Genomic DNA, 69,651 nt, shown 5'->3' with positions numbered 1-69,651 from the left:
TCACTTACTACGTGACCTTGAGACAGTTGTTCAAGTGAGCAATTTTAAATTTCCTACTCTGTGAGATGGAGAAGCCTGCTTGATTAGACTCTCAGGAGAATTAGATGAGCTACAGGAAACACTGACTCTAGGCACAGAGAAAATGGGTAAATGGAGAGCCAAACATTTGCTCAGAGCCGGGCGTGTTGGCGCACGCTTGTAACCCCAGCATTCGGGAGGCTGAGACAGGAGGATCAGGGTTCGAGGACAACCTCAGCAACTGAGTGAGGCCCTTTGCAATTCAGTGAGACCCTGTTTCAAAATAAAGAATAAAAAATAGGGCTGGGGGTGTAGCTTGGAGGTAGAATGCCCATGGGTCCCATCCTCAGTACCATAGGAAAAAGAAAAAAAGGGTTAGGTAATGGGGGTTGAACCCAGGAGCATTCTACTGCCAAACGACACCCCCAGTTGTCTGTGTATGTGTGGCACTGGGGATTAAACCCAGGGACATTCTATATCTGGGCCACACCCCAGCCCTATTTTATTTATTTATTTTATTTGGAAACCGGGTCTCACTAAGTTTCTTGGAACCTGTGGTCCTCCTGTCTCAGCCTCCCAAGTACTGGGATTACGAGTGTGCGTCACCACGCCCGGCTTCATTGTTTTATTCTGAAACCGAGTTTTGAGACGGGCATGGTGGCGCACACCTGTAATCGGCCACACATCTGATCAGTACCACTGAGAGGCTGGACACAGGGACTCCGATCCCAGATCCCAGGCTCCGAACCATGACGCTGTAATGAGGAAGCAAAGAAAGCCCAATCCCAGTTTACTAATCAGACCTGTAAGCGACAGAAAGCAGAAGATGCCGTAAGTGTCCAAGGGGAGCAAAGGTTGACTTTACATCAACCAGGAAGGATTATTTAGGTCGGGTCTTGAAGGATGAGTAAGAGTTCACCAGAAAGAGTAGGATATGGAGAAAGAGATTCACTCATCCGATTGACATCTCTAAGGACTCCCGCGTGCCCAGCCCAGAACTGGGTGATCCTGGGGATGTAGAGATGAGTCAGGCCTGAGCCTGGCTCTCCAGGAACTGCCCACCTGGTGAGAAGGAATGGGAAAAGAGCCAGGGAAAATGTGGTAATGGGGAGGACAATCTGGGGGAGGGGTGGGAAAAAGATAGAAAATGTTCTCAGGATTTGGCAAAGATGGGGGGTTATTAAGAGAGAGAAAGAGAGAGAGGGCAGGGCGCTTGTTTCCGGGTGGGTTGGGCGTGTTACGACAGGAGCGGATGAATCCAGAGGGACCAAGTTTCTCAACACTGTAGAGGAGACCTTTGTCGTCATGGGCAGGGGCCTCTGCGGCTCTCTGGGCTTCTCTCCGCCTTCCCTGTCTCCTCGTATTCAGGTCCTCCTGGGTCTCCACCTCCCTCTCTTTTGCTTCTTTCTCTCTCTTCCCCCACACGTGGTGCTCGCCTTCTTCCCCGGGAGCCAGATTCCTTCCCTCCCCTGCGCCCCTGCAATCCTGGCACAGCACTACTTACTCTATCCAAAATCAGCTGGCTTCCAGCCTGGGATCCCGCCTTAGGGATCCTCCTCCCCCAGGCCACGAAAAATTCTGGGTGTAGATGCACAGCCTGAGGTCACGGGGAGCAGCCGCTCCGTACAGTCTGGAGGAGGCGCCCACAACCCGCTCAGGCCCAGCACCCCCCTGTCCCCTTCTAAGTGAAGTTCTGCTCCAGCCTGGACCAGCTCATCCCACTGGGGGGGGGGGGTCCCCATACACCCACCTCTCCTCCCAAGGCCCCAGGGCTTCCCCCTCCTCCAGGGACATTTCCCAACTCTGATTAATCATGGGGGCGGCCCCAAGGAGGAGGAAGGAGATGGTATGGCTTACCATAAAGAAGCACCGGGCTCCGCACACAGGCCCGAGGACCCGGGTACCACAGGCCATGAAGTTGAGTTTGCTTTGGGCTCTGCTCTCTCTGCTGGCAGGTGAGCCACGGCCTCCGCTGCCCCTCGCCGCCTCAGGCTCCTGCCCCCTGCCCTCCAGCCCTCCCACCTGCTTGCCACTGATGCCTGTGCCCCCTCCCCACCCCAGGGCACAGCTGGACAGACACCAGAACCATCGGAGCCCAAGAATGTCAGCGCAACTCACAGCCCTGGCAGGCTGGCCTCTTCTTCCACACCCGGCTCTTCTGCGGGGCGACTCTCATCAGTGACCGGTGGCTGCTTACCGCTGCCCACTGCCTCAAGCCGTGAGTGTCCCTGGGCTGGCCATGCCGGGCAGGGGACTGGGGACCAGGGGATGGTAGAGGCCAAGGACCTCTCTGGTAGAAGAAGAACGGAACTATACGTAGGAAGTACCAAACCCTTGGTGTGTGTGTGTGTGTGTGTGTGTGTGTGTGTGTGTGTGTGTGTGTGTGCTGGGGATAGAATTAGAATCAGGGGCATTCTAACTCAAAGCTATACTCCCAGCCCTATTTTGTTATTTTTTTTAATTAATTTTTTTTTTTTTTTGGTGGTACTGGGGGTGGAACCCAGAGTCTTTCTACCTCCAGACCTTTTTTTTTTTTTTTGAAACAGGGTCTCACTAAGTTGCTGAGAGCATCACTAAGTAGCTGAGGCTGGCTTCGAACCCGTGCGATCTTCCTGTCTCAGCCTCCCAAGCGCGGGGATTACAAGCGTGCGCCACCACGCCCGGCTAAAATTAAAAATTTTTATTTTTATTGTGGTACTGGGGGTGGAACCCAGGGGTTTTTCTACCTCTGGGCTATACTCCCAGACCTGTTTTATACAGGGTCTCACTAGGTTGCTGAGAGCCTCACTAAATAGCAGAGGCTGGCTTCAAACCTGTGTGATCTTCCTGTCTCAGCCTCCCAAGCGCTGGGATTACAAGCGTGCGCCACTACATCCAGCTGTTTTTTTTTTTTTTAAACAAGGTCTCACTAAGTTGTTAAGGCTGGTTTCAAACTGACAGTCCTCCTCTTTCAGCCTCCCAAGTATTGGGATTATCGGAGTACGCCACCATGCCGGGCTCCAAGGTTCCATTTCTGTTACCAAAAGTCCAACTCAGGATTATGAAGGGTAGCCTCCTCAGAATCTAAAACCTCAGAGTCCTGAAGCATCTGATTCTACGAGTCAAAGCTTTGACTCTTAAAATCTTAGACTCTTAGCAGAGAATGGTGGCACACACCTGGAATCCCAGTACTTGAGAGGCTGAGACAGGAGGAGGGCAGATTGGAGGCCAGCAACACAGTAAGACCCTGTTTCCAAATAAATAATACAATAGGATTGGGGGGTGTAACTCAAAGGTAGGGAACCCCTGGGTTTGATTTCCAGACTCTCTCTCTCTCTCTCTCTCTCTCTCTCTCTCTCTCTCTCTCTCTCTCCCTCTCCCTCTCCCTCTCCCTCTCCCTCTCCCTCTCTCCTTCCCTCCCTCAACTTTTACCCCGATAAATCCAGGACCACAGAATCCACACACACACTCCCTTGACTTTTGCCCTTAATAATCCAGGATTACAGAATCCTAAAATTGGGGACGCATCGAAATCTAGCATCATAGATTCCGAGACTGGGAGAATTGCTGCGGTCTAGCTCAGCACTATGTAATGGCAACGTACACTCCAGCCACTCGTGTATGCTCAAGCTTTCTAGTAGGCACACTTAAAAAGGAAAAAGAAATGATTGAGTAAGATAAAATTTAATAATGCATTTAATTGAACATACTTAAAATATTATCTTGACCTGTAATCACAACTGGCATCATTTACCTTTTTTGTAGTGAGCCTTCAAAACCCCAGCAGGTGTTTTCCTCGATGTTACATTTCAGTTTAGACTAGCCACATTTCGAGTGCTCAGAGACCGTACTGACTGGTGCAATCCTAGAATTTTCAGTTCTGAGCATTTTAGGGTCACTGAATTATAGAGACGTACAGTCCCTGAATCTTTGATTTCACCGATACTGTGCTTCATAGAGTTTTAAAACTTTGAACCAAGAGAATTCTAGGAGCCCATTTTCATAAACATGGAGAATCTGGTGGATTTTAAATCTCAGAATTCTATCTTCCAGAGTCTTAAAAACAAGAAGTTCTAGCCATGCGTGGTGGCGCAGGCTTGTAATCCCAGCATGGAAGGCTGAGACAGGAGGATCGCGGTTTGAGGACAGCCTCAGCTACTTAGTGAGGCCCTTTGCAACTCAGTGAGACCTTGTTTCAAAATAAAGAATAAACCGGGCGTGGTGGCGCACGCTTGTAATCCCCGCACTTGGGAGGAGGAGACAGGAGGATCGCACAGGTTCAAAGTCAGCCGCGCTGGCTTAAGAGACCCTATTTTCCAAATAAAAAAATATAAAATAGGTCTGGGAGTGTAGCCCAGAGGTAGAAGGGTTTCCAGGAACCCCAGTACCACCAAAAAGAAAGAAAGAAAGAAAGAAAGAAAGAAAGAAAGAAAGAAAGAAAGAAAGAAAGAAAGAAAAGAAAGAAGCCGGTTGTGGTGGTGCATGCTTGTAATCCTGTAATCCCAGTATTTGGGAGGCTGAGACAGGAGGATCGTGGTTTGTGGCCAGCCTCAGCAACTTGTGAGGCCCTCCACAACTTAGTGAGACCCTATTTCAAAATAAAGAATAAAAATAGGGCTAGGGGTGAAGTTCAGAGGTAGAAAGACCCTGGGTTCCATCCCCAGTACCTCAAAACAAAAACAAAAACAAGAAAACTTTAATTCCAAGAGTTTTGAAGTCTTAAGCTACTGGAATCATAGGCTCTTCAATTTCTAAAATCATAAATTAGCAGAATTATATGATGAATGATGAAACTCCAGGTGTGTGTGTGTGTGTGTGTGTGTGTGTGTGTGTGTTGTTTTGTTTTTTTGTTCTGCAGTACTGTGGATCAAACCTAGGGCCTCACACATGCTAAACAAGCACTCTACCACCAAGCCACATTTCCAGCTGAAATTCTAGTAAAATTGTTTCAGAATATTAGTCAAAATATTAAAATTCTAGATTTATGCCTTAGATTTTTTTTTTTTTTTTTTTTTTTGGTGGTACTGGGAGTGGAACTCAGGGACTTTCTACCTCCGGGCTATACTCCCAGACCTATTTTGTATTTTATTTGGAAACAGGGTCTCACTAAGTTGCTGAGAGCCTCACTAAGTAGCTGAGGCTGGCTTCGAAGCTGTGTGATCCTCCTGTCTCAGCCTCCCAAGTGCGGGGATTACAAGTGTGCGCCACCACACCTGGCTGTCTTCGTTTTTTTTTTTTTTTTTTTTTTTCAGTACTAGGGATGAAATCCAGGAACATTCTACCTCCAGGCTATACCCCCAGCCCGATTTTTATTCTTTATTTTGAAACAAGGTCTCACTAAATTGTGGAGGGCCTCACTAAGTAGCCGAGGTTGTCCCAGAACCTTGATCCTCCTGTCTCAGCCTTCCAACTACTGGGATTACAAGTGTCCGCCACCATGCCTGGATTGCCTTGGATTTTATATAGATAATTTTGAAATCCTGGAATTCTTGACCCAGAGAAATATAGAACATCAGAATCTTGGATCCATAAAATTCTACAACTTGAGCCTTTCAGAATTCTGGTATCATCAGCTGGGCATGATGGTGCACGCTTGTAATCCCAGTACTTGGGAGGCTGAGACAGGAAGATCTCAGGTTTGCAGCCAGCCTCAGCTATTTAGTGAGGCCCTGGCAACTTAGTGAGACTCTGTTTCAAAATAAAAGGAATAATATATAGAGCTGGGAGTGTAGCTCAGAGGTAGAATGCCCCTGGGTTCCAGGTACCCCACACACACACAAAAAAAAAAAATTCTAGAATCATGGATAATAGGATGTTAGAATCTTATAATTCTGGCCGGGCGTGGTGGCGCACGCTTGTAATCCCCGCGCTTGGGAGGCGGAGACAGGAGGATCGTGCAGGTTTGAAGCCAGCCGCGCGCTGACTTAGGAGACCCTGTTTCTAAATTTAAAAAATGTAAAAATAGGTCTGGGAGTGTAGCCCGGAGGTAGAAGGGCTTCCAGGAACCCCAGTACCACCACCAAAAAAAAAAAAGAATCTTATAATTCTGCCATCTTAGAATTCTATAGTCTTAGATGTGGGCATTTTGATAGAACTACATGATGCTGAGTCCACAGGACATTCTCTCTGAAAAAGGGTTATCTTATTCTAGTATTCATCCTTCCAGGAATGCAGCAAAGATGCTGGTACAGAGCCGGGTGTGGTGACATGCGCCTGCAATCCCAGTACTTGGGAGACTGAGAAAGGAGGATCGCCAGTTAGAGACCAGCCTCAGCAACTTAGAGAGGTCCTCAGCAACTTAGTAAGACCCTGCTTCAAAATTTAAAAATAAAATAGGGCTGGAGTGTAGCTTGGAGGTAGAATGACTCTGAGTTCAATTCCCCACACCCATATACATATACATATATATACATATATATATATATACATATATATACACATATATATCTGGTACAGGATGCTGTGTAAGAATTTCCCATCATGCATTGCTCTGCAATGGGACCTTTTTTTTTTTTTTTTTTTTTTTTTAAACTCAGGCCTGTATTTCAGGCTGGGAGAACAATGTTTAGATTGTTCTCAATCTAAGACAAAAGAGGAGAGAAGCAGAGACATGGAAATGGGAGAGATTCCCAAGCAAGGCTAGGGACAGACAGGCTGACTTTCCTGACCTGGAGCCAAGACCACTAGCGTGTTAGAGGGAGACAGAGACCAAAATAATATGTCATATACTCCCCAAACCCCGAACCTTCAAATCTTCAGTCGTTAGCCTGCTGCCTAATGTCTGACATCAGAGGCTGGGGGATGGACATGTTGACCCCTAGCGGGCCCCAACTCTCCAGAGCATGGACCTGGAGCAGGACAAGTGGGTTGGAACTACAGTGAGAGCACTTAAGGTCAGACCTCAGGAAGGAGTGCCTGGGTGGGTGGACTGGGCAAAATATATGACAGATAAGAAAAGCCCGAGGCTCAGAGCACCCCCAATTTGGGGATTTTCCATATTTCACTCCCCTCTGTGTACACCGAGAGCCACTCCCATAGAAGCCACCAGACCTGTGGGGGCAGGGGGTGGGGTTGTTTTGTGCGAAAGGTGGGGCCCCGTGTGCCCACAAGGTTCCAGGGGACCCAGGTCACCACCGCGGCTCCAGGTGGGGCAGAGAGGGTGGCGGGTGGTGCCTCAGGGTCGGCAAATATTTGGGGAGGGGCTGCCAAGAGAGAGACAAAAAAAAACCAGAGAGGGGAGTAGAGCCCTACCCAGAGAGGGTGTATAGCTTGTGAAGGGTCACACAGCACCCTGATTGGCTAGAAAAAGAGGACCGGGTGTGATGACACAGCCCCCCCACACAGTCTCACCTCCCAAGTTTGTCTCAGCAGGTTCCTGTGGGTCCGCCTCGGGGAGCATCACCTTTGGCAGTGGGAGGGCCCAGAGCAGCTGTTCCGGGTGACAGACTTCTTCCCCCACCCTGGCTTCAACCAGGACCTTAGCGCCAATGACCACAAAGATGACATCATGATGATCCGGCTGCCCAGGAAGGCGCGTCTTGGCCCCGCCGTGCAGCCCCTCAACCTCAGCCAGAGCTGCGTGTCCCCAGGCACACAGTGCCTCATCTCCGGCTGGGGCGCCGTGTCCAGCCCCAAGGGTACGTCCCCGGCCGCGGTACACTTTCTCATGTTTCAGGTCCGGGTCTCTGCCTTTTCATCCATCCATCTATCTCCTTCCCTCTACCCATCTATCAATAGATTTCATCAAATCTAAAATGCTTGCAGGGCGAGGTGGTGCACACCTGTAATTCTGGTACTTAGAAGGCTAAGACAGGAGGATCACGTGTTCGAGGCCAGCCTCAACAATTTAGAAGGAACCCCTTTCAAAAATTAAAAAAAAAAAAAAAGCTGGACACGGTGTTGCTCTCCTGTTATCCCAGTATTTGGGAAGCCGAGACAGGAGGATCCCAGGTTCAAAGTCAGCCTCAGCAACTTAGTGAGGCTCCTGTTCTTACCGAGATCCTGTTCCCAAATAAAAAAGAAAATAGGGCTGGGGGTATAGCCTGAAGGTAGAAGGCCCCCGGATTTCACTCCCAGTACCATGAAAACTGAAAATAAAATAAAAATAGGGCTGGGAGTGAAAATCAGAGGTAGAACCTCCCCGGCCCCGACCTAGGTTCAAACCCTAGTACCACAAAATTAAAAAATAAAATGCAATACTTTTTTTCTTTGCTACTGGGGATTGAGCCCAGGGACATTCTACCTACCACAGAGAGAGCTACACTCCAACCCTTTTTATTTATTTATTTATTTATTTATTTGTTTATTTATTTTTGAAACAGGATCTCACTAAGTTGATGAGGGTCTCAATAAGCTGCTGAAACTGTCCTAAAAGCTGCAATCCTCCGGTCTTGGCCTCCCAAGTACTGGGGTGACAGGTGTTCACCACACCATGTCTGGCTAGAATATTGTAATTTTTAAGGTGTGTAATTATGTTAAGAACTACTAAGCATAGAAAACAAAAACATTCCTACAGACAGTAGGACGCCATAGACTGAAAGACACATCCTGATTTCAGAAACTTTTTTTTTTTTTTTTTTTTTGCAGTACTGGGATTGAACCGACGGGCATTCCACTTCTGAGCTACACCTCCCTCCAGTCCTATTTTTTATTCTTCTTTCTTTCTTTCTTTCTTTCTTTCTTTCTTTCTTTCTTTCTTTCTTTCTTTCTTTTTTGTGGTACTGGGGATTGAACCCAGTGGCATTGTGCCTCTAAGCTATACCCCAAGCCCTATATTTTTATTCTTTATTTTGAAACAGGATCTCACTAAGTAGCTGTGAATCTCTGGTCCTCCTGTCTCAGCCTCCCGATTCCTGGGATTACAAGCGTGCGCCACCACGCCTGGCTTTTCAGAGACATTTTGGCGTGAACGTGCATCACTCAGAGTCACAAATTGGCAGTCCATTTGCCAGACTACACTCTCCGCATCAATGTTCATTTTCCAAATGCCTTAAAAATCAGTATGAACTGTTGCTGTCAATATCTAAAAACTGAAACTGGTACACTTTCTTTTTTTTTTTTTTTTGCGGGTTTGGGTATGGAACCCAGGGACATTTGACCTCCAAGCTATACCCCCTGCCCTATTTTTTATTTTATTTATTTTTATTTTTTATTTTTTATTTTGGTGGTACTGGGGTTCCTGGAAACCCTTCTACCTTCAGGCTACACTCCCAGACCCATTTTATATTTTTATTTGGAAACAGGGTCTCTTAAGCCAGAGAGGCTGGCTTCAAACCAGTGCGATCCTCCTGTCGTCGCCTCCCAAGCGCGCGGATTACAAGCCTGCGCCATCACGCCCGGCTTTATTCTTTATTTTGAAACAGGGTCTCACTAAGTTGCAGAGGGCCTAAGTAGCTGAGGCTGTCCGCGAACCGCGATCCTCTGGTCTCAGCCTCCCGAATGCTGGGATTACAAGCGTGCGCCACCACGCCCGGCTTTAAAAACCGGGTATACTTTCTATAAGACCCAGGTTTCTGGATTTGCTTGAGAATTTCAAAGCATTGGTTCATTTGCCTGTATCCCCAAAATACACCCACTGAGCGGCGTCAACCCCACTGCTGTGTCTGCACAGTCTCCTCCCTGACCTGCCTTTACCCAGGAAGTCCCTTGATGTGACTTATTTTGCAGCTGTATATTTCATGGAATGCACATAGCTATGCTTCTGTATCTCTAGATAAAGGTGTCTGTGTCTTACATCTCTATCCCATATCTCTATGACTCTGTATCTGTCTCTAACAGTGAGCATCTGTACTGCATGGCCCCTTCCCGTAATGTCTCTAGGTCTATTTTTCTATTTCTTCATTGTCTCCTCTGAGAATCTCTTTCCCCTTAAGAAATCTCAGAGGGCAGGGCGTGGTGGTGCACGCTTGTAATCCCCGCGCTTGGGAGGCAAAGACAGGAGGGTCACACTGGTTCAAAGCCAGCAGTGCTGGCCTATGAGACCCTGTTTCCAAATAAAAATATAAAATAGGTCTGGGAGTATAGCCCGGATGTAGAAGGGCTTCCAGGAACCCCAGTACCACCCCCCCCCAAAAAAAAGAGAAAGAAATCTCAGTCGGCCAGGGGAGTTGGCGGGGTGGGTATGGGTGAAAGCCTGTAATCCCAGTACTTTGGAGGTGAGACAGGAGGATTACAGGTTTGAGGACAGCCTCAGCAATTTAGCAAGACCCTCTTTCAAAATAAAAAACAAGGCTGAGCACAGTGGCGCCTGCCTAAAATCCGAGTACTTGGGAGGCTGAGACAGGAGATCACCAGTTCACGACCAGCCTCAGTAACTCGGTGAGACCCTGTTTTCAAATAAAAAATTAAGAAATGGGCTGGGGATATAGCTCAGAGATAGAATGCCCATGGGTTCAATCCCTAGCACCACAAAATAATAATAATTAATAAAAATCAAATAGGGCTGGGCGTAGTGGTGCACGCTTGTAATCCCAGTACTTGGGAGGCTGAGACAGGAGAATCCAGGTTAGGAGCCAGCCTCAGCTACTTAGTGAGTCCCTCCGCAACTTAGTGTTATCCTGTTTCCTTTTTAAGAAATTTTTATTTATTTATTTTTTTCTTCTGTTTCAAAATAAAGTATAAAATAGGTCTGGAAGTATTTTAAAAAAAGAATAAAAAATCGGGAGCCGGGCGTGGTGGCGCACACTTGTAATCCCAGCATGTGGGAGGCTGAGACAGGAGGATCGCGGTTCGCGGCCAGCCTCAGCTACTTAGTGAGGCCTTTTGCAACTCAGTGTGACCCTGTTTCGAAATAAAGAGTAAAAAAATAGGGCTAGGGTTGTAGCCCAGAGCTAGAATGCCCCTGGGTTCCATCCCCAGTACCACACACACACACAAAAATCGGGCTGGGAGTGTAGCTCCGAGGTAGAATGCATTCCCAGCACAATAATAATAATAATAATAATAATAATAATAATAATAATAATTAATAACAACAACAACAACAACAACAATAACAGGGCTGGGGGTGTAGCTCAGAGGTAGAATGCCTCTAAGTTCAACCTCCTGCACCAAACCAAACCAAAACACACACAAAAAAGGAGTCTCAGTCTCCGTCCATGGTCTCCGTTTCTCTCCGTGTCAGTCACGCTGTATCTCCTTTTGCCTTCCTCTGTGTGCATCTTTCTGTCTTCCTTGCTCTTTGGGCCCCGTCTCTCCTCCTGCCCATGTTTCTCCTCCATGCTATGAGACCCTGCCGCAGCCTCTTCTCTCTCTCTTTGTGTCTCATGATGTGGCTCCTGTAGAAAGGCTGGGAGGGGCTTGAATTGCCGAGCTTGCTGGGCAGCTGCTAATCCTTCCATGTTTCTCCTCCTAAACAGTGACGTATCCGCTCACGCTGCAGTGTGCCAACATCAGTATTCTGGAGACCAAACTCTGTCACTGGGCGTATCCAGGCCACATTTCGGACAGAATGATCTGTGCAGGCCGATGGGAGGGGGGCCGAGGCTCCTGCCAGGTAAGACCCCACTGTGGGGGTAAGGAGGCAGACCTGTCCAGTTTGCAAGGTGTTGTGTTTCAGATTCCTAGTCCTGGGGAGGAGGACAGGAGCTTAGAATGGTAGGTCCAGGAAAGAAGGCGGGGTCTCTGTGCTTTTCCTCCTGGGTTTGATTAAAAAAAAAAAAAAAAAGACTGGAGATGACCTGGATGGCTAGGTAAAAACTGTGGGTCATAGTGGCACATGCTTGTAATTCCAATATTTTTTGGAGGCTGAGATTTGGGAGGAGGATCGCAGATTAGAAACCAGCCTCAGCAATTTAGTGAGGCCCTGTTTTTCTTTTTTCTTTTTTTCTTTCTTTCTTTCTTTCTTTCTTTCTTTTTTTTTTTTTTGTGTGTGGTACTGGTGGTACTGCCCAGAGGCATTCTACCTCAGAGCTACACCCCCAGACCTATTTTTTTATTCTTTATTTGAATAAAATAAAGAATATTTTATTCACTCACGCCAAGCTTAGTGAGATCCTATTTTAGAATAAAAAGTAAGATATAGTGGGGGTTGTGGCTCAAACACTAAGGTTCAATTTCAAAAAAAAGAGAAAATCGGGGACCTTTCCAGGAAGGAGGAAGTGGCCATGTAACTGTCCTGAACAGACCTGGTAACAGTTTCTCTGCTCTTCTCCCGTGCACAGGGTGATTCTGGGGGCCCCCTGGTTTGCAATGGAGTCCTTGCAGGTGTGGTGTCCGGGGGCGCTGAGCCTTGCTCCAGACCCCGGCGCCCTACAGTCTACACCAGCGTATGTCACTACTCCAGCTGGATTCAACAAACTATGAAGAACAACTGAGACCTCGCACAAAGGACGACCGCGAAGGCAGGGTGGACGTGGTTAGGGAGTTACTGCAGAGCTCCGCATAAGTGCCTCTGCCCTTGACCTCCAGCTGGCCTGGAGACTCAGTTCTGGAACTCAGACTCCGCCCCTCGGGCTCCGCCCCCGCGCCAAGTCAATCACGTATAACCACGCCTCCCGGAGCGGGGCTGGGACACTTCTCCACTCCGCTTGGTCCGTCTCCATGACGTCACCAAGAACTGGTGCCACCCCCTGGGACAGCCCAACCCTGTGTCTCCGCCCAAGGAACAACTTACGCTAGATAGCTCCGCCCCTTCGAGCTTCACCCAATGGGACTTCTTCTCTGGACTCCAGAACTTTGGGCCCCGCCCCATTAGAGACTCCGCCCCGTGACGTCACGGCGCCCGCTCAGTCCACTTGGAATTTAAGCAGTGCCGGGCTCCGCCCATTGCGGTGTTGTTCTGGGTTTGAATCCAGATTAGGACCCAACCGGGAGAAGTTGGGGGAGAGTCTCGATCCTTTCAATGGACAGTTTTACAATAAACGCGGGGAACCGCGCCTTCTTTCTCCCCGCGCTGCAGAATGAAGGGAGGGCAACCGGTGGGTGGCCAAGGGCAGTTGAGGGCATCACCACCAAGTAGCAATTCCTCCTTGATCCTAGCAAGTCCTGCGTGACATCTGTCTTCTTCATCCCGATTGCAGCTTGGGCTGGGCCCGCCGCCCCCAGGGGAAGGGAAACCAGGTCACCGCGCTTCCCAAACCTGCCTTCCCAGGTCCAGCACCAGGCAGGCACCAGGCAGGCACCATCCGCCCTCAGAACTCTGAACCAGCCTTTCTTCGAGTTTTGGCAGCAGCCCCTCCTCCCAAAAGAATTAGTTTGCAAGGCCCTCCTTCGAAGATATTTAAGAATTTAGCCCCTGGCCTTTTCCCTCAGACTCAGGGGTCCAGACCCCAGCTTCCTCCCTCAGATCTGGAGGTCCAGGCCCCAGTCACCATCCCTCAGGCCCAGGGGTTCACTCCAGCCCTCCTCCCTCAGACCCAGGGCTCCAAGGCCAGCCCTCCTCCCTCAGACACAGAGGTCCAGATTCCAATCCCCCTCCCTCAGACCCAGAGGTCCAGACCCTAGCCTCCTCCCTCAGATCTGGAGGTCCAGGCCCCAGCCACCATCCCTCAGGCCCAAGGGTTCACCCCAGCCCTCCTCCCTCAGACCCAGGGCTCCAAGGCCAGCCCTCCTCCCTCAGACACAGAGGTCCAGATTCTAATCCCCTCCCTCAGACCCAGAGGTCCAGGCCCTAGCCTCCTCCCTCAGATCTGGGTGTCCAGGCCCCAGCCCCCCTCCTTCAGGCCCAGGGATTCAGCCCCCAGCCCTCCTCCCTCAGACCCAAGGGTCTAAACTCAGCCCTCCTCCCTCAGATACAGGGGTCCAGATTCCAGACCTCCTCCCTTAGACCCAGGGGTCCAGGCCCCCACCCTCCTCCCTCAGATCTGGGGGGTCCAGGCCCAGCTCTCCTCCCCCAGACCCAGAAGTCCAGATTCCAGTCCTCCTCCCTCAGACCCAGGGGTCCAGGCCCCCACCCTCCTCCCTCAGATCTGGGGGTCCAGGCCCAGCCCTCCTCCCTCGGACCCAGAAGTCCAGATTCCAGTCCTCCTCCCTCAGACCCAGGGGTCCAGGCCCTAGCCTCCTCCCTCGGACCCAGGGGTCCAGGCCCTAGCCTCCTCCCTCAGATCTGGGTTTCCAGGCCCTGGCCCCCCTCCCTCAGGCCCAGGGATTCAGCCCCCAGCCCTCCTCCCTCAGACCCTGATCCAGGCCCAGCCCTCCACCCTCAAGCCCAGGGGTCCCCCACCCCAGCTCTTTCGATTTCAGACCTCAGAGTATCAGCACGGAGTCCCTGCTCGGCCTTACCTCCCGAATCCAAGATTCCAGCCCCTCCTCCCTTGAGATTTTGGCTCAGCCCCTCCGCCCCTCTTCACACACACCCAGGGTTCGCAGACTCGTCCCGGCTCCGGTGCCGGAGGGGGCGGAGCAGCGGGCGGGGATTCTCGGTTAAAAAGCTGAAGAATCGTGTACCAGGCAGACAGAGCTGAAGTCCGGGGGCCTCTTCCACTGAGCCCGATTCAGTAGGTGACCCCGCCCCCTGGATTCTGGAAGGTGAGGTGCAGAGGTATTCAGACACAGGCCCCAGGCTCAGGGACCCAGGACTCCAGCTTCAGACTCGTCCTCGCTCAAAACCCAACGACCTGGACCACAGCTCCACCTCCCTTGGGATGTAGGAATGTAGTGTCACGGGGCCCCTTCTCTCTCCTCTCTCCCCGCCCCCCCCCGCCCCACACTTAGATCCAGGAATCTCGGGGACCCTGTCCATTTCTTCCTCTGTCTCAAGATTCCGAACCTCATCTTCCTTCTGCAGGACCCAGAACAAGTCCAGAGACTCAGCTCCCGCCCCAATCTCCAAATCCGGTTCTGGGACTTTAGGCCCCTCCTTTTCGGCCTCAGCTCCGCCCTCTCCCTCTCTCAGACCCCACCATGGGACGCCCCCCACCCCGTGCAGCCCTTAACTGGACGATCCTGCTTCTGCTGTTGGGAGCCTGGGCAGGTGAGGGGGACAGAGAAGAGGCAGGCGCGGTGCTGGGGGGCCAATAGGGGGCGTGATGCCTGTGCAGGGCGCGGGGAAGCAGGAGCCTGGGGCCCCCTTCCCTGTGGAAGTCTCTGTGGGCTTTCCTGATTGTGGGTGGGTGCAGGGAACTCGTGAAGGTATAGGTTCAGTTTAGCTAGAAAAGCCGTGAATGTGCAAGGTGGGGGGACCCTTGCAGGTGCACCCGGGTGTGTGGACACACATGGAAGTGTGTGGAAGCCTGTGGAAGCCTGTGGAAGCACGCTCGGGTGTGTGTTTCCTGTATGTTGAGTCACAGCCTAAACGGGTGTGCGGGAGTATGGCGGCCTGCGTGTAGATACCGGGGTCTCTGAGCGGAACCTGCAGGGCAAGCCTGCAGAAGACTGGCTGAGCATCCTTGGAACCCACAGTGGTTTTCTGACCCAGCCTGGCCCCCTCAAGGGTGGAGAGCCAACCCTCTCCTCCTGCTGCAGGTGGCTGCAAGGCGCAGGGGCCCAAGGTCCTGGAGGGCCAGGAGTGTGAACCCTTCTCCCAGCCCTGGCAGGCGGCCTTGTTCCAGGGCCAGCGACTGCTCTGCGGGGCTGTCCTCGTAAGTGCCCACTGGATCCTCACGGCTGCGCACTGCAAAAAGCCGTGAGTGGATGTCTGGGCCGAGGGGGCTGGAGTCTGAGGGAAGGTGTGGTACAGGAAGGAGAAAGCTGGACCCTGGTTGTGAGAGAGGAGGGCTGGGCCTGGACCCCTGGGTCTGAGGGAGGGCTGGGTCTGGACCACTGGGTCTGAGGAGGAGGGCTGGGTCTGGACCCCTGTGTCTGAGGGAGAAGGGCTGGGCATGGACCTTTGTGTCTGAGGGAGAAGGGCTGGGCCTGGACCCCTGTGTCTGAGGGAGGAGGGCTGGGCCTGGACCCCTGTGTCTGAGGGAGGACTGGGTTTGGACCCCTGGGTCTGAAGGAGGAAGGCTGGGCCTGGACCCCTGGGTCTGAGGGAGGACTGGGTCTGGACCCCTGGGTCTGAAGGAGGAAGGCTGGGCCTGGACCCCTGGGTCTGAGGGAGGACTGGGTCTGGACCCCTGTGCCTGAAGGAGGAAGGCTGGGCCTGGACCCCTGGGTCTGAGGGAGGGCTGGGCCTGGACCCCTGGGTCTGAGGGAGGAGGGCTGGGCCTGGACCCCTGTGTCTGAGGGAGGAGGACTGGGTCTGGACCCCTGGGTCTGAGGGAGGAGGGCTGGGCCTGGACCCCTGGGTCTGAGGGAGGACTGGGTCTGTACCCCTGGGTCTGAGGGAGGAGGGCTGGGCCTGGACCCCTGGGTCTGAGGGAAGACTGGGTCTGTACCCCTGGGTCTGAGGGAGGAGGGCTGAGCCTGGACCCCTGGGTCTGAAGGAGGAGGGCTGGGCCTGGACCCCTGGGTCTGAGGGAGGAGGGCTGAGCCTGGACCTCTGGGTCAGAGGGAGGAGGGCTGGGTCTGGACCCCTGAGTCAGAGGGAGGAGGGCTGGGGCTGGACCCTGGGTCTGAGGGAGGAGGGTTAGGACTTGGATCCCTGAGTCTGAGGGTAGAGAGCTGGGTCCCAGACCTCTGGGTCTAGGGAGTAGGAAAGGGGTGCCTGACTCTGATTTCCTAAAGAAGAGGTGACGTCTGGGTCCCTAGCTACCTCCTTCCACTTACAGGAAGTACAAGGTGCGACTGGGAGACCACAGCCTGCAGAAGAGAGATGGGCCGGAGCAGGAAATAGCTGTCACTCAGTCCATTCCGCATCCCTGCTACAACAGCAGCCGCCATGACGACCACAGTCATGACTTGATGCTCCTCCGACTCCGGGGCCAGGCGTCCCTGGGGACCAGAGTGAAGCCCATCGACCTGGCGGATCAGTGTGCCCAAGTTGGGCAGAAGTGCGTCATATCAGGCTGGGGCACTGTCACCAGCCCCCGAGGTAGTAGGCTTAGCTGCTACTGGGAGGGAGAGGAGGGGTTGGTTGGCCTAGTGGACCCCAAGCTATTTGGAAAACCTTGTTTCCAGGAGAAGCCCCAGAAGGGAAAGTGATAGTGATTTTGAGATTCACCAGGAATCTGAAAGCCAGACAGGAACGGAGAGGGAAAAGCTGGATGTGGTGGCGCACATCTATAATTCCAGTACTGGGGAGGCTGAGGCAGGAGGGTCGCAGGTTGGAGGTCAGCCTCAGCAATTTAGCTAGACCCTGTTCAAAGTAAAAAAATAAATAGGGTTAGGGTTGTAATTCAGAGGTAGAATGCCCCTGGGTTCAATTGAGATGGGGTGGGGGGAGATGGGGAAGGAAAGAGAGTAAACTAACAGATTGTTCAACAGGGCTAAAAAATAATAATCCTTTATGGTTGGGAGCAGCACCCTAAGAGAACCTCCACTGTGCAGTATTTGTACAATCGTACCAGATGGGCTGTATGGACTCCTCACCTTGGAAGCAGGAGCACGGGCCCCTCCTCCCCCAGGACTCAGGGGTCCAGGTCCCAACTTCCTTCTCACTCTGGACTCAGAAATATGAACCTCCGCTGCAGCTATCACTTTGAGGTTTCAGAACCTGGGCAGCCCTCAACTTGCTTCACAGTGGAGGAAAAATGGGGCTGAGCCCAGAGAGGTGATGGCACACTCCGAGAGCTGACAGCTGGGATTCAGGTCCCTGCATGTCTGACTGTGTTGCAAAGGAGATGTTGTGTTGCTATAGAAACACATCTGCTCCTGAGTCAGGTGGATCAATACAGCCGTGGCTCTTCCCTCTCCCCTGGGGAGGCCCCGCCCATCTCCCAGCCTCACTTTCTCCCTCTGCAAGTTGGGAATCCTTAGCTAATATGCTTTTCAGCCCCATGAGGTTACATCTGTTCATTCCCTCCCTCCTTCCTTCCTTCCTTTCTTTCTTCCTTTCTTTCTTTCTTTCGTACTGGGGATGGAACCCAGGGGCTTTCTACCTCGTAGCTACACTCTCAGACGTATTTTCTATTTTATTTGGAAACAGGGTCTCATGAAGTTGCTGAGAGCCTCACTAAGTAGCTGAGGCTGGATTTGAACCCGTGCGATCCTCCTGTCTCAGCCTCCCAAGTACTGGAATGACAGGTGTTGGCCACCGCACTTGGCTTGCATCTTCCTTCGAAAAGCGTTTGTGAAGCTGGTGTGGTGGTCCATGCCTGTAATCCCAGTACTTGGGAGGCTGAGACAGGAGGCTCGCAGGTTTGCAGCCAGCCTCAGCTGGTGAGGCCCTCCCCAACTTAGTGAGACAGTGTTTCAAAATAAAGAATAAAAAATAGGGCTAGGGGCGTAGCTCAGAGGTAGAATGCCCCTGGGTTCAACCCCTGGTCCCACACATTAAATTAAATTAAATTAAATTAAATTAAATTAAATTAAAAAAAAAACTATTCTGAGGCTGGTGCAGTGGCACATGCCTGTAAGCCCAGTACTTGGGAGGCGGAGACAGGAGGACCTAAGGTTTAAGGACAGCTTCAGCAAGTAGCGAGAACCATCAACCTAGGGAGACCCTGTTGCAAAACAAAATGAAAATAGGGCTGGAGGTGTAGCTAAGAGTTAAAGTGCCTCGGGTTCAATCTCCAGGACCACTAAAAGAGGAAAGAGAGAAAAAGAGAGAGAAAGAGAGACAGAGAGAGAGAGAGAGAGAGAGAGAGAGAGAGAGAGAGAAAGAAAAAGAAAGAAGGAAGGAAGGAAGGAAGGAAGGCAAGCAAGCAAGACCCTTTCTCAGATTAATGAGAAAGATAAATTCCACTTTCGAGCATCAATTCCACACTTATGAAGCACTTAGCCTGCCTCGCATGCCATTGTGCAATAAACTGGAGAGAGTGTCTGACCTTCAGGAGTGGTACTTATTTGTTTCTTTGTTTATTGTATTACTGGGGATTTAACCCAAGGGCAGTCTACCTCTGAGCTACATCCCCACTGTTTTATTTACTTGGAAACAGGTTCTTCCTAAGTTGTAGAGAACCTCACAAAGTTGTTGAGGCCGGCCGCAAACCCGAAATCCTCTTGTCTCAGCCTCCCGAGTGCCGGGATTGCAGGCGTGCACCGCCACACCAGGCTTGGAGCTGTATTCTGAGTGAGGGAAACCGGATGATAAATACATGGAGGATAAGATGTGAGGTAGAGTTAAGGGCTATGATACAATGTTGTGGGGATAAAAGGACGGGGAGGGAGCCAGGCATGGCGGCACATTCCAGCTTTAGCGGTTTAGCAAGACCCTGTTTTAGCCAGGCATGGTGGCACATGCTTGTAATCCCAGTACTTGGGAGGATGAGACAGGAGGATCACAGGTTCGAGGACAGCCTCAGCTACTTAGCAAGGCCCTCTGAAATTTAGTGAGACCCTGTTTTAAAATAAAGAATAAGGCTGTTTTAAAATAAAGAATAGCTCAGAGGTAGAGCACCCCTGGGTTCAATCCTCAGGGTATGAAGGAGGAGGAGGAGGAAGAGGAGGAGGAGGAGGAGGAGGAGGAGAAAATAGAAGAAGGAGGGATGATATTTTATTTTATTTATTTATTTTATTTATTTATATTTATTTATTTATTTATTTTTGGTGGTACTGGGGGTGGAACCCAGAGGCTTTCTACCTCCGGGCTATACTCCCATACGTTTTTAAAAATATTTTATTTGGAAACAGGGTCTCACTAGGTTACTGAGAGCCTCACTAAGTAGCTGAGACTGGCTTCGAACCCGTGCGATCCTCCTGTCTCAGCCTCCCAAGCGCGGGGATTACAAGCGTGCGCCACCACGCCCGGCAATATTTTAATTCAAGTGATTAGAGAAGGCTTTCGGGAGAAGATGCCATTTTGGAAGGAGGATTTAGCTGAAATTGAGAACCCAGTGGTTTGAGGAGACTGGAAAGAGAGGGCCAGAGGCGTCATAGAGGGACATCATAAGCCCCCCCTCCCCCTTCCTCTTACCTCTCAGGTCCAGATACAAAGATCCAAGGGCCATTCTCTAGATGGCATAGTTGCAGGGGGCACAGCTTTATTTAATGTGGGGAGAAGAAGTGACGTGCCTTGCACAATGTACCCCCCAAAACTTGGTTAGAGCCAGAGACGAATGAAAAAAAGGCTTACTTCTCTTACAACCTTTTCCTCCTCAGAGAATTTTCCCGACACCCTTAACTGTGCAGAAGTACAAATCTTTCCCCAGAAGACGTGTGAGGATGCATACCCGGGGCAGGTCTCAGAAGGCATGGTCTGTGCGGGCAACAGCAATGGCGCGGACACCTGCCAGGTGAGTGACTGTGGATATCCCCTCCTCCCTCAGGTAGAGGCTGGGGCTTGTGGATAGTGACACCAAAGAGTTACCACTCAGAGAGAATGCCCCTATCCCTGTAGAGTGGGAACCAGGTTCAGAGAAAGCCAAACTCCCCATGAAGGTCACAGAGCATTGCCTCAGGAACACTGATGGGTCACTATCATTTTCTTGGAGACCCTCACTGCAGGCTGAGATGGGGAGAGGGAGATTGTGCAGGGTGAGGAGAGATGTCCATGGAAGAGTGTCTGAGGCTAGCTGGAGGTTAGGGGAACCCTCGCTTCCATTACCAGCATAAGTTCTGGGAATTTTTGCTGCTGCTAGCCCTGGCCAAGAAGTTGGCCACTACTCTTTGGCACCAGCCTGGCTTCCCCTCTATGACAGATAATGCCACTTTTGTGTGTGTGTGTGTGTGTGTGTGTGTGTGTGTGTGTGTGTATGTGTGTGTGTGTATGTTACTGGGGGTGGAACCCAGAGGCTTTCTACCTCCAGGCTACACTCCCAGATTTATATTTTATTTGAAAACAGGGTCTAAGTTGCTGAGAGCCTACGTAGCTGAGGCTGGCTTTGAACCTGTGAGGCCATCCTGTCTCAGCCTCCCAAGCACCACCACGCCTGGCTTGGATAATGCCACTTTAACAAGCGCCCAAACCAGGCGTGATGTGCATGCCTGTAATCCATGTGCTGGAGAAGCTGAGACAGGAGGATCACAGGTTTGAGGACAGCTGCAGCAACTTAGACTCTCAGCAAATTAAGACCCAGTTTCAAAATGATAAAAGAAAGGACTGGGGGGGGGTCGCTCTGAGGTTGAATATCCTTGGGTTTGATCCCCAGTGCAACCCCCCCCAAAAAAAGAAAGATAAAGAAAAGACAGAAAAAAGATAAGAAAAAGAAGGGAACAATTAGCCAGGAAGCAGTCTTTTACTTCAATGGCTCCTCAATAAGCCCCCACCCCCTTTTCTTGGGATTTGTCACAGATAAAATGCTTTCTTTTCTGTTGGGGGCCACTCCTGCCTAATAACCTCTTTCTCGGGCTTTGACCACCTTCATGGAAGCTCCACCCCCACGGCTAGTGATTGGTCGTTGAAGACAAGGCTTTCTTCCTCATTGGCTAAGCCTGGAGTCGGTTCAATCAGTGATAGTGCCGGGAAAGCCAATCTCTCTCCATTCTTCCATGGAGACGAAGGTCTCTTTCAAAAAGATTTCTGCCACTGTTCCTTGGTGATTGGTTGTGAGTGTGCATTGTGTGCGTGCATGCATGCGTGCCCGTGTGTGTTTCCACAAGACTCTGCTCCTTCCTCCCATTCTGATAACCGGAACCAATGGAGGAAGCATCAGCTCAGTCCCCACACCCCAAGCGATCCCTGCTGACTTCTCTGAATTGGAGCCTGTAGACTTCCTTCTCTTCCCTCATTGGTCAGGGTTTTGGCCAATACCCTTAGACATTCTGCCTCTGTACATTGAAAGCCCCACCCTCTCCCTCCTGATTGGTCCCAGGAACTAGTGCTCTCATCTCCATTGGTTGTAGGGTACTGATCCTACAACTGGTTTTAAGTGCTAGGTACAATAGGGAAGGGTCTTGTTTTTGGAGTGTTATCCATTTGCTTGTTTGTTTTGTGATACTGGGAATTGAATCAATTCTCCTTCTGAGTTACAACTCCAGTCCTTCTATTATTGTTATTGTTGCTTGATTACTGTTATATTATTATTATTATTCTTATTATTCTTATTATTATTATTATTATTATTATTATTTTGAAACAGGGTCTTAGGGTCTTACACTATACGTGGAGGTGCATGCCTGTAATCCCAGCACTTGGGAGGCTGAGACTAGAGGATCACACAGGTTCGAAGCCAACCTCAGCTACTTAGTGAGACTCTGTTTCCAAATAAAGTATAAAATAGGTCTGGGAGTATAGCCTGGAGGTAGAAAAGCCTCTGGGTTCCACCCCCAGTACCACCAAAATAATTAATAAATAATAATAATAATAATAATAATAATAATAATAATAATAATAGTAAAAAATAGGGCAGGGGTGTAGCTTGGAGGTAAAATGCCCCTGGGTTCAACCCCCAGTACCACAAAAGAAAAGAAAAGAAGCGGGGTCTTGCTAAGTTGCGGAGGGTCTCACTAAGTTGCTGAGGCTGGCCTTGAACCTGTAATTCTCCTGTCTCAGCCTCCCAAGTACTGGGATCACAGATGTGTCCCATGGCACCCAGTATCTTTGCGGGCATTTTAAGGGAAATCCTTCTCGACTTTCTCCCTCCAGGGTGATTCTGGAGGCCCGCTGGTGTGCAATGGCAAACTCCAGGGTATCACATCTTGGGGCTCAGACCCCTGTGGGCGACCTGACAGACCCGGCGTCTACACCAACATCTGCCGCTACCTGGACTGGGTCAAGAAGACCATGGGCAACAGGGGCTGACCATAGGAGGAACCCTGGATCCCCTTCAATAAACGTAATGACACCGGCCGGCTCCTTGCCTGTCTGTGTTTTGATCCTGAAGGGAGGTGTGGATGGGGGGAAGGGGCTGCTTCCTGCTGGCATGGAGTCTAGGACCCCACAGCCGGCCACCCTGACCACTTCTGGAAGAACTTGGGTGGGTGGAAGGATTATTTCCGGAGAGAAAAGATATACAATGATATTCAAACATCCAGGAGGCTGAGCTATGAAAGATGGTCTTGAAAGGGTGTTTGCTAGCTGGGCATGGTGGCATATGCCTGTAATCCCAGTACTTAGAGGCTGAGACAGGAGGATCACAGGTTCAAGGACAGCCTCGGCAACATGGCAGGACTTTCAGTAACACAGTAGAACCATATTAAAAAAAAAAAAAAAAAAGACTGGGGTTGTAGCTCAGAGGTAGAATGCCCCTGGGTTCAATGTCCAGTACCACAAAAAAGGGATGTTTGTTTTATTTTTATGAAGGAAGCATTATAAACTTTGGGGGGATATTTTACTCCCTGTTTTTCAATTATGGGATATGTAGAGAATAATATAGAAAATATAGGAAAAGCTTAAATATTCACAGATGAGTACTCATGGAACCACCGACCGGGTCAAAACATTCCTTGACAGCCCCCAAAAGTCTAAAAGTCTTTCTCACAACTTAGAGCTGTCTGGGGGTGTCTAACCTAGTCGAACAAGGAAATGAACAGTAGTCCAAACTGAAATGTGGAAAAATTCAGGTGTGGTGTCGCACGCTTGTAATCCCAATACTTGGGAGGCTGAGACAGGAGGACCCCAGGTTTTCAGCCAGCCTCAGCTACTTAGTGAGGGTCTCTGCAACTTAGTGAGACCCTGTTTCAAAATAAGACAATAAAATAGGGCTGGAGTGTAGCTCGGAGGTAGAATCCCTTGGGTTCCAACCCTAGTACCCGCCCCCAAAAAATGAAATGTGGAGCAAAGTGCATTTTGCAGAGCAGTCATTAGACCAAAAGCCTAACATAAATTGTTTTAGAAGGGATGGAAATGTATCTCAGCAGTAGAATACTTGCCTAGAATGTGTGCAACCCTGGGTTCCATCCCTAGGACTGAAAAAAAAAAAATGTCAGCCAGGCATGATGGCGCATACCTGCAATCCCAGTACGTGAGAAGCTGGGATAGGTTCGAAGATCACAGATTCGAGGCCAGCCCCAGCAATTTAGCAAGACTCTCAGCAATCCAGTAACACCCTGTTTCAAAATAAAAAAAGGGCTGCCGGGCGTGGTGGCGCACACTTGTAATCCCCGCGCTTGGGAGGCAGAGACAGGATGATCCGCAGGTTCGAAGCCAGACTCGTGCGCTGGCTTAGGAGACCCTGTTTCCAAATAAAAATGTAAAAATAGGTCTGGGAGTGTAGCCCGGAGGTAGAAGGGCGTCCAGGAACCCCAGTACCACCAAAAAAATAAAAAATAAAAAAGGGCTGAGAGTATAGCTCAGAGGTAGAATGCCCCTGAGTTCAATCCCCAGTACCCAAAAAATAGAATAAAATAAAATAAAATATGAAGCAAAAGTGAGGGGCTAGTTATAAGGATATAGTCACTCTCCTAGCATTTCTTATATTCTTTTTTTTCCCCCTTAAACAAAGGGGATCGAGCCGGGCATGGTGGCGCACGCTTGCAATCCCAGCATTCGGGAGGCTGAGACCAGAGGATCTCGGATCGCGGACAGCCTCAGCTACTTAGTGAGGCCCTCTGCAACTCACTGAGACCCTGTTTCAAAATAAAGAATAAAAAACAGGGCAGGGGGTGTAGCTCGGAGGTCAAATGCCCCTGGGTTCCAGCCCCAGACCCGCAAAAAAAGGGGGGGTGAATTGAACCTAGGAGTGTTCTCATAACTATATCCTCAGCCCTTTTTATTTTTTATCCTGAAACAGGGTCTCATTAAGTGACCAAGGCTGGCTTCAAACTTCTGATCCTCTGCCTCAGCCTCCCCAGTATTGCTATTATAGGTGGGCATCTTTTTTCTTTTCTTTTCCCTCCCTCCCTCTCTCTTTCCTTCTTTCTCTCTTTCTTCCTTCCTTCCTTTCTTTCTCTCTCTTTCCTTCTTTCTTTCTCTCTTTCTTTCCCTTCCTTTCTTCTTTCTTTCTCTCCCTTTCTTTCTTTCTTTCTTTCTTTCTTTCTTTCTTTCTTCTTTCTTTCTTCTGGGTATTGAGCCCAAAGGCTTTCAACCTTGGAGCTACACTGCCCTACTACCACCTTTTTATCTTGAAATCGGGTCTTGCTAAATTGCTGAGGCTGGCCTTGAACCTCAATCCTCCTGTCTCAGCCTCCCACATACTGGGATTACAGGCACGCACCACTGCGCCCAGCTCCTCAGATTATGTTGTAGTAAAGAGAATTTGATTGGTCTAGCCCACCTTTTCTCCTCATGGGCATCATAGGTCACTGAATGGCCAGTTGTCAGACTGCACTCTAGTCAGGTGACCAATCCTATCCCATCAGTGGCTACTAAGAGTCATGTGATATGAAACTTGGCCGCCCACAGCTGCTGGAGAGTCATTCTCTACAGGGGTGTGGGGTGTGGAGGAGTGAGATGCCTGGCACACCTCAGTCTCCACCTCTGATTGGCCCTACTTGAATTGGACTCTCCCTTGGGTACACCACTGTTGCTAAGAGGAAGGGGTGATTCTTGGTGGCTCGGCCTGGGTTGTCGTTCCTTCATCCCAGTGGGCGGATGGGGTTGGAGAACTATGATTGACAGTTTCACCAGAACTACAAGAAATGAGGGAACATCTGCCCCAAACAAGTGGAGTGCTGTTCTTGAAGGAAGAAGGAGGGGAACCCAGGAAGTCACAAACAATGGGCTGTCAGAAGCCAAGGGCTGAGTCAGGACGTGTCAGAGCCACAGTGCCCAGGCCCCCTCAGGGCAGGGCACAGGTGGCAGGACGGTCACATGCCAGATCTCACACGTGATCATGAGCTATAGGGTGAGTCACCAGGCAAGGTCCAGGACATAGGTCTGAGGGCGAGGGAGGTATGAGGCTGGCTGTCTGGGTGGAGCTTAGCAACAGGTGCCGGCCCTGACCCCAAAAGGGATGGGATTATACACCATTAACAAGCCCCGGGGGTCCCAGGCTGTTCTGAGACTCAGAAGGACAGCTGAGGCTGGGCATGGTGGCACACACTTGTAATCTCAGTACCTGAGAGGCTGAGACAGAAGGATCATGGGTTTGCAACCAGCCTCAGCTACTTAGTGGGGCCCTCTGCAACTTAGAACTTGTTTCAAAATAAAGAGTAAAAAATAAAGAGTAAAAAATAGGGATGGGGGTGTAGCTCGGAGGTAGAATGCACCAGTACTGCAAGGAAAAAAAGAAGGAAAAGCAGGAGGAGGAAGAGGAGGAGGAGGGGAAGGCAGCGGTGGCAACAGGCATGGCTGGAACAGGGGGATTTCCTTCTCAGAGCATGCAATTGTGCAGGGTAATGCCATGGTTTGTGAACCCCCAGGGTTCAGTCTGATGCATCCTACCTCTTTGCTGTTTGACTTTGATCAATGATCTAAAATCAGTCTCTCTCTCTCTCTCTCTCTCTCTCTCTCTCTCTCTCTCTCTCTCGGGTTGAACCCAGGGCAATTCTACCTCTAAGCCACATCCCCAAGCCCCCCCTTTATTCTGAAGCAGGGCCTCCATAAGTTGCTGAGGACCTGAAATTTACAATCCTCCTGCCTCCCAAATACGGGATTACAGGTGTGTGCCACCATGTCCAGCTGGTCTAACCTCTCTCAGACTTCCATTTCCTCATGTATATAATGAGGACGACAATCCTCCCTTGTGAGGAAGAATGGGGACGAGGCCTGAGCGGCGCCTGGCACGCCAGCCTGCAGGGAGACAAGGTGGCGTGCCTCCCTACAGGAGACGAGCTGGGAGCTGCTTCAGCTCCCCGGATGGCGGGGAAGGGGAGCCAGAACGAATTCAGTGCCGGCCCGGTGCCCACCAGCTTCCCATCCCTAATTCTCCAGATTCCTCCCAGCTGCCTTGGGGGTAAGCGCCGCTCACTCCCACTTTAGAGGAGGGCGAGACGCAGAAGAATGAAGTCACTCACCCGAGGCTGCAGGGTGGGCCACCAGGACTCGAACCTGGGTCGGGAGTGACTTGGGAGCCACATCCCACGACAGGAGAGCTCAGGGATCCAGGCAGGACCGAGCCATCGCTGTAGCACTGTGGGTGCCGGAAGCTGGCGGTGAGGATTTGTTTCACTACCTCCTGTGTTTTCTGTTCTGGGCTGGGTGCTAAAGAAAACAGTGGTGAATACCTCCGCTCACAGCGTAGCATCTGGCGACGAAGCCAGGTGAAATCATTGGCGCTATAGTTTGCAGAGCCGACAGAAACGCCACGGGCAGCTGGGGCTCTAGGAGAGAATAACTGAGCCCCGCAGCCGAGTGGCTGCCTTCCGTGTCTGAGACAATGCCGCGGAGACGGAAGGCTGAGAACCCAGAAATGAAGACCGGGGCAAGAGAAAACCAAATGGAAGCCTTGCTGAAATTCCTCTATTTGACAAGCCAGGAAGGAAATAGGTTGCTGGGTCTCAGAGCTGGGAGATCACTTGGCCTCCGGGAAATCAACTCTGCTTGAGGCCGAATCGGCAAGGTTGGCACTCCTCAAGGCCAGGGGCCCGAGTTCTGCAGTCTGATTCTGGATTTGATGAGAGGAAATGTCTCAGTTTGAGTGACCTGGCTTGAATTTGTATGTGTGTGTGTTGGGGGGTGTGTATTAGGGATTGAATCCAGGGGCATGTTACAATGGCTACACCCTGGCCTTTTAAAATTTTATTATTATTGTTGTTATTTTATTATTAGGTACTGGGGATTGAACCTAAGGGCATCCTACCTTCTAGCTACACCCCTAGCTCTTTTTTTAATTTATTTTTTGATGTAATATTTATTTATTTTTTTATTGGTGCATTGTAATCATATATCACATTGGAATACAAGACTTGAGAGGATATACAAGCACACATCATCCAATTAGCCCTCATCCAGCCCCCATCCCGTTCCCTCACCCTCCTCTCACCCTCCCTGGATCCCATGCTTTACTCATAAATTTATTTTTTTAAACAGGGCCTCTGGTCTCTAACCTGCAGTCCTCCTGCCTCCACCTCCCAAGTGCTGGGGTCACAGGCGTGCGGTGTTTACGCCGTATACTGTTTCCTCTGCACAACACACTCTTTTCCCTCCTTTCAGGTTCTTTCAGCTAATCTCACTCTTCTTTGAATTCTCACCTTGTTGTCCCTCCTGGGTCAAAACTCCCCAGAAGTGCGTTCACAACAGCCTGTTTTCTTCAGAGCACGCCTCCCGCTGTCACTTTTCGTCTGCTTATCCTGAATCATATGCACGTGAGACCTTCGGGTTCCTGAGAAGGGAGGCTCTAACTGAGTTTGTACGTTGGACCTAACCCAGCCCTGCCACAGCTGATGCCCAGGACGTGATCCTAAGCACCTGAAGGACCACGCTGAAGAAAGGATGTGGGATAAAGGCGGAGAAAGCCAGGACTGGAGGAAGGGTCGGGTTTGTTGACTACTTCAAGATACAGATTCAAGTCAGCAGTGGATTTGGAGTCACAGTTTGGGATCGTACTTGGTATCTCGGTTGAGATTTGGAGTCAACACTGAGGTGTTACTAAGGATGAATTTGGCTGGAAAGGGCCAGGCAACTCTAACGCACACAGGGAGGCTGGAAAAAAAATCATGATATGAAGGGGCTCCCCACAGCTGGTTAATTCACCTCAGCAACACCCGGGAAGGCCCAGCAGGTCTCTCTCTTTTGCCACCTGCTGGGTTTTGGTTTAATCGATCGGCTATTTCCCACTCATGGTCCCAGAAAGGCTGCCGCAGTTTCCGAATTTGCATCCAGAAGGGACACCACCACATAGCAGGGAAAGAAAGAACCCGTCGGATGTCTCCTTTTGAAAATTAGAAAGTCTTTCTCAGAACAGATATGTCTGGTCTTCTCCTTACTCCTCATTGGCCAGAACAGCATCACATGGTCATTTCTAAACCAATCAGCATCGAGCAAAGTATAGCTTCCATACTTGGTTCAGCCAGGCTTACTGTGGTCATGATTAAGGATGAAAGATAATTCGAACCAAGCCAGGCTTTGGAAAGAAATGCAGGAGCCGTGAATGTTTCGTAGGCATTGACAATGCTTATCGTGGGTCAAACTCAGAGCCAGAGGTGGAAGCCGGGTCTGGTGGCACATGCTGCTCATCCGGGTACTTGGGAGGCTGAGACACGAGGATCGCGGGTTCAAGGACAGGCTCAGAACCGTAGCAATACCCTCAGCAACCTAGCAAGATTCCATTTCAAAACAAACAAAAAAGGTCTCAGGTATAGCTCATAGGTAGAATTCACCTTGATTCAATCCCTAGTACCAAAGGAAAACACAAAAATCTAAAAGTCAAAAGAAGAAGCTGGGCTTGATGGCACATGCCTATAATCCGGGGATTTAGGAGGTTGAAACTGGAGGAGGTCTCACAGGTTCAAGGCCAGGCTCAACAGCTTAGCAAGGCCTTCAGCAGCTTAGGGTGACTCTCTATCAAAACAAAAACTACAAAAGGCTGGGAGTTCATCTTGGAGTTGGAATGCTCCTGAGTTCAATCTCCAATACCACAAAACAAAAACAAAAAGTAAATAACACTGGGTGTGGTGGCACACACTTGTAATCCCAGTACTTGGGAGGCCGAGGCAGGAGGATCACAGGTTCATGATAAGCCTCCGCTACTTAGGCCCTCTGCAACTCAGTGAGACCCTGTTTCAAAATAAAGAATAAAAAATCGGGCTGGGGGTGTAGCTCAGAGGTAGAATGCTCCTGATGTTCCATCCCCAGTACTGCAATAAATAAATAAATAAATAAATAAATAAATAAATAAACAAACACAGACTAAATTAGCAGTAAACATTCGATGGGATGGAGCTAAGGAATGCATTCTCTTTTCAATGATAACCTGGGTAGCAGGACCGGGAATAAAATTGGGCTTGGAGGGTCTGAACTGTACCACTTCCTACAGGGTGGTCAGCAACAGGGTATGGGATCTAGGCTACCCTCTGAGGAAGTGAAGACAAGAATATGGCCCCAGAGGAGGACCCACGCCAGAGCTTGGTTGCTGTGCTTCTCCTCGCTTTGAACCCTGCTTCGATCAGAGCCCATATGACTGGTCTATTCCCAAGAGCAGCCATCAGGCATGTGGAGCCTGAATGTTTGAGGGTGCCCAGGCTGGGCACTGCCCCACCCAGCTTCGGGAAAGAGGGTGGAGAAAACAGTGTGGTATCAATTGCTCTGGCAGCCTGGGGGGGTTGCAGATAACCTTAACAGTGAGGGCAAGGTGTCCCTAAGACAGCTCCGCCTGCACCCCAGGGCTCTGGGGGCGGGCATGGAGGCGGGGGTGGTATAAGAGGCCAGCCCTGCACAGGGTTGCAGACACTTACACTTGGCTCCCGACGACCGACCAACCGGCCTAGGTCCCAACACAGATCAGATCAACCCCTCCCAAGGTGAGAAGGGACCTTATCTTGGAGCTTGTGCTGGGCAGTGTTGTTGCGGGGTGGACCCAGGACTCCTGGAACCTAGAAATGAGGGCCTGGAGATCCACAATTTGGAGTCTTGTAGGGAAAAAGCAACTGAGGATACATACTTATGGGTTAAAAGAGAAAGAAAGGCATGGAAGGCTAGAGTCCTGGGCCTTCAGAGACCCAAGGACCTAGACTCTGGAATCTGAGGGAGGAGGGCTGAACCTGGACTCCAGGGCCTTAGGGAGGAGGGCTAGGCCTGGATCCCTGGATTTGAGAGAGGAGGGCTAGAGCCTGGATCCCTGGGTCTGAGTGAGAAGGGCTAGACCTAGAACCCTGGGTCTGAGGGAGGAGGCTGGGTCTGGCCCCCTGTCTGAGGGAGGAGGCTGGGCCTGGCCCCCGCGTCTGGGGGAGGAGGCTGGACTTGGACCCCTGGATCTGAGGGAGGAGGCTGGGCCTGGCCCCAGGTCTGAGGGAGGAGGGCTGGGCCTGGACTCCTAGGTCTGGGGGAGGAAGCTGGGCCTGGATCCCTGGGTCTGAGCAAGGAGGCTGGGCCTGGATCCCTGGGTCTGAGGGAGGAGGCTAGGCCTGAGCCCCTGGGTCTGAGGGAGGCTGGGCCTGAACCCCTGGGTCTGAGGGAGGCTGGGCCTGAACCCCTGGGTCTGAGGGAGGAGGGCTGGGCCTGGACCACTGGGTCTGAGGGATGAGAGCTGAGCCTGGATTTCTGGGTGAGAGGGAGGAGGGCTGGGCCTGGACCCCTGGGTCTGAGGGAAGAGGTCTGGGCCTGGACCCTGGGTCTGAGGGAGGAGGGCTGGGCCTGGACCCCTGGGTCTGAGGGAAGAGGTCTGGGCCTGGACCCCCGGGTCTGAGGGAGAAGGCTGGGCCTGGACCCCCGTGTCTGAGGGAGGAGGCTGGGCCTGGCCCCTGGTCTGAGGGCGTAGGACTGTGTTGAATTCCTATTCCTGGACTTTCCCCCCTTCCTGACTCTAGCAGCCCTGGAGGCGCCATGGAGGGATCCCCTCTCCGTCCCTTGCTGATTCTGCTCTTGTCCTTGGTCCTGGGAAGTACTGGACAGAACGGTGAGCGCCATCCCAGGTCTCCACTGACCTAGAAAGATCTAGAAGTCCCTGAGTCTGCACCCCCTCTTCTGGGATCTCCCCTTTCCCTGGAAGGCTGGGCTGTGTGGGTCCCCGCCCGCTGCAGCCCTATTGCTGTCTTTCCACCAGTATCTGTGGCTTTCTCCAAAGAGGATGAATGAATTTTTTTCTTTTTTCTTTTTTCTTTATTTTATTTATTTATTTATTTATTTATTTATTTATTTATTTATTTGCAGTACTAGGGATGGAACCCAGGGACATTCTACCTCTGAGTTACACCCCCAGCCCCATTTCCTATTCTTGATTTTGAGGCAGGATCTCACAAAGTTGTGGAGGACCTCACTAAGTAGCCGAGGCTGGCCATAAACCTACAATCCTCCTGTCTCAGTCTCCCAAGTACTGGGATCACAGCGTGCACCACCACGCCCGCTCCACCCCGGCTTTCTGAGCGGACTCTCCTGTCTGTCTCTGTTGCTCGCCACTTCTCCCCATCTCCCCACCATTCTCCACAGCCTCTGTTTTTCTCCCTGCATCTCTGTCTGTCTGTCTGTCTCTGTCTCTGACTCTGGGAATCCCAAGGTGTCCCATGCTGGCTACCCATGTACGTCTCTATGTCTCCATCCAGTTGAGAGTCACAGTAACGGGGATAAGATTATCGATGGCTTCCCCTGTGAAAAAGGCTCCCACCCATGGCAGGTGGCCCTGCTCAGCGGCGATCAGCTCCACTGCGGGGGCGTGCTGCTGAGCAACCGCTGGGTGCTCACTGCCGCCCACTGCAGGATGCGGTAGGTGCTCCCTGGAGGAGGGGCCCCTCCCTCTCCCTGGGTCACAGTCAGGCTCTGACTGTCACTCCCTTCTCCCAGTGAGTACAACGTGCAGGTGGGCAGTGAGAAGCTGGGTGATAAGAATGCCCAGAGGGTCAAGGCCACAAGGTCCATCCGGCACCCTGGCTACTCCACGAAGACCCACGCTAACGACCTCATGCTTGTGAAGCTCAGCAGAGCGGTCAAGCTGTCATCCAACGCGAAGCCAATCACCTTGCCTTCCCGCTGCGAGCCCGCGGGGACCTCCTGTACCGTCTCTGGCTGGGGCACCACCACCAGCCCGCAGGGTGAGAGCGCCTCAGGGACTCAGGGGACATGGGCCCTTCTCACTCACACCCAGGGGTTCAAGATGTAGCCCTCCTCCCTCAGTCCCAAGGTCCAGGCCCAGCCCTCTTCCCTCAGACCCAGGGGTCCAGGCCCAACCTCCTCCCTCAGACCCAGGGGTCCAGGCCCAACCTCCTCCCTCAGACCCAGGGGTCCAGGCCCAGCCCTCTTCCCTCAGACCCAGGGGTCCAGGCCCAACCTCCTCCCTCAGACCCAGGGGTCCAGGCCCAGCCCTCTTCCCTCAGACCCAGGGGTCCAGGCCCAACCTCCTCCCTCAGACCCAGGGGTCCAGGCCCAGCCCTCTTCCCTCAGACCCAGGGGTCCAGGCCCAACCTCCTCCCTCAGACCCAGGGGTCCAGGCCCAACCTCCTCCCTCAGACCCAGAAGCCGGGGCCCAGCCTTTCAGCCACTCAGGCCCCTTCATCCTCCGTCGCGTGCTAGTCCGTCAGGCCTCTGATAACTGCTCTTCCTTCCTGGCAGTGACCTTTCCAGCACAGCTCATGTGCACCGACGTCAAGCTCATCTCTTCCAAGGACTGCAAGAAAGTCTATAAGGAACTGCTGGGGAAAACTATGCTGTGCGCCGGCATCCAAGACTCCAAGACCAACACCTGCAACGTAAGCCCCGCCCTGGTCCACAGCCCCCCTGAGCCCCCACCTGCCCTCGCCACTCCTCCAGGCTGGGCGCCCTCCGTTCTTTCTTCCTCTTTCTCTGCCAGGTCAGGGGCAGGAGCCCTTCCAGGGGCTGGTGTGGTGGCCCTGAGCTTGGGACAGAGTGTTAGGTGGGGCTGAGAAAGATGGGGTAGGAAGGCGAGGGAGGCACACTCCTCGGGGCCCCCCCAAAGCTCAGTGATTGAGATACATACACCACCTTCTGAGTAATCCATTTTTCAAAATCATGCCACAAGTTCACAGTGAACAAAAGATAGTTTAAAATAAAGACTGGGTGAGTTTCATTGGATTTTCCTTTTGCTTCTGGTGCCAGTAAGGCTCAGCAAAGCACTGTGCTATATACATAGGCATTTCTGTGGCACTGGGAATTGAACCCAGGGGCATTCCACCTCTGAGTTACACCTTCAGCCCTATTTTCTTGCTTATTTTGAAGCAGGATCTCACTAAGTTGCTGAGGCTGTCCTCGAACCTGCGATCCTCCTGTCTCAGCCTCCCAAGTACTGGGATTGTAAGTGTGAGCCACCGTGCCCGGCTTAAACTTGATTTTTAAAGTAGTATTTATTGTCAATACTCCTGGTCAAGTCTCACGAAAGAACTCTCTCTTCTCTTTGTTCTTGCTTCTGTTTCTGTAGTTACTCTGTCTCCAAACATTTCCCCAAATCTCTCTCTTTATGCCCAAATGCATTTTATTATGTGCCTCTTTGTTGTGTCTCTGAATTGGGCTGACTGTTGTGTCTCTGAATTGGGCAGGAGAGTGTGGGTCAGGGATGGAGGGATGGGAGAGGCCCGCGTTCTGGGAGTATCCTTCCTCTAGTGAGGGCCGCCTTCATGAATATGCAAACTGTGCCGTAAGCCTTGGTATCAGGCTCCTGTTTCGGCACTCCTGTTTCTGTCTTGAAATTCTCAGTGGTGTTTGGACAAGGAGCCACATCTTTTCTTTGTGCTTGGAGCCCTATAAATGATGTAACCGTCCCTGGCCCTGATTTTCGACGTGACCCCTCCCCCTTTCTTACACAAAGGGGCACATATTCATCCCCCGGAGAAAAATGCTTCTTCTCCCACATGCTTGGAACAGAGCCCGTAATTGATGGACTCTGTACAAACAAAAATGGTACAGGAATCTCTGGAAGCCCCTCCCACTCCCCTGAGATCGGTCCTATTGGCTAGGGCTCAATCCAGTGTCTTCAAAGAACCCAGTCTGTCCAGTCCAGGATGGTACAAATTCCTGCTTTCCCATTGGTTCCCGGACACAATGAGTCTCTTCTGATTGGCCAGGGTGGAAGCCAATGGTCTGGCAGGATAAACACTGAACCCAGCAATGTCGGAGACTTGGTTGGAGCCGGGACCTTTGCTCTAGATCCAAGCTAATCCACTGTTTTGTTCCCTCCAGGGTGACTCAGGGGGACCCCTGGTGTGCCAAGGTACCCTGCAGGGCATAGTTTCCTGGGGGACTTTCCCCTGCGGCCAACCCAATGATCCCGGTGTCTACAGCCAAGTCTGCAGATTTGTCAACTGGATAAATGAAACCATGAGTGTGCATTAGTGGCACAGCACCAAGGGACCGCGCTCCCAATGGAAAAGTCCCAGAAATAAGGGCGCCGGTGACCTGCAGAGTCAGATCTGACTGTACCTTCCTCAAAGCTACAACTGAACCTCAACAATACACGACGTCTGTAAGTCAATCAAAACAGCAAGGACCCAAAAACAAAAAAAGGAAAGAAAAAAAAAGTCTCAGTGCCATGGAAGACACAGAAAGGCCAACACTCTCAAAACCTGGAGCTGCAGACCCCACACACTTTAAGGAAGGGGTTTTGGCAACATTGATTGAGAATCTCTTTCACTACCTTAGACTCGGTCATTCTAGGAAGGGAGTACCTAAATTTAAAAAAGAAACAGGGACAAGGGTTGGGCTCGTCAAAACTTTGTTTTAAGAAGATGGTGGATTCTTTAAGCAATAGGTCGATTTGTCCAAGAATACTAAGACAAAGCTATTAAAAATAACACTTAGGCAGAATTTCTACTTTATGCAAGAATGTATGTGTTGCGTGATGTTAAACGGGAAAAGAAAGCTATCGAAAAATATATGGATCCTAGTCAGGGGAAATGGGATAATCACAGAATAAAATCTGAAGAGGCAAATACCACGCTGCGTGTGGTGACGTCCTTGAGCTGTGTCTTCCTTCGCTGTTACTGCTCTGTGGATGTGCGCCCTCATAGGCTGGAAAATAAAGGTGGGCAAGCTCCGAGGAGGGAGAGAAAATGTATTTGGTTTGGGGCCTGGCACGTCTTCCCTGCTGGGTGATGTGTGTCATTTCCCCCGTCTCATTTTCTTCATCTATAAGATGGGACGCAGAAAAGCAGAGAGGGGGCCGGGCGTGGTGGCGCACGCTTGTAATCCCCGCGCTTGGGAGGCGGAGACAGGAGGATCGCGCAGGTTCGAAGCCAGCGTGGGAGCGTAGCCCGGAGGTAGAAGGGCTTCCAGGAACCCCAGTACCACCAAAGAAAAAAAAAAAAAAGAAAAAAAAAAAAGAAAAGCAGGGAGGGAAGAGAGGGCGGAGAGGATGTGCCTACCGCGCCAGGGTACACAGGGATGGGAAAGTGTTTCTAAGCATCTCACAGGTGACAGGAGGGAGAGAGGAAGTTTCCGGTGAGGGATAGAGGTGGTAGAATACCTGGGTCCAATGAGCACTTGGTTAAAGTGGGCAACCAGACTTCAGGTGCCAGAGAAAGATGATGGCTGGGAAACCTGGGTTCCTGGTCCAGAAGGGCAGGAATGGGAGAGAGAGGAGTCCTTGTGACTCAGAGCCAGGTCACACCCCGGCCACCTGAGAGCCCCAGAGCCCCAGGCTGTCACACCTCAGACGCTGCTGACAGAGGGATCTCTGCAGCCCAGGACCCTCCCTCCTACCTGTCTTTCCTGTTTCTCTCCAAGAATTCCCTCCCCACCAAAATTCTCCAGGTCCTTCCTCTCCTCTCATCTCCCTGAGACTCTTCTGAAGCCCCTAAGCCCAGCACGCCAAGGAGCTAGAGCCACTGATTCTTTGCACAGAGGAGGCTCACAAGAGAAAAGCTTAAGACTCCTCCCTCAGACCCAGGGGGCCAGACCCAGCCCTCCTCCCTCAGACCCAGGGATCCAGGCCCAGCTCTCCTCCCTCAGATCCAGAGGCCAGACCCCAGCCCGACTCTCTCAGATCCAGAGGCTAGGTCCAGTCCTCCTCCCTCAGACCCAGGGGGCCAGGCCTTAGACCTCCTCCCTCAGACCCAGGAGATTCAGCCCAGCTCTCCTTCCTCAGACCCAGAGGCCAGGCCCAGCCTCCTCCCTCAGACCCAGGGGGCCAGGCCCAGTCCTCCTCCCTCAGACCCAGAGGGCCAGGCCCAGCCTCCTCCCTCAGACCCAGAGGCCAGACCCCAGCCCTACTCTTTCAGATCCAGAGGCTAGGTCCAGTCCTCCTCCCTCAGACCCAGGGGTTTGGGCCCAGCCCTCCTCCCTCAGACCCAGGGGGCCAGGCCTTAGACCTCCTCCCTCAGACCCAGGGGCCAGGCCCAGCCCTCCTCCCTCAGACCCAGGAGTTTGGGCCCAGCCCTCCTCCTTCAGACCCAGGGGCCCAGGCCCGGCCCTCCTCCCTCAGACCCAGAGGCCAAGCCCCTGCCCCCTCCATCTCTGGGACTTTGTCACTTTTAATCAATGTCATGAGATTATTATTTATTTTTATTTTTATTTTTGGTGGTACTGGGGGGTTCCTGGAAACCCTTCTACTCCTCCAGGCTACACTCCCAGACCTATTTTTTACTTTTTTTTTTTTTGAAACAGGGTCTCTTAAGCCAGCGCGGCTGGCTTCGAACCTGTGCTATCCTCCTGTCTCCGCCTCCCAAGCGCGGGGATTACAAGCGTGCGCCACCACGCCCGGCTTGTCGTAAGATTTTGGCTATCCACTTCCAAGAGACCGTCAACTTCTTGTCTCTCTCCTGCAAGCCACCCAAACCAATATTTAATCTGAAAATAGAAAAAGTCGCAAAACTTTGCAGTTATATTAAATCAGCCTGGAGGTCCCTGGATCTCTTCTGTCAATGCCAGCTAGAGGTGACTTGGCTTGCAATAACTGGAGATGTTACTCAGGTTAAATTAAAAATAATTTTTTTTTCATTTTTCTTTGAGCCAAATGTGTAGTTAGAAACAGCAGTTTCCAGAACCTGTTTTTTTAATATTTAAGTCCCCGTTATAGCCAGGCATGGTGGTATACACCTATAATCCTAGCATTTGGGAGGCTAAGACAGGAGGATTGCAGGTTTGCAGACAGCCTCAGCAAGTAGTGAGACTCTCAGAAACCTAGCAAGACCCTGTGTGAAAACAAAAACAGGAAATTGGGCTGGGGGTGTAGCTTGAAGGTAAAATGCCCCTGGGTTCAATCCCCAGTACCAAAGTGAGTAAATAAGTAAGTAAATAAATAAATAAATAAGTAAGCCCCAGTTGTATCTAGACATGTGGCACATTCCCCTAATCCCAGTATTTGGATGGCTGAGACGGGAGGATCATAGGTTTGAGGCCAGCCTCGGTACCTTAGAGAAACTCTCAGCAACTTAGCAAGATCCTATTTCCAAATTAAAAATAAAAAGGGCTGGAGGTCAGCGCCAGGCGTGGTGGCGCACGCTCGTAATCCCCGCGCTTGGGAGGCTGAGACAGGAGGATCGCGCGGGTTCGAAGCCAGCCTCAGCTACTTAGTGAGGCTCTCGGCAACTTAGTGAGACCCTGTTTCCAAATAAAATATAAAAAAGGTCTGGGAGTACAGCCCGGAGGTAGAAAGCCTCTGGGTTCCACCCCCAGTACCACCAAAAAAAAAAGATATATATATATATAATATATATAGATAGATAGATAGATAGATATAGATATAGAATAGGTCGGCCAGGCGTGGCGGCACACGCTTGTAATCCCCGTGCTTGGGAGGCAGAGACAGAAGGATCGCGCAGGTTCGAAGCCAGCCGCGCGCGCTGGCTTAGGAGACCCCGTTTCCAAATAAAAATGTAAAAATGGGTCTGGGAGTGTAGCCCGGAGGTAGAAGGGCTTCCAGGAACCTCAGTACCACCAAAAAAAAAAAAAAAAAAAAAAGAAAGAAAAAAAAATATATAGTAGGTCTAGGAGTGTAGTCCGGAGGTAGAAGGGCTTCCAGGAACGCCAGTACCACCAAAAAAAAAAAAAAAAAAAAAAGGGCTGGAGGTCTAGCTCAGAAGTAGGATGACCCCTGGGTTCAATCCCCGGTACTAGAAGAAAGAAAAAGTGCTAGACTATTTTCTGACACATAATAAACCATCAATGGGTGTTGGTTTGTATTGTTTATGACTTTTAGCACTTTTCCTGCTTACTCTCTAATAAAATTTCCTTATTAAATATTTATTTTTCTCTTTGTTTCCCTCCCTCCCTCCCTTCTCTTTCCCCCCATATTTTTTCTTTCTTTTTTCTCTCTTCCTTCTTTCTTTCTTTCTTTCTTTCTTTCTTTCTTTCTTTCTTTCTTTCTTTCCTTCTTTCTTTCTGTTGTGTGTGGTACTGGGGAGAGAACCCAGTGTCATTCTACCTCCAATCTACACCCCTATTCTTCTATTTATGTTTTATTTTGGAACAGAGTCTTGCTAAGTTGCTGAGATTGGCCTCAAAACTGCAATCCTGTCCCAGCCTCCCAAGTACAGGTGTGTGTCACCAAACCCTGCATAAAACAATTTCTTTATTGAAGACTTTTGCAGAGCGAGTCAATTTGGAGACAAATACCCAGTGAATAAGCAGGCGGGGCCTGTGGTGGCCACCAGACTGTTAAGGTCACCAGTGAGGAGTGGAGCTGGGGCTTCCTTCTTCTTTTATTTTATTTATTTATTTATTTATTTATTTATTTATTTATTGGTACTGGGGGTGGAGCCCAGGGGCATTCTACCTCCGAGCTATACCCTAACCCTATTTTTTATTCTTTATTTTGAAACAGGGTCTCATTGAGTTGCAAAGGGCCTTGCTAAGTAGCTGAGGCTGTTCTCGAACCTGGATCCTCCTGTCTCAGCCTCCCGAATACTGGGGATTACAAGCGTGCGCCACCATGCCTGGCTGGAGGCTTCTTTCTGTCTTTTAGAAGTTCCTTCCCAATCAGGTGAAATGGTGCACATCTGTAATCCCAGTACTTGGGAGGCTGAAACTAGAGGGTCGCAGGTTCAAGACAATCCTCAACAAAACTGAGAACATCGCCGGACTCTCAGCAACCTAACAAGACCCCATTTCAAAAATAAACAAATAAGCCAGGCGTGGTGGCACACACTTGTAATCCCAGCATTCAGGAGGCGGAGACCGGAGGATCGTGGTTCGCGGACAGCCTCAGCTACTTAATGAGGCCCTCCATAAACCTAGTGAGATCCTGTTTCAAATTAAAGAATAATAAATAGGGCAGGGGGTTTAGCTTGGAGGTCGAATGCCCCTGGGTTCCATCCCCAGACCCACAGAAAAAAAAGAAATTAAATAAATAAAAATAAACAAATAAATCTTAAAAAAATATGCCAGGTGGTAGCACAAGCCTATAATCTCAGTGCTTGGGAGGCTGAGATGGGAGGATCATAGGTTTGAGGACAGTCTCAGCAAATGTAATGAGACTCTCAGCAACCTAGCAAGACCCTGTTTTAAAATAAGTAAAAATGGGAGCTGGGGTGTAGCTTGGAGGTAGAATGCCCCTGGGTTTAATCCCCAGTATGAATGAATGAATGAATGAATGAACGAATGAATATCCAGTATGAATGAATGAATGAATGAATGAATGAACGAACGAATGAATATCCCTTCCCTCCCTAAGACCTACCATCTCCCTTCTTTCCCCACTCAGCTCTCAACAATTTCCAACGCTATCTACTACATATCCTACCAACGCAGACCCAGGGGTGATGCCAAGAGATGGCCACATCTGCCATCATCTTGGAAGATAAGATCCAGTTCTGGCTCTACCACTTCCCGGCTGTTCAACATTGAGCAACTAACTTCCCCTGGCTGAGCCTCCATTTTCCTATCTGTAAGATGGGAGTGGGTGTAATGAAGACATTTAGTCACTGGGTCAACATTTCCCAAGGCTTCCTCTGGGCCAGGTCCTGTGCAGGTACCTAGGATAGAGCGGTGAGTCAGGGTAGTGCCTGCCCGCAAGGAGCTGCAAGTCCAGTGGGGGAGATGGACGTTGATCCAAATGGCGCTGGTCCAGGGTGATGGAAGGAGACACCTGCCGTGGGAACCCACAAGAGGGTGACTAAGCCAGCCATAGCAGGTGGAGGCGGCGGTGTGCAGGGAAGGCTCACTGGAGCTGAGGCACCGGCCAAGACTGGAAGAACAAGTGGCTGTTGTTAGGAAAAAGTGGAAAAAACATTTTAAGAAGAGGAAACAAGCCAGGCGTGGTAGTGCACGCCTGCAAACCCAGTTCATGGGAGGCTGAGACCGGAGGGTCAAAGGTTCAAAGCCAGCCTCAGTAACTTAGTAAGACCCTGTTTCAAAATACAAAATCAAAAGTGCTGGGAGGGTGTAACTCAGAGGTAAAATGCCCCTCAATTCAATCCTCAGTACTGAAGGGGGGGGGAGGAAAAGGAGGAGGAGGAGGAGACAGTATAAGTGGAGGACAGAAGCCAGAAGACCTGGTGATACTTGGGGACACTTGATGTGGTCTCCAAGGCTGGAGCCAGAGAGATGGGCAGTGCTGGAGCACACAGTATGGCAGCCACGTGCCACCCTTGGCCCTTGATGTCTCCAAATGAAGAAGGTTTAGCCGGGCGTGGTGGCGCACGCTTGTAATCCCCGCGCTTGGGAGGCTGAGACAGGAGGATCGCACGGGTTCAAAGCCAGCCTCAGCTACTTAGTGAGGCTCTCAGCAACTTAGTGAGACCCTGTTTCCAAATAAAATATAAAAAACGATCTGGGAGTATAGCCCGGAGGTAGAAAGCTTCTGAGTTCAACCCCCAGTACCACCAAGAAAGAAAGAAAGAAAGAAAGAAAGAAAGAAAGAAAGAAAGAAAGAAAGAAAGAAAGTTAGTTTCCACTGATATAAGAGTCAAAGACATATCAGATTCCAAGCACTTAGTATGCATACCAGAAAAGAAGGAGGAGGAGGAGGAGGAGGAGGAGGAGGAGGAGGAGGAGGAGGAGGAAGAGGAATAGGAGGAGAAGAAGAGGAGGAGGAGGAGGAGAAGAAGAGGAGGAGGAGGAAGAAGAAGAGGAGGAAAGACAAATGATCTTTTGTCTAATTTTCTTATAATTTTATGTTGAAAAGGTAATGTTTTGAATATCTTTAGGTAAATTAATATTAGAATGAACTCTTCCTGCCTGGATTTGTTATTGTTTTTGTACTGAACCCAGGGGTGCTCGACCTTTTAGCTACACCCTCCGCCCTTTTTATCTTTTATTTTACTTTTTGTGGTACTGGGGTTGAAACCCAGGGACTTCCTACCTCTGAGCTATACCGCCAGCATTATTTTTATTCTTTTTTTTTTTTTGAAACAGGGTCTCACCAAGTTGCTGATAGCCTCACTAAGTAGCTGAGGCTGACTTCGAACCTGCATGATCCTCCATTCTCAGCCTCCCAAGTACTGGGATTACAAGTTTGTGCCACCATGCCTGTCTTATCTTTTATTTTGAGACAGGTTCTCACCAAATTGCTGAGGCTGTCCACGACCTGTAATTCTCCGGTCTCAGCCTCCCAACTAAGATTACAGAAGGCCACTAGCTCCACCTCCTCCTTCTCACCGTTTTTTCTCCCTTTCCTTTTCTTAATTTTTTTTTTTTTTTTTTTTTTTTTTTTTGTGGTACTGGGGATGGAACCCAGAGGCTTTCTACCTCCGGGCTATACTCCCAGACCTATTTTTTTATTTTATTTGGAAACAGGGTCTCACTAAGTTGCTGAGAGCCTCACTAAGTAGCTGAGGCTGGCTTTGAACCTGTGAGATCCCCCTATCTCAGTTTCCCAAGTGCAGGGATTACAAGCATGTGCCTCCATGCCTGGGTTTTTCTTAAAATTTTAGTGGACAGCCAAAATCATATACATTTATGGTATATAACATTATGTTTTGTGTGTGTGTGTGTCTGGGTCTAGGGATGGAACCCAGGGGCATTCAACCTCTGAGCTACACACCTCCTGTCCTATTTTTTTTTTTTTTTTTTTTTTTTTGGTGGTACTGGGGTTCCTGGAAGCCCTTCTTCCTCCAGGCTACACTCCAAGACCTATTTTATTTTTGGAAACAGGGTCTCTTAAGCCAGCGCGGCTGGCTTCGAACCTGCACGATTCTCCTGTCTCCACCTCCCAAGCGCGGGGATTACAAGCGTGCGCCACCACGCCCGGCTCCTGCCCAATTTTTTATTCTTTATTTTGAAACAGGGTTTCACTAAGTTGCAGAGGGCCTCACTGAGTAGCTGAGGCTGGCCGTGAACTCGAGATCCTCCAGTCTCAGCTTCCCAAATGCTGGGATTATGTTTCCAAATCAAAAATAAAATAAGGTTAGGGGGGTGTAGCTCTAAGGTAGAATGCCCCTGAGTTCAATCCCAGTAACAAAAATAAACAGCTAAGTAAACAAACAAATAAAATTTACAATTGTGACTACTGGAAGACATAAGTTTGGATGTGTCCTGGTATTATATACTCTTGACTCCTTCTCTGGATCCTGAAGGACCATCCTCAAACACCAGGTTGAGGACTGATCTGAGGGGAACGGGGCCAGGGTAGGACTGTGAGACCCAGGGGGGCAGGGGCAGTGCCAGGAGAGGCCAGCAGAGCCTTCTGGGTCCAGTGAGGGACACAGAGGGCAGACAGTGCCAGGAGCATGGTCTAGGTAAGAGGGGAGCTGCTCTGACCTAGAGTCAGGAATACGGGGCCAGAGAGGAGGGAACCCCAGGGGGAGGAAAGGCAGCAGTGGGACAGGGTTGGGAAGCAAATAGTAGTTAGGGGTCCAACCTCATGTCTGGGAGGATGGCGGATGCTGAGATGTTGTATTCAGTGGGGACCAAGCGTGAAGGGTTTAGAGAGAGCGCACTGAATATCAATTTGGCCTTGTGAAAAAAGAAAAATAAGGCCACCTGCAGCTCCCCGAGCTGGGGCGGACATTATTTATATGTTCCTCTCGGATTTCCCTGTGAGCCCCATCTTCCTTCTCCTTGGCCCCTGTGATCACCACGCACCCTCCCCCCCCCCAACGTCCCAGACCACGTGGCCACACTCACTGACCACTAGCTGCTACATACACAAACACCATTGTTTCACACCCTCCTTTTTTTTCCTTTCTTTTCTTTTCTTTTTTTCTTCTTTCTCTCTTTTGGGTTCTAGTGGTTGAACCCAGGGGTATTCTACCTCTGAGCTACATCCCCAGCCTGTTTTATTTGTTTAATTTAATTTATTTATTTTTCAGTACCAGGGTTTGAACCCAGGGGCATTCTACATCTGAGCTACACCCCCAGCCTGTTTTATTTTATTTTATTTTATTAATTTATTTATTCTCTTTTCAGTACCAGGGTTTGAACCCAGGGGCATTCTACCTCTGAACTACACCCCCAGCCTGTTTTATTTTATTTTATTTATTTATTTATTTATTCATTCATTTTTCAGTACAGAGGTTTGAACCCAGGGGAATTCTACCTCTGAGCTACACCCCCAGCCCTATTTATTATTCTTTATTTGGAAACAGGGTCTCGCTGAGTTGCAACGTATATAGCTGAGGCTGGCTGCTAACCTGAGATCCTCCTGTCTCAGCCTCCCAAATGCTGGGATTACAAGCCTGTGCCACCACATTTGGCTTCTGTTTTATTTATTTATTTATTTATTTATTTATTTATTTATTTATTGAAACAATGTCTTCCTAAATTGCCGAAGCTGGCCTTGAACCTGCAACCCTCCTGTTTCAGCCTCCTGAGTACTGGTGATGCCTGGCCACCCTCTCCTCTAGACAGACACCTGTCTCTGATAGGGCACCTGTCTCCTCTTTCCAGATGGAAAGGCACCTTCCTGGGTCCTTCTAGATTCCCCTAGAAGCCTCCCAGTGCCCCCCTTCTCATCATACACCCTGTTGTTCCCAAGTCACCCACATGCATGCTTCTCCCTATATATAGAACCTAACTTCCTTCACCAGGGAGCCCTAAAATCCCCCTGCACCCTACTGTCTTCCCTGCTGCTCCTGCACGATCCCGTCTAGCACCCCAGAAATAAACTCTGTCCTGTGCATGGACATTTCCCTGGGAAACGTAGGGGAACCCAGAAAATGAGCAGAAAGAGTCAGAGTGAAGAAAGGGAGAGAGGGACAGAGACATAGAGAGACAGAAACACACGCACGCACGCACGCACGCACGCACACATACACCGAAGTCAAACAAAGGAGAAAGATGCAGAGACAAAGAGAAAAAGATGGGGAAAGAAGCAGAGACACAGACTGAGATGGAGGGAGAGACAGACAGACAGACAGACAACATGGAGCTGGCCCCCACCACAGCCAGGCACAGAGTTGAAGTCCTAGACTGATGTGGAGGAGAGGGACCAGGAGGGTCAAGAAATCTGAAACATCGGGGCAGAGCCAGGTGGGCAGCCAAAGGCCCCAGCAGGACTGTCAGTCAGATGAGGACAAAGGGGAGCCATTGACACAGCCTCCCAGCGCCTGCCTGGAAAGAGGTTGAGAAACGGAGCTGCAGGGAGCAGGCACCGGCTGGGGTGGACAAAGCCAGCTTGTTTGAGGGCCCTTTCCCCACAGTGCCTGGGCCGGCTCCCCAGCCCGGGGCAGCCGGGCGGCGACACACCCTTTCTCGCTGCTGGCTGCTGGCTCTCTTCTGAGGACACGGAGGTCGTCAGCATCCAGAGAAGGACTTCCGGGCAGGTGAGTCACCACCACAACCCCACTGAACCTAGGGTGCTGGTTCCAGGTCCCAAGTGCCCCAGACCCAAGTGTGAGGGCTTGCAGGTCCTGATGCTTATGGGGCGGGGGGCTCCTGGGACCAGGGCTCCGTGCGCATGCCTGGGAGGCTGGCATTGTAGTTCTCACAAATGCTTTCTCAAAAACCTAGAAGTCTGACACTAAAGAGGAAAGCTTCCATCTTCCTCTCTCTCAGACCCCCTGAGTCTAGATCCCAGCCTTTCTGCCTCACACCCAGGGACCAGGACCAGCCCTCCTCCCTCAGACCCCAGAGTTCAGACCCAGCCTCCTCCCTCAGACCTAGAAATTCAGACCTAGCCTTCTCCCTCAAACCCAAGGGAACAGACCTTCCTCCCTCCACCCTGAGGCCCAGGGCCCGGGTGCACTCAGGGACTCTGCAGCTGGGTCAGGGGGTCAGCAGGAGCAGAGGCGTGGGGCAGAAGGAATGTGTGTGGGTGGCCCGGGCTAGGAGGTATGGGAGGGGCCAGTCTCCTGGCTCAGGGACTTGGGGAGATAGAGGTTAAAAGGAAGTAGCAGGAGCGTCCTGGGACAGACCGGGCCTCTTCCCGGAGGCCAGGGAGCCGGTGGTGCGTGTGAGCGTCTGCGCAGTCTCTGCAGCCCGAAACCTGCAGCGCATAAGTTCTCACCAGCTCTCTCTGTCTCTGCGGGAGGCGTCATCGTCTCTGCCTCGGGAGTCTCCTCTCTCTCTCTCTCAGTGGCTCCCTGCATTGCAGACTCTCTCTGCAGTCTCTTTGCCCACCCAGGAACCCTGCGGCTGGCAGCACCAGGTAAGAACCCACAGGTGTGGGGGGGAGGTTGACAAGCGGGGCGCAGAGCCAGGGCGCAGGGCGAGAATCCCACAGACAGCAAGACTGTAGGGACCCCCCGGGGCTTCCCTCACTAGGATGGCAACCTAGATCCCACAGAAGTTGGCCAGATACAGTGGTGCACGCCTGTCACCCCAGTACTTGGGAGGCTGAGACAGGAAGATCACAGGTTCGCAGCTACTTAGTGAGGGCCTCCACAACTTTGTGAGGCACTGTTTCAAAATAAAAAATAAAATAGGGCTGAGGGTGAAGCTCAGAGATAGAATGCCCCTGGGTTCAATCAATACGAGAGAGAGAGAGAGAGAGAGAGAGAGAGAGAGAGAGAGAGAGAGAGAGAGAGAGAGAACACAGACGTATTCTGAATTGTCTTTGGCACCTGTCTTCTGGGGACTCTTAGATGGGTTGTAGAAACCAGAAAGCAGGAGCCAGAGGTGAAGGATAAGGGTGGAGGTCAGGAGAGCAGAGAAGGCTGGGGAGGCAGGAGAGACGGGGCAGGGGACAGAGGGCACTGGCTGAAGGAACCCTGGTGTCCCCTCACAGGAACGGCCATGAAGATGCTGGTCTTGGCGCTGCTTCTGGTTGCTGCAGGTAGGAAGGAATGGGGGAGGTTGACAAATGGAGCTGGGGGTGTCAGTGGGGAGGGGTCTCAGCATAGGGGTGACATTCACAATAGCATGGAGGTGGGCAGCTCTGAAATAAAGACGTGGGGGGAGTCAGTTAAGGATGGGGGATAGTGGTGCACACCTATAATCCCAGTACTTGGGAGGCTGAGACAGAAGGATCGCAGGTAGGAGGCCAGCCTCAGCAACTTACTGAGATGCTGAACAACCTAGCATAACCCTGTTTCAAAACAAAAAGGTAAAAACGAGCTTGGGATGGTTTTACTTTTTTGCAAACTCAAAGGCAGAATGCCTCTGAGTTCAATCCCCAGTACAAAAATAAACGGGATGGGGACAGAGATGAGAAAGGAGTCTGGGAGGCAGGTTTGGAAGGATGAGTTGGGCTCTGAGAATGGGGGTAGAGATGGGGAAGCCATGGGCAGCAGGCCTGAAGGTGAGGATAAGATTGGAGGGAAGGACTGAGCCTGCAATGCGGATGGGGACGGATCTGGGGTCGGGAATGTAGACCATCGTGATCAGGGCTCAACTTGGTGGGCGCGCCTGCCGTCCCTGGATCCATCTCTCTGCCTCCAATCCTCTCTCCCTCAGCCAGGGCAGAGGAGCAGAATAAGCTGGTACACGGGGGGCCCTGTGAGAAGACGTCTCACCCCTACCAAGCTGCCCTCTACACATCAGGCCACTTGCTCTGCGGCGGAGTCCTCATCCACCCACTGTGGGTCCTCACAGCCGCCCACTGTAAAAAACCGTGAGTCTTTGCACTGAAGGAGGAGCCAGCGCGGGCAGGCACCCACCCCCCCCCCCCCCCCGGGTTTCTTGTAGGTTCCAGGCAGGAGGCAAAACACCAGCATTCGTCTATCCAACCTTGTGTAAAGCCATCCCTGAACCAGGCTCATTGGGCCAGTATTTAATGGACTTCGGTTCTTCCTGGGTATCCATAGGTAGATTAGTACCAGAACCTCCTACACACACACACACACACACACACACACACACACACACACACATACACACACACCTCCTGCCAAGGATATCAAAGTTCTTGGATGCTTGAGTCCCTGTATAAAATGGCATAGAGCCAGGCGCAGTGGCACGTGCCTGTAATCCAAATGCTTGGGAAGCTGAGACAGGAGAATTGCAGTTTGAGGTCAGCCTCAGCAACTTAGCAAGGCCCTGTTTTTTTGTGTGTGTTTTTCCTTTTTTTATATTATTATTATTTTTTTTTTCTTTTTGGCAGTACTGGAGTTCCTGGAAGCCCTTCTACCTCTGGGCTACACTCCCAGACCTATTTTTTAATATTTTTATTTGGAAACAGGGTCTCCTAAGCCAGCACAGCTGGCTTCCAGCTGCGCGATCCTCCTGTCTCCGCCTCCCAAGTGCGGGGATTACAAGCGTGCGCCACCACGCCCGGCAACAAGGCCCTGTTTTGAAATAAAAAATAAATAAATAAGTATATAAAGCTCACGGGATGTAGCTAAGAGGTAGAGTGCTCCTGGGCTCAATCCCCAGTACCAAAAAAATAAATAAAATAAAATAAGAAAAAAGGTCTTGGAGTGTAGCTCAGAGTAGAACACTTCTGAGTCTAATCCCTAGTCACAACCACACACACACACACACACACACACACACACACACGTCATATTTGTTTAAAGACATGAGACTGGATGACAATTATCCAAAAAGCAGGCAGAGAAACAGGAGCACAGAGGACCCAAAACCCAATGGGGCCCCGAAGGACCATCAGATCCTAACTGCCACAATGCCCAGTGTTGGCTCCGGCGAGGGACCGGGCTAGACAGTCCACAGGCTTTCCTGGGATCTTCAAGGAAGGGGCTCTTGGCTCCGTTCTGTGGATGAGGAAACCGAGCAGCAGCGGTGACGACTCAGTATTCGGAAGCTGCTGCGCCTCCCCTCACTGAGGCGCACGGGTCCTGCCGCAGAGCCCCCCAGAGGCCCCTGGGAGGGTCCAGCCCCGGCGCCCGGGGAAAGCCGGGGCCGCTCCCGCCGGCATCGTTCAGTCGCTGCCGTGATGCGCGGTGAGGATGCACACCTACTAAGTGCCGGGTCTGAGTTGGCGGTGGGGCTCCCACCACAGTTAAGAGAGATACAGGAGCCCAGGGCTCCTGATGCACCGTGGATGAAAGGAGCAAGTAATTGCAGACAGACTTCCCTAAATCCAGGAAGGAAAAATAGAGGGGTGTGTGTGTGTGTGTGTGTGTGTGTGTGCGTGTGTGTGACTAGGAACTGAACCCAGGGCATTCGATATCTGAGCTACACTCCCAGCCCTTTTTATTTTTTATTTTATTTTATTTTATTTTATTTATTTATTTATTTATTATTTTTTTTTTTTTGGTGGTACTGGGGTTCCTGGAAGCCCTTCTACCTCCGGGCTACACTCCCAGACCTATATTATATTTTTGAAACAGGGTCTCCTAAGCCAGCGCGCGCAGCTGGCTTCGAACCTGCACGATCCTCCTGTCTCTGCCACCACGCCCGGCACTTTATTTTTTATTTTGAAACAAGGTCTTGCTAAGTTAATGAGGTCCTCCCTCCATTGCTGAGGCTGACCTTGAACATGCAACCCTCCTGTTTCAGCCTCCCACTCCTCCTCAGCATTCTACCTCTGAGCCACACCTCCAGCTGTTGTTTTGTGGGAAACAGGGTCTTGCTAAATTGCTGAGGCTGGCCTTGAACCTGTCATCCTCCTGTCTCGCCTCCCAAGTACTGGGCTTATAGGCATGTGCCGCCAGGCCTGGCTGGACACCTACTTTTTTTTTTTTTTTTTTTTTTTTTGGTGGATCTGGGGATGGAACCCAGGGGCATTTTACTTTTGAGCTACATTCCCTGCCCAAATTTCTTATTCTTTAATTTGAAACAGGGTCTCACTGAGTTGCCGAGGGCATCACTAAGTAGCTGAGGCTGTCCGCGAACCGCGATCCTCCGGTCTCAGCCTCCCAGATGCTGGGATTAGATAGAATAAATTAGGAAAGACTTCCTGATGAGATGCAGTTCAAGATGAGGCCTAATAAATGAGAAAAAAACAGCCAAGTGGTGAACAGGAAAGAGCATTTGGGGCTGAAAAAATATAAGAACCAAGTTCCTGAAGTGAGGATGATTTCAGAAAACTCAACTGAGTGCAGAGGCCCACACCGTCCTGGGACTTGGGAGGCTGAGACAGGAGGATCACAGGTTGGAGGCCAGCCTCAGCAACTTAGGGAGACCCTGTTTCAAAATAAAAAATAAAGCCGGGCGTGGCAGCGCACGCTTGTAATCCCTGCACTTGGGAGGCAGAGACAGGAGGATGGCGCAGGTTCGAAGCCAACCGCGCGCTGGCTTAGGAGACCCTGTTTCCAAATAAAAATGTAAAAATAGGTCTGGGAGTGTAGCCCGGAGGTAGAAGGGCTTCCAGGAATCCCAGTACTACCAAAATTAATAATTAATAATAATAATAATAATAATAATAATAATAATAATATAAAAAATAAATAAAATAATAAAAAATAAAATAGGGCTGGGGATGTAGCTCAGAGGTAGAATGCCCCTGGGTGAACTCTGGTACCCTATCCAAAAAAAAAAAAAACAGAAATGAAAGAGAGAAGGAAGGAAAGGAAGAAAGGAAGGAAGGAAGGAACCGGTTCCCTGCGAGGGAAGGGAGTTAGATGTCAGAATAGAAGACAGGAAAGTGGCCAGGCCAGTAGACCGGGTGTGTTCTGAGGGCAGTGTGGAGCTATGGGAGCCTTTTGAGCAAGGAAATGATTCTTTGGTTTGTTTCAGAAATATTTACCAAGCACCTACCTTGTGCCTGGAGCGGATCGAGGGGCTGAGGATTCTGTCGTTGGGCAGGATGAAGTCCCCACCCCAACCTCCTAAGGTGGCGCTGTCTAATACCATCGCCATCGGCCCCACGTGGCTAGCCAAATTAACTAATGAAATGAAAAGGCCCCCAAGCCACATTTCCAGTGCTCAGTAGCCACCGTACTGGACCATGTGTGGATACAGGATACACCATCATGGCAGAAAAGTTGTATCGGAAAGCCGGGCGTGGCGGCACACGCTTGTAATCCCGGCATTCGGGAGGCTGAGACCGGAGGATCGCGGTTCGCGGACAGCCTCAGCTACTTAGTGAGGCCCTCTGCAACTCAGTGAGACCCGGTTTCAAAATAAAGAATAAAAAATAGGGCTGGGGGTTTAGCTTGGAGGTAGAATGCCCCTGGGTTCCATTCCCTGTACTGAAAAAAAGAAAAGTTGTATTGGACGCTATGGCTATGGGGGGGGGGGCAGTAAAAGGGATAACTATGTAGCGATGTGAAATGTGTACAGCATGTGAAATAATGCTGGTGGAAAAGAAAGCTGGTGGGAAGTGAGAATTGCCTTTTGGAGTAAGTATCTGCATTTGAATCGGGCAGCCAGGGAAGGCTTTCTTGACTGAGAATGTGGCTTGAAGGAGGGAAATGAGTTCGGAACTGAGCTGCAGCTCTGCAGAAAGCTAGTCAGTACAAAGAGCCCGGGGTAGGGATTCTGCGGTTGCTTTCCAGGAAAGGCAAGAAACCCAGTGTGGATGGAGCAGAGAGAGAGAGAGAGAGGAGAGCAGGAGGTGATGGTGTCTGAGAGGTGATGTGTGCGGTGCGAGCCGTGGGGAGAACTTTGGCTTCTGCTGTGTGGGAGATGGAGTCACAGGACGAGTCTGAGCACATGAGGAACAGGACTGACTTCTGTAGTTATCTCTGGCTGCTTGGTAGAGGATAGAGTATAGCGAAACAGAGGCAGAGGAGGGAGCCCAGTGAGGAGGCTGCTGTCGTGAGAGGCTGGCAGCGGACACCAAGAGGGTAGCAGTGATGGAGGTGAGCTGCCGTGTACGCCTCCGACAGCCAGACTGGCTTCTGGTGGGACATGAAAGAAGAGACCCTGAGGTTTTTCTAGGAGGACAAACTGCCATTTACTGAGGTGGGGGAGCCCGCCGGAGGAACGAGGGAGAAAAAGCACTCAACCCTCTCTGGAGCCTCAGATGGAGCCCGTGGACTCCAGGTGAGACCCAGCCTTCCTCCTTCCCAGGAAGCTTCAGGTCTACCTGGGGAAACACAACCTCCGGCAAAGGGAGAGCTCAGAGCAGCAGAGCTCTGTCGTCCGGACAGTGGTCCACCCTGGCTACAACGCTGCCACCCACGACCAGGACATCATGCTGCTGCGCCTGGCACACCCAGTCCAGTTCTCTGAACTGATATGGCCCCTGCCCCTGGAGGTCAACTGCATGGCCAACCACTCCAGCTGCCACATCCTGGGCTGGGGCAAGACGGCAGATGGTAAGGGGGTGGGGCAGGGTAATGGGAAGGTGGGACAGGTGGGCCAAAGGGTGAAGGGCTAAAGATGAAGGTGGGGCAGTAAATAGGGGTTGGACCATGGGAAGATGGTTTAAGCCGGGCGTGGTGGCGCACGCTTGTAATCCCCGCGTTTGGGAGGCTGAGACAGGAGGATCGCACAGGTTCGAAGCCAGCCTCAGCTACTTAGTGAGGCTCTCAGCAACTTAGTGAGACCCTGTTTCCAAATAAAGTATAAAATAGGTCTGGGAGTGTAGCCCGGAGGTAGAAAGCCTCTGGGTTCCACAAAAAAAAAAAAAAAAGGAAGATGGTTTAATGAGGATGCCCAATGGGTGGGTGAAGTCAGTAGAGTGAGAGGTAAATTTTAGGGCTTGGGCCAATGGTCTACTGCTAACGGAGAAAGTCGACTGGTGTGTAAGAGCATAGAAAAGATGGGCCAAGAAATGAAGGGTCAGTGAGAAGAGACAGTCAGTAGCAATCAACTAATTAGGAAGGAGAGGAATGGTCGGTCAAAAGGAGGCACTGATGATGGAGAAAAGGTAAACGGAGAACAAACTAAGAGAAGAAGAGACACCGTAAGCAGATGAGCCAACCGAAGGGTGTGAACAGAGCAAACGAGGCAGAGAACTAGCAAGAAAGAAGTCAACTTGAAAAGGCCTATAGCTGAGAGGAGTCGCTAGAGAGGGATCAAAGAAACCGCTTTAATGCACCAGCAGGAACCATTGAGCTGGGCCTGTGCGCGAAGGGCCAATTTTAAAAGGTGGACCACTAGATGAAGAGCCAATAGAAAATGAAAGGCAGAGGGGGAGTGTGGGCCCAATTAGGAAAGGACCAATGAGGGAGGTGGACCCTTGGATGAAGGGCCAATAGGAAGGGAAAGCCAGTGGAGAAGGAGGCAGAACTTAAGAGTGAGAGAGAGAGAGAGCCAATAGGAAATGAGGATTGGTGGAGAAGCGCTGATGCGTGGGGAAGTCGAGCCAATGGGAGGTAAGAATAATGGGAAAGAGGCCAATCAGGAGACTGGGTTCTAAGCCTGGGAGGAGAACAGGAAGAGGGGAACAGTGGGAAATAGGGACTGAAAGGGGGCGCGGGGCTTACGGTGTTTGGGGGGCGGCCGAGGGGCAAGGGAAGGGCGGGCCCCGAGGTGAGCCTGGCCTCGGTCCTCGCAGGTGATTTTCCTGACACCATCCAGTGCGCATATATCCACCTGGTGCCTCGTGAGGAGTGTGATCACGCCTACCCCGGCCAGATCACCTCAAACATGGTGTGCGCCGGCGATGAGAAGTTCGGCAAGGATTCCTGCCAGGTGAGGCCACCGCGACCTGCCAGTTACACAGCCAGGGACAGAGAGAGGGAGAGAGAGAGACGGGCCAAAACAGACTGAGAGAGACGGGCTGGGAGGAAACTACAGCCAGGAGAGGCGCAGGAGACTCGGTGCCACACAGGAGACACGGTCAGGGGCAGGCAGCTGTTCAGAGACAGCTGGCAGAACAGCTGGCAGAGCTAGGAAACGCAGCGGCGAGGGTGGAGGAGAGACCAGGAACCAGAGACGCAGTGAGGTGGCAGGTGGGTTAAGGGACCTGCCCTTTTGCAGAGCCCTCACCATGAGCCCTGCTCGGAGGTACCCAAGCTCTGGACCCTGGGCCATGGGGACCCCAGCTGGAGAGAGAGGGGCTCCATTTCCACTCCCCAGGACCTTCTGGGGGTGCTGGGGATTGGACCCAGGGGTCTCCCCCCCCCTCTCTCTCAGCTACACCCCCAGCCCTTTTTTTATTTTATTTACTTATTTATTTTTGGTACTGGGGGTTGAACCTAAAGGCATTCAACCTCCAGCCCAATTTTTTTTTTTTTTTTTTTTTTTTTTTTTTTAATCAGGGTCTCACTAGGTTTCTGAGAGCCTCCTCCACATTGCCGGGGCTGTCTTTGAACCTGTGATCCTCCTGTCTCAGCCTCCCAAGTACTGGGATTAGAAGTGTGCTTCACCACGTTTGTTTTTTTGTTTTGGAACAGGGTCTCCCCAAGTTGCTGAGGCCGGCATCAAACCTATGATCCTCCTGTCTCCCAAGTACTGGGATTACTGGCATGTGACACCATGCCCCTCCCCCAGTCCCTTTTATTTATTTTTTTCAGACAGATTCTCATAGGTTGCTAAGGCTGGCCTTGAATCTGTGATGCTCTTGCCTCAGCCTCCCAAGTACCGGGCTTACAGGCATGCACCACCATGCCAGGTTCTCCAACAACTTTAACCCGAGATTCCCTTTACCCGTACATCCAGTCTCTGTTCTTCAAGCCAAAATAACTAATGCATTGAAGGGCTTGTGCAGGTCTGCCAAGAGAGCAGGTGAGAAAGTGATACGGAATGATTTAAAAGCAAAACAAAAAGATGGGGGAGAGCCGGGCGTGGTGGCGCACGCTTGTAATCCCCGCGCTTGGGAGGCTGAGACAGGAGGATCGCACGGGTTCGAAGCCAGCCTCAGCTACTTAGTGAGGCTCTCAGCAACCTAGTGAGACCCTGTTTCCAAATAAAATATAAAATAGGTCTGGGAGTATATCCCGGAGGTAGAAAGCCTCTGGGTTCCACCCCCAGTACCACACACACACACACACACACACAAATTTAAAAAGCAAAACAAAGAAGGTGGGGGAGGGGCAGGAAAAAAAAAAAAAAGGACTGGCCTCAGGACAAGGGGCAGAGGGTATCATGCCCTGGGTCTCTTTCTCCCCTGCTTCTCTTCTATTTGATGACTCGAAGTATATATTTCTCTGTCTCTTCCTCTCTCTTTCTCCACCTCTCCATCTCCATTCTCTTTCTCTCTCTGTCTTTTCTTTCTTTTTTTTTTTTAATGGTACTGGGAATTGAACGCAGGGACATTCTACTTCTGAGCTACACCCCAGCTCTATTTCTTTCTTTCTTTTTTTTTTTTTTTTTTGAAACAGGATCTTATTAGGTTGATGAGAGTCTCCTTACCTGCTGAGGCTGTCTTCAAACTTGTGGTCCTCCTGTCTCAGCCTCTCAAGCATTGGGATTTCGGGCGTGTGCCGTGCCTGGCTTCTCTCTGTCTTTTCTTGTCTCTACTTTTTTTTTTTTTTTTTTTTTTTGGTGGTACTGGGGTTCCTGGAAGCCCTTCTAACTCCGAGCTACACTCCCAGACCTATTTTTTTATACTTTTTTATTTGGAAACAGGGTATCTTAAACCAGCGCAGCTGACTTCGAACCAGCAAGATCCTCCTGTCTCTGCCTCCCAAGCGCGGGGATTACAAGCGTGCGCCACCACGCCCGGCTCTTGTCTGGACCTTTCTGAATCTTTCTGTTCTTCAGTCTCTTTCATCCTTCTCTGTGTCTGCCTGTGTCTCTGCCCCTGAATCTTTCAGTCTATCTCTGAGTGCCTCTGATCCTCCCTCGGTACACATCTGTCTGTCTGTCTTTCTGGCTTTCTATGTCTGACTTTCTTTCTCTTTCTCACAGGGAGATTCTGGGGGTCCGCTGGTATGCGGAGGTCGCCTCCGAGGCCTCGTGTCCTGGGGTAACATCCCCTGTGGATCGAAGGAGAAGCCAGGAGTCTACACCAACGTCTGCAGATATACCAGCTGGATCCGAAAAACCATTAGAGAAAAGTGACCCTGACGTGCGACATCCAGCTCTGGACCTCTGACCCCCTGGCTGGCTCCAGAATATCTCATCCAAAACCCTCCCTTCCCTCCCCAGCCGCCCAGATGTGACCCTGGTGCTTCATGGCAGTGACAGGATACATTCTCCCTGGTTCTACCCCAGCCCCATCCTTGTGTCACTGGGCTCGGGAGAGTGAGGACAGGGCCGCAGTCTTACCGCCACCACGAAGAGTCTAGAAAGATCCTTTCTGAGCAGCCGTCCCTGTCCAATCCCTCCCTGGATTCGATGCCTTCCTACAGAGGAGTCCCAACGCTGGCAACACCTGAGGTGGAATCCCAGCTCTCGGCTTACTATCTGTGCGCCCTGGGGAAGTTCCTTCCTTTACTGAGTCAATTCTTCTATAAATAAGATAATGATGGTATATTCCTTGTAAGACAGGCTGTTGGGCGGTAAGAGAATTCAAACACGTGCAATACACAGGAATAGTTCCTGGCCCGCCATGTCTCAATAAAGGGTGAATTTTATTACTAATGGTGCCTTTTGCTTTTTTTTCCACTTCTGCCTTTGGAAAGCCCAAATTTTCTCAGTTGTCCTTTACAGTCCAATTTAATTTCCACACCCTGCTGGAAGTGTCATTATTATTATTATTATTATTATTATTATTATTATTATTATTTTGGGGACTGAGGATAGAAACCAGGGGCATTCTACCTCCGAGCCACACCCCCTGCCCCATTTTTTATTCTTTATTTTGAAACAGGGTCACACTAAGTCGCAGAGGGTCTCACTAAGTAGCTGAGGCCGTCCGAGAACCGCGATCCTCCGGTCTCAGCCTCCTGAATGCTGGGATTACAAGCGTGCGCCACCACGCCCGGCTGGAAGCACTGTTGACTCACCCACCTACGCTAACCCTCAGGAGAGGCTCTCTCCCCTAAGCTCTCTTCATAGCAGCAAGAGTGGGGAGGCGAGAAGATGGCAGGCAAAGTATATGAGTGGGAGTGACAAAGGGAAGTTGGTGCCAGATCCCAAAGGGCCTCAGACACCAGCTTGGAAGGCTGCAACTTTCTCCTAAGGGTAATGGAGAGCCGTGGAAGGATCTTGAGCAGGAGCAGCACTGGGGCGACATGCAGGCCGGACCAAAGGGGAGAGACTGGAGCTAGGCACCAGGGAGGGGGTTTGGGGTGATGGTGCAGGGAAGATGGGGGCTAAGCTGGGGCTGGCGCCAGGAGCCTGGAGAAAGACTGCTGGACATGTGAGTTCACCACATAGAAGGGCAGGTGATGGCCACCTTGCAAGGAACACTGTGGAGAAGCCTGGGGGCGTGTGAGCCCCCGGAGACGGGCCAGCACCGTGAAGGCTGGGGCTTGAGCCCAGAGAGGTTGACAGAGTGGGAAACGTAGTTCAACAGAATGTCATTGAGCTTCCAGCAGAAAAACTGGGACCCAGGTGTGGTGGCCAATGCTTGTAATCCCAGTACTTAGGAGGCTGAGACAGGAGGATCGCGGGTTCGAGACCAGCCTCAGCTACTTAGTGAGGCCCTGTTTCCAAACAAAAAAAAAACAAAATAGGGTTGAGATTGTCACTCCGAGTTAGGATTATCTTGGGTTCAATCCCCAGCACCAAAACACAAAACAAAGAACTGAGACTGATTCTGAGGGGTGCTGAGGAAAAGGAAAAGGTCAGATCTAGGTATGAGAAACTCCTTAAGATCTCTGTCTTTAAAACCAAACATTTAGGCCTGGGAATGTGGCTCTGTGATAGAATGCTTGCCTAGCATGTGCGAGGTCCTAGGTTCAATCCCCAACATCACAAAATAAAGAAAGGAAGAAGTGGTTGACTGTCAATATGAAGTTCTGGGAGTGGACTGGGCGTGGAGGCTGAGTCAGGAGGATCACAGGTTCAGGGCTGGGAGTGTAGCCGGGAGGTAGAATGCCCGTGGTTTCAAAAAAAAAAAATCAATAATAATCTGGGCATGGTGGCACACACTTGTAATTCCAGCATTTGGGAGGCTGAGACAGGAGGATTGTGGTTTGCGGCCAGCCTCAGCTACCTAGGCCCTTTGCAACTCAGTGAGACCCTGTTTCAAAATATAAGGCTGGGGATATAGCTCAGAGGCAGAATGCCCCTGGGTTCCATCCCCAGCACCACAAAATAAATAAAAGAAATAAAAGAAGAAAAGAAGGAAGAATAATAAATAGGATTTGGGAATTATGGAGCACGTTTGTAATCCCAGTACTTGGGAGGCTGAGACAGGAGGATCACAGGTTCAAGGCCAGCCTCAGCTACTTAGTGAAGCCCTCCACAACTTAGTGAGACCCTGTTTCAAAATAAAGAACAAAAAACATGGCTGGGGGTATAGCTTGGAGGTAGAATGCTCCCAGGTTCAATCCTTTTAGTAACACGCATACCTACACAAACAGGACCATGAAAACCCACCAGTATCACCAGGAGAAATCCACTCAATGACTGTCCAGACCAAAGCCAACTTCAGTTAATGGAGAGGGAATTGTCTTTCTTGATGGATAAGAGAAATAACAAAGGTGTCCACCACCACAGCGACAATAATGGCATTTTCAAATAGTAACATACGCCAGGCTCTATACATTTTTTTTTTCAGGTCTGGGGATGGAATCCAGAGGCATTTGACCTCCAAGCTACACCCCCTGCCCGATTTTTTATTCTTTTTTTTTGAAACAGGTCCTCACTAAGTAGCTGAGGCTGTCCGCGAACCACGATCCTCCAGTCTCGGCCTCCCGAACGCTGGGATTACAAGTGTGCGCCACCATGCTCGGCTTCCCAGGCTCTAGTCTAAGTGCTTTTCATACCTTGGCCCATCTGATCTTCATAGTGAGCCTGTGCAGTATGTACCACGAGGCACAGAGAGGGTTCATGGTGTGGCCAAGGTCTCACACATAGTAGGTGGCCAACTCAGAATTTATTTCCGTATTTATTTTCGTACTGGGAGTTGAACTCAGGGGTATTCTACCTCTGAGCTATATCCTAAGTCTTATTTTATTTTTTATTTTGAAATAAGGTCTTGCTGAGTTACTGGGGGCTTTGCTAAATTGTTGAGGCTGGCCTTGAACCTGGGACCTTCTGGTCTCAGCCTCCTCAGTACTGCTATTACAGCAGTGCACCACGGCTGGCTGCACATTCAGAATTTAAATATCAGGGAGTTGGTGCCATGGTTTAGCGCCTAATTTCTCTTCTCTACTGAAGTTTTCTTTTAATTCTGACAGGCTTATGAATGATGCATAGAAGATGGACAGCCTGCCCCTTAGCATGAATTCTTTTTGAAGTAGAATCTCTACACATTGGGTATTTAAGGTGCTTGTGTCTAAAAAACCTTTTTCTTCTGTAGGAACAGCCCTATGACTTTAGCTTAAAACATGTAATTCATTGATCTGGGAATTTTGTTTTGTTTTGTTTTTTCAGTACTGGGATGGGACCCAGGGGCATTTTACCTCTAAGTGACACCTCCAGCCCCATTTTACTGTTTATTTTGAAACAGGGTCTCACTGGGTTGCAAAGGGCCTCACTAGGCAGCTGAGGCTGTCTGCAAACCGCGGATCCTCCTGTCTCAGCCTCCGAATGCTGGGATTACAAGCGTGCGCCACCATGCCCAGCTGCGGACATTTTAAAATTGGAGTTATGGCAAATTTATATCCAGTATCATATACTTGAAACATACAAGGTTGGTCCTATTTATAAATGTAATATACTTATATATGCAAATACTGAAATGCAAACACTAAAATGCTCTGAATATTTGGTCTAAAAGCTAAAGGACTTCTTGAAGACATTGAACGCGTAGGTTTTAGAACTACACTTTAAGATTTTTTGTTTGTTTGTTCAGTTGATTGGTTGGGTTTCCTGGGGGACGGTAATGGGGTTGAGCCTAGGGGGCATTCTGCCTCTGAGTTACACCCCAGCCCTTTTTATTTTTATTTTGAAACAGAATCACACTAAATTGCTGAGGACCTCACCAAGTTGCTGTGGCTGTCCTCAAACCTATGAGCCTCCTGCCCTGGCCTCCCAAGTACTGGGATCACAGGTGTGCGCCACCACGCGGGCTCCTGAAAACCATTTTGCTCATGACAGGTCTGTCAATTTGCTCATGACAGGTCTGCGTGTGGCACAGAGCAGAGTAATGTTTTACTTTTACCTCCTAGTGGAGACAGGGACCTGGGCACAGAGTTGTGGGCAGACAGAAAGAAGAGCCCAAATGACAGAGGCAGAAGAGGCAGGCCCGCATGCCAGGATGGGCAGGGAGAAGCCACTTCAGCTCCCCACCCATGGCCCATTTCCCAAAGAGCCAAGAGCCACCCGCCCCCTGTCCTGGCGCTGGGCCTCTTTCCTATCAATAAGTGGCCCTGCCCAGCTCGGCCACCCACGCCTCGCTCCACCAGTCACCAGCCAGGCTGAGGCATCTGTTCGGCACCAAGACTGAGACCCTGACCCCGCTGCCCCTGGGCCCCGGGGCGGGGAGGTGCTGAGGGCTTCCTTGGCAAAGTCCCTGGGTCTCCCCTGCTCAGAGACGGGGGGGGGGGGGGGGGGGGGACAGACAGAAGGATACAGGGAAACCCATACTCAGAGAGAGACAGACAGAGAGATACAGAGAGATTGAGAAGAATCAGAGCCACCTAGGAATGAAATGTAAGCTAGACAGGGAAAAGATAGTAGATGATTAGATAGATGATTGATAGATAGATAGATAGATAGATAGATAGATAGATAGATGGATGATAGATAGATGCATAGAAACAGAGATCGCCAGAGAATCACAGAGACCCATAAAAGGGCCTGAAGGTTTAGGGGGTGATGGATAGCAACAGTAGTAAGGGGTGTGTGTGTGTGTGTGTGTGTGTGTGTGTGTACAAAAAAGCATCCAGCTGTACACTTTAATATATGCACAGTTTATTGTCCCTCAATTATACTGCAAAAAAGCCCTAAAATAATAAAGCAGAAGGGAATAAAAGAAAATAAGTGGCATGAGCATTCTAAGGTAGATTTGACAAGTAGAACCTTCAGAGCCATTCCAAAAGAAAGAATCACAGAGGACAGATAAACAGCAAGGCAGGGAGAGGGCCTGGGAGGACTGAGAAGAGGGACAGAGACATGGAGGCATGAGAGAGAGAGACAGACAGACAGACAGACAGACACAGAGAGACAGACAGAGACAGACAGAGAGAGAGGAAGAGAGAGGGAGAGATAGAATGAATATAAATATATGACTGAGAGGGCACCAAACTGAGATTCAGGGATTCAGTGGCGAAAGAAAGAGAGATGGGAGACTAGAAGAGTCTGAAAAAAGAGAGAAAAATGGAGGAGGCCGTGCATCGTGGGACACGCCTGTCATCCCAGGACTCTGGGGGAGGCTGAGACTGGAGGTTTGCAGGTTCGAAGCCAGCCTCAGCAAATTAATGAGCCCCTCAGCAACTTCTGTTTCCAAATAAAAAATAAAAAGGGCTGGGGGTGTAGCCCGGAGATAGAATGCCCAGTGAGTTCAATCCCCATTCCTCATCCCCTCAAAACAACAAAACAAAAGATGGGAGGAGGAGGAGAAAGGAGGGAGACAGGCAGAATGAATGAGAGGCTGAGAGAAGAAACCAAAGAAACCCAGAGCCAGCCAGAGAGCCCCAAGATCCCCGCGCTGGTAAGAAGCCAGACCCGAGACTGGGGGAGGCAGGGGAGGGACCCCTCCCCATCCTGCGGCCAGGGAGGAGGGAGTGGCGCTCGGGACTGGGTGGGGGGTGCTCTGGAGGCGGCCGAGGGGAGGCAGGAGGGAAGATTGCCCAGGCCGGACCGACAAGGCGCCTCACTACCTGGGAATGTGCCCCAGGGACCAGTGGGCGGTTATAACCCGGGCCTGGTGCCGGAGCCCAGGAGGAGGCTGCGGCTGGAAGCAGCAAGACCCGAGAAGTCTGCGGCGGAGCTGGGAGCCAGTCCTCCACCCACTGCCCGCGCAGCAGGTGAGGCTTGGGGAGCGGGGCTCGCAGAGACGGATGGATGGAGAGGCGACCCCAGCGAGGCTCTGGTCTTGGTCTTGGTCTTGGATGGTCCCTCCAGCGCGGGTTCTCTCTCTCGCTCTCTATCTTTTCCTTCATGCAGACTGGAGGGTGTTGAACATCCTCTGCCCTTATCTATAGGTCCCTAGGGTCTCAATTCAGTGCCCACGAGGCATCAGTATCCTGATGGTCTCTCTCTGCCCTGGAAATGGGGTGGGGAAGGGAGAGGAGGTAGGTTAAGGGCTCCTAGAATCACCTGGGCCTCCGCATCCTCTGACCCCCAGGTGCAGTTGCCATGGCTACAGCAAGATGGTCCTGGATGTGGGTGCTGGGCATGCTGATGTCAGCTCTGGTTCTGGGTGTCACAGGTAACCAGGACCCCTGTGGGGGGCGGTCTGTGTGGCACTAGAGTGCTTGTCCCCGGGGGACCCTGTGTTGAATGTGTCTGCATCTTTATTTGTAGTTGTGTAAATGCGTGTGCACACACAATTGCTCGTACGTGTGTGTGGCATCTTTTCCCATATCAAGTTGTCCGCCAGAAAAGAGATGATTCTGAGTAGGGCGTGATGGCACACACTTGTCATCCCAGTACCTGGGAAGCTGAGACAGGAGGATCGCAGGTTCAAGGCCTGCCTCGGCTACTTAGCGAGACCCTCCTCAGCTATCTCAAACAAAAAATAATGAGAATAAAGGCTGGAGTTGTAACCTAAAAGTAGAATGCCCTTGGGTTAGATTCCCAATTGGAGAGAGAGAGAGAGAGAGAGAGAGAGAGAGAGAGAGAGAGAGAGAGAGGAGAGGGGAGAGAGAGAGGAGAGAGGGGAGAGGGGAGAGGGGAGAGGGGAGAGGGGAGAGAGGAGAGAGGAGAGAGGAGAGAGGAGAGAGAGAGAGAGAGGGGGGGGGGAGAGGGGAGAGGGGAGAGGGGAGAGGGGAGAGGAGAAGAGAGAGAGAGAGGAGAGAAGAGAGGAGAAGAGAGAGAGAGAGAGAGAGAGAGAGAGAGAGAGAGAGAGAGAGAGAGAGAGAGAGAGTTAGTTCTGAGAAGGGTCCAAGGATTTCACAAAGATGATAGGTAGATAGATAGATAGATAGGTAGGTAGGTAGATAGATAGATAGATAGATAGATAGATAGATAGATAGATAGATAGAACGCAGGGAACACAACTCAGGCAGGTCCTTGGCTTACATATTAAAGAAGAATTCCAGCAGGTGCCAGTCAGAGGCATCCAGGCAGGTTTATTTAGTAAAGCAAGGAATACAAGGGGGAAAGTGGGCCATCCTGAGAGTGAGAGACGTATTTGGGGGTTCCTTGCTCTTCTTTGAAAAGGAAGCGTGCTGCAAGGTGGGCACGGGAAGGTATGTGAGGGGGGCATCTATCCTGTGTCCCAAGATGGTCCATGGAGGCCCGGTCATTTCCTGGGTTCCTTGGCATGGTTGAGATGGTCTCTACTGTCTGATCAATAGATATGCTGGAAAGCCCCCTAATAACAGGGCCCTCAAGATGTCTGTCTGTCTGTCTCTCTCGCGCACGCATACGTGCGCGCACTTAGACTATTCACTGGGATGGTTAATTAACAGTGCACAAGTTAATTATCACAGGTGAGTGAGCTTTTGGTTAACTTTCAGATTTATAGATTTCCCAGGAAATTGAGAGAAATAGGACTGGAAGAGAGACTGGCTCTAGGGAGTGACAGAACCTTCTCCCTCAGAGCTACACCCTCAACCCTTTTTATAATTATTTCTTTTTCTTTTTTGCGGTATTGAGGATGGAACCCAGGGGCATTTTACCTCTGAGCCAAGCCCCCCCCCCAGCCCTAATTTTCATTCTTTATTTTGAAACAAGGTCTCACTAAGTTGCAGAGGGCCTCACTAAGTAGCTGAGACTGGCCGCGAACTTGGGATCCTCCTGTCTCAGGCTCCCCCGTACTGGGATTACAAGCGTGCGCCACCATGCCCAGTTTATTTTATTATTATTATTATTGTGTGTGTGTGTGTGTGTGTGTGTGTGTGTGTGTGTGTGTTGATCTGAGGATGGAACCCAGAGGCATTTGATCTCTGAGCTACATCCCCTGCCCTATTTTTTATTCTTTATTTTGAGACAGGGTCTCACTGAGTTGCAAAGGGACTCACTAAGAAGCTGAGGCTGTCCAAAACCCAAGATCCTCCTTTCTCAGCCTCCCGAATGCTGAAATTACAAGCATGCGCTACCACGCCTGGCTTTATTATTAATTTTGAAACAGAGTCTCGCTAAGTTGCTGAGGCTAACCTTAAACATGCGATCCTCCCATCTAAGCCCCCCCCCCCAGGAAGTACCGGGATTGCAGGTGTGTGCCCCCGTATCTGGCTCAGAACTTCTGAATTACAAAATTTTTCTCCTCCTTTCTCTATGTCTCCTTTCTACCTAGTTCTTTTACTTCTTCTATCCTACCTCAAAGTGACTGTGTGCAGCCGGCAAACTGACCCTCCGAGGTTGTGTGTGTGAGATTGTGCGATGCGGTACATGTGTTTAAGACCGTGGCTCTACAGCTGTGAGGCTGAATGTATGTGCCTGGGCCAGTGCTGCTGTGCGTTCAGCCGTGGACGGCTCCTTGGCTCTGCGTGTGACTGCAGCCTTCCAAGGCTCCTGCCCCCTTCTCGTGGGATCACACACAACAACCGTGGTGGTCACCATGAAAACGTGTGACAACTTGCTTGCAGGTAGCCATTTGTTATTGTGCTAGGTGCCTCTCTGTACTTGGGACCTTGTGGCAGTGGGCCTGTAGGGATGTCTGTAAGTGATTGTGTGTTTGTGTTGCACTGTGCAAATGTTAGTGTGTGTGTGTGTGTGTGTGTGTGTGTGTGTCAGGGGTTCCCTACCCTGCCTTGACGCACCAGGTATGGAGTAGCTGCACCGTGAGAAGATGATTGGTGATGAGTGGTGGCGCACACCTGTAATCCCAGTACTTGAGAGGCTGAGACCGGAGGATGGCCGGTTCAAGGCCAGCCTCAGCAACTCAGTGAGACCCTGTTTCAGAATAAAAAATAAAAAGGGCTGAGGGTGTAGCTCAGAGGTAAAAGGCCTCCCGAGGTTCCTTTCCCAGTACCAAAAAAAGAAAAAGAAGAGGGAGCAGCCGCAGGAGGAGGTGGCAGGGACCGCTGCGGGAAGGTGGACGCTGATTGCCTGACTGGTACTGTGCCGCGCTGGGCCCACGCGCTGGCGTCCACTGAGCCTTCTGGTCTCCATGGCAACATGGCTTTGTGCAGAGAGTGTGTGGCAAATCTCCAGTCAATACATACAGGGCTGCCGTGCCTGCTGCTGAGACCCGACGGCTGCGCGAGGCTGCCCTGGTGTGTGTACCCGGGCAGTGTGCCCCCAGACTCCTGTGTGTCAGCTCTGTCTCGTAGAGACACAGTGCGTCTCTGTGCAACAGCACCTGTGCTTGGCTTTAACGGAGGCTGTGCGTGTGTGTGTGTTTCTTAGAGCTCGCTGGTGAATGCAGCCGAGGCCAAGGCTGCCCTTCTCCTGGGCATCAGCAAGAATAGGAACCAGTGCCAGGCGTGTTGGCGCACTCTTATAATCTGAGTACTCGGAAGCTCAGACAGGAGGATCGCAGGTTCAAGGCCAGCCTCAGCAATTTAATGAGACCCTCGGCCAACTTAGTGGGCCCTACTTCAAAACAAAAAATAAAATGGGGCTGAGGCTGTAGCTCAGAGATAATAAAATGGGGCTGGGGTGTAAGCTCAGAGGTAGAATGCACCCGAGTCCGATCCCCAGCACCAACCAACAAAAAATGTGGGTTCAGGCCCTGGAGGTCACAGAACCTGAGACGAGGGAGGGACTTGGAATCGACTTGCGCAGGGACGAGGCTGAGGTGATATAGTCTAACTGGAGCTATAGAGGTGGAGACACAGAATAGAATACCCCTTGGCTCAATCAATCCCCAGTAACCCCCTCCCCCCAACAAAAAAAGACTATGAATCAGTGACTGGTCTGTATGGGACCCAAGGAGGGCGCAGCGGGCGTCTGCAAGCGGAGGACTCAGGAAGCATATTCATGCCCGAGACATCTCTGCTCTAACCCTCCACGCGGAGATCCAATCCGAGCCATTTTCCTGGTCTTGTTGCCGGCATTCTAGCCCCGCCCACTAGCTCTGACTCCACCCTTTTCCTCGACCACGTCCTTAGGCCAGGCTTTAGCTAGCCCAGGCCTCCTTGGGCTGTGCCCCCCAGCTAAGCTCTGCCTTACAGCCAACCCTTTCAGACAGGCTACACCCTCTATGCTGTAGGCAACTCCTAGACCACAGACTCCAAGTCCCCTGGAGTGGTGGCGCACGCTTGTAATCCCCGCGCTTGGGAGGCTAAGACAGGAGGATCGCACAGGTTCGAAGCCAGCCTCAGCTACTGTGTGAGGCTCTCAGCAACTTAGTGAGACCCTGTTTCCCAGTAAAATATAGAAAATAGGTCTGGGAGTGTAGCCCGGAGGTAGAAAGTCCCTGGGTTACACCTCCAGTACTACTACTACTACTAATAATAATAATATATTAATATTATTATATAACTAATATTATTATATAACTAATAATATTATTATAACTAATAATAATAATATATTATTATTATTATTAATACATAAATAAAATCCTGGCTCTTTTCTTTGTACTACAGGGGATTGACCCTAGGGGCATTCTATCTCCAAGCTACATCTCCAGCTCTTTTTATTTTTTTCTTTTGAAAGAGAGTCTTGCTATATTGCTGAGACTGGCCTGGAACCTGCAATTACCCTGTCTCTGCCTCCCAAGTACTGGGATCGCAGGCGTGTGCCTCCACGTCTAGCTCCAAAGTCTGAGCTCTTTATAGGATCAGTTAGACTATGTCACCCCAGCCTTGTCCCTGTGCAAGTCGATTCCAAGTCCCTCCCTCGTTTCAGGTTCTGTGACCTCCAGGCCTGAACCCACATTTTTTGTTGGCTGGTGCTGGGGATCGGACTCGGGTGAATTCTACCTCTGAGCTTACACCCCCAGCCCTTTTGTATGTTTTTATTTTGAAACAGGACCTCGCTAGGTTACTGAGAGTCTCGCTAACTTGCTGAGCCTGACTTCAAAACTGCAATCCTAAACCGGGCGTGGTGGCGCACGCTTGTAATCCCAGCATTCGGGAGGCTGAGACCGGAGGATGGCGGTTCGCGGACAGCCTCAGCTACTTAGTGAGGCCCTCCGCAACTTAGTGAGACCCGGTTTCAAAATAAAGAATAAAAAATAGAGCAAGGGGTGTAGCTCGGAGGTCGAATGTCCCTGAGTTCCATCCCTGAGTTCCATCCCTAGCACCCCCCTCCAAAAAAAACCCTGCAATCCTCCAGAGCCTACATCCATAGCTCTGACCCCGCCCCTGCAGCCCTGACCCCGCCTTCAGCCTGTCTGTCTAGGCTTCTTGAGTCCCAGGCCCACCTCCCCCACCTAAACTCCTCTTAAAACCGGGCGTGGTGGCGCACGCTTGTAATCCCCGCGCTTGGGAGGCAGAGACAGGAGGATGGCGCAGGTTCGAAACCAGACGCGCACGCTGGCTTAGGAGAACCTGTTTCCAAATAAAAATATAAAAAAAATAGGTCTGGGAGTGTAGCCCGGAGGTAGAAGGGCTTCCAGGAACCCCAGTACCACCAAAAAAAAAAAAAAAAAAAAAACCTCCTCTTAAATCCAAGCCCCGCCCCTAAGCCTTGCCCCTCCCATTTCGCCCCCACCCCTAGAGCCTGCGCTTGCTGATAACGTTTCCTGTGACAACCCCTCTGACACTCGACCCTTTGGAAACAACCGGGACCGTAAAGACGAGTCCGGGGAGGACACCCGGTCAGACGGGAGCAGCGGCAGCCGCATCATAAACGGGTCCGACTGTAAGAAGGACACCCAGCCGTGGCAGGGCGCGCTGCTGCTGGGGCCCAACAAGCTGTACTGCGGCGGCGTGCTGGTGCACCCCCAGTGGCTGCTCACCGCCGCCCACTGCAGGAAACCGTGAGTGGGGCTGCGAGAGCAGGGCGGTGGGCGGGCGGGATGTGCGCCCAGGAGGTAGAAGGGGGTGAAGGATTAAGGGTGGCGGTGGAGAGAGGAGAGGAGATGAGGTCACATTAGGGAGAGGACTGTGTTAGGGATAAGGATGGAAGTTAGGGATGGGCTGGATTTGGGGGCACAGTATATGTATACGTATATGTATATGTATATGTATATGTATATGTATATGTATATGTATATGTATATATGTATATGTAGAAGGGGGCCAGGCCCAAAATGGAGAGGGATTACGATTGGCTTTAAAATTGGGAACGAAGCCTGTGATCCCAGGATTTGGGAGGCTGAAACAGGAGGATTGCAGGTTGGAGGCCAACCTCAGGCCAACCTGGTCTAAGTAAGACCCTTAGCAATCTAGTGAGACCTTGTCCTCAAAATAAAAATATAGCCGGGCGTGGTGGCTCAGGCTTATAATCCCAGCATTTGGGAGGCTGAGACCAGGAGGATCGCGGTTCGAGGACAGCCTCAGCTATTTAGTGAGGCCCTTTGCAACTCAGTGAGACCCTGTTTCAAAATAAAGCATAAAAAATAGGGCTGGGGGTGTAGCTCGAAGGTAGAATGCCCCTGGGTTCCATCCCCAGTACCAAAGGAAAAAACAAAAACAAAAATAAAAGGACTGGGGTTTATCTCAGAAGTAGGATGACTTTGGGTTCAATTCACAGTATGCTGTCCAAAAAAAAAAATGGGGCAAGATATGAAGTCGAAGATGAAGTTGGAATGGGACCAAGGGTGGAGTTGGAATTGGAAATAGAAGCAGGGTTGAAGATAAGACTGGGTTCCACTTAAGAAAGGGACGGGAAGCCAGGTGTGGCGGCGCATGCCTGAAATCCCAGCATTTGGGAAGTTGAGACAGAAGGATAGCAGGTTCAAAGCCAGCCTCAGCAATTTTAGGAACCCCTCCACAACTTATCAAGACCCTGTTTCACAATAAAATAGGCTTGGGCGTGTAGCGCAGAGATAGAACATTCCTGGGTTCAGTCTCCAGTACCATCAAGGATGGGGAGGAGGAAGGCAGAGATTGGAGAGGGTTGGTTTTGGAACCGAGTTGGCTTTGGGTCTGGAGTGCACGTGCAAATGGTCTGAGGATGGGTACAGGATTAGGGCTGGGTGAGAGGTGGGACTGGGTTGGAGACATTGCACTGGGGGTTGGGCATACCTATATTGAGCTTGGGGATGGAGATGGAATTGAGGTTGGCTCTAGGATCAGGGCTTTGGTGGGTATTGGGATGGGATGGGAATAAAGATGGATTTGAGATGGGGTTGGGTTTGGAAATCGATGTACACTTGAGGATGGTGTTGGGGTTCCAGTGCAGGGTTTGGGGAGGTGGGATGTGAGGTGGCTTGACTAGGGGCTCCAGATGGTTATATTTGGGGATGATGGCTTCTGAGTGAGGAGAGGCTTAGGGTTGGGGTGGGACGGGAATCATTGGAGTTGTGATGAGGTAGAGGTGGATTAAGGTTGGCGACAGAGGGAGTTGGGGTGGGGACCAGTTTGCATTTGGGATTGGTGTTGGATACAGGGACGGGAATCAGGGCTGGGGCTGATCTATCTCATCAGAGTTTACAGAGTCCGTCTCGGCCACCATTCCATGTCACCCGTCTACGAATCCGGGCAGCAGATGCTCCAAGGAATCAAATCCATCCCCCACCCTGGCTACTCCCACCCCGGCCACTCCAACGACCTGATGCTCATCAAACTGAACAGAAAAGTTCGTAGCACTCACGCAGTCAGTCCCATCAAAATCGCCTCGCAATGCCCATTGGCTGGGACCAACTGCACAGTATCTGGCTGGGGGACCACCAGCACCACCCAGCGTGAGTGCCCAGCTCCCTGCCATCCCTGCCTATCCCCATCCCCTCCATCTTTCTCCGCCTCTCATTGTGTTCCCCTTTTGACAGATAACTTCCCCAAGGTCCTCCAGTGCTTAAACATCACCGTGTTGAGCGAGGAACGCTGCAGGAATGCCTACCCGGGACAGATAGACCGCACCATGTTCTGCGCCGGCGACGAGGCGGGCAAAGACTCCTGCCAGGTGAGCCTTGGGAACCTCTCCACCTAATCAACAGACAGCACTCGGCGCCAGCTACGTAAGCGGGAACTTTGCTAAGTGTCGGGGATCCCGCAGCGACAGGAGACGGAGCTCTGTAGCTCTGTTCTTAGCCAATTCATATTCTGGAGCAGCGCTGCCCCCAGACAAATATAATGTGAGCCGGGTGCGGCGGCATCCCTGGCACCCCAGCTGCTGGGGAGGCTTAGGCAGGGGGATCGCCGGGTGGAGACCAGCATGGGCAATTC

General features: G+C 50.9%; 5 protein-coding genes across 5 annotated transcripts in view; all 5 read left to right on the top strand.

The window, feature by feature from the left end:
* Positions 1 to 1,930: 1,930 nt before the first annotated feature.
* Positions 1,931 to 12,311, top strand: KLK9 (kallikrein related peptidase 9; the record flags this gene model as incomplete). Its single annotated transcript, XM_080702558.1, has 5 exons — positions 1,931 to 1,973; positions 2,080 to 2,236; positions 7,369 to 7,634; positions 11,355 to 11,491; positions 12,159 to 12,311. The coding sequence occupies 5 exons, from the start codon at positions 1,931 to 1,933 to the stop codon at positions 12,309 to 12,311; spliced, it is 756 nt and encodes a 251-aa protein (XP_080558684.1).
* Positions 12,312 to 14,384: 2,073 nt separating this feature from the next.
* LOC308267693 (kallikrein-8-like) lies at positions 14,385 to 22,597 on the top strand (the record flags this gene model as incomplete). The annotated part of the gene is made up of 6 exons (XM_080702567.1): positions 14,385 to 14,463; positions 14,831 to 14,908; positions 15,400 to 15,559; positions 16,587 to 16,849; positions 20,017 to 20,150; positions 22,442 to 22,597. Exons 2-6 carry the CDS (start codon positions 14,839 to 14,841, stop codon positions 22,595 to 22,597), a joined length of 783 nt encoding a protein of 260 aa, XP_080558693.1. The 5' UTR covers positions 14,385 to 14,463; positions 14,831 to 14,838.
* An 8,559-nt stretch (positions 22,598 to 31,156) lies between these two features.
* KLK7 (kallikrein related peptidase 7) lies at positions 31,157 to 50,363 on the top strand (the record flags this gene model as incomplete). The annotated part of the gene is made up of 10 exons (XM_080702832.1): positions 31,157 to 31,229; positions 31,873 to 32,032; positions 32,111 to 32,358; positions 32,876 to 33,012; positions 34,457 to 34,598; positions 45,714 to 45,737; positions 46,317 to 46,364; positions 46,985 to 47,141; positions 47,216 to 47,324; positions 50,265 to 50,363. 10 exons carry the CDS (start codon positions 31,157 to 31,159, stop codon positions 50,361 to 50,363), a joined length of 1,197 nt encoding a protein of 398 aa, XP_080558958.1.
* Positions 50,364 to 51,569: 1,206 nt separating this feature from the next.
* Positions 51,570 to 55,327, top strand: LOC308267692 (kallikrein-6-like; the record flags this gene model as incomplete). Its single annotated transcript, XM_080702566.1, has 3 exons — positions 51,570 to 51,693; positions 52,878 to 53,014; positions 55,175 to 55,327. The coding sequence occupies 3 exons, from the start codon at positions 51,570 to 51,572 to the stop codon at positions 55,325 to 55,327; spliced, it is 414 nt and encodes a 137-aa protein (XP_080558692.1).
* A 6,294-nt stretch (positions 55,328 to 61,621) lies between these two features.
* The window catches only part of KLK5 (kallikrein related peptidase 5), a gene marked incomplete at both ends in the record, with an annotated part of 11,815 nt that continues 3,785 nt past the window's right edge, over positions 61,622 to 69,651 (top strand). The window contains 4 exons of the mRNA XM_080702548.1: positions 61,622 to 61,694; positions 67,040 to 67,301; positions 68,914 to 69,170; positions 69,255 to 69,388. Of these exons, the coding sequence (XP_080558674.1) occupies positions 61,622 to 61,694; positions 67,040 to 67,301; positions 68,914 to 69,170; positions 69,255 to 69,388 (726 nt within the window). The remainder of the gene's footprint in view (positions 61,695 to 67,039; positions 67,302 to 68,913; positions 69,171 to 69,254; positions 69,389 to 69,651) is intronic.

Source organism: Muscardinus avellanarius, assembly GCF_963383645.1.
Source record: "Muscardinus avellanarius genome assembly, chromosome: 10".
NCBI lineage: Eukaryota > Metazoa > Chordata > Mammalia > Rodentia > Gliridae > Muscardinus > Muscardinus avellanarius.
Note: the sequence above shows the minus strand (reverse complement) of the source record. Positions and strands in the feature narration are given on the sequence as shown.